Raw genomic sequence first — 72,089 nt, 5'->3', positions numbered from 1 at the left:
AACGACCTGAGGGAGGGTCTTCCTTAATGTAAGATGGTAACAAATCATCATTGTTTCACAGGTAGAATATGAGAAATATTACTTCCTTGGGCTTATATTTGAATTGAAATGCTCAGACCCTCGTATATTTCTATATCTTCTTTGTTTAAAAAATTATATATATATATATACACACACACACACACATAATTATATGTATAATTGTACACACACACACACACAGAGAGAGAAGAGAGAGAGAGAGAGAGAGAGAGAGAGAGAGAGAGAGAGAGAGAGAGAGGCATGGGTTCTCACTTTGTTGCCCAGGCTGGTCTCAAAGTCCTGTGCTTAAGCAATCCTCCTGGCTTAGCCTCCCAAAATGCTGGGATTATAGGTGTGAGATATTATATGTCTTCTATGGGAAAGTGGGAATTCTTGAGGAGTTCTAGCAGTAGTGTGAGTTGCTAGCAACTTAATCACTTTGCAAGTATACAGCTGCCTCCTCATCTCTGGTAATAGAACCTTTAACTGTATAGACAACTCTATGATGAGCAGAGGGCATCTAACAATCTCTAGTCCTAGCTGTATTGTATAAAATCCTTGTCCTTGGAGAGGGCTGAGGGCATAATCTGGCTAGTGAGCATTCTGTAGGTCCACACCAATGGGAAGAACCTCTTACCAAGGATTTAGAATAATGTGGAAATCAAGGAAGCATAAACTGCCAACAGTAAAGAGCCAATGTGGGTAAGTTTGAGGAGTTTAAAATGTCATCAAATCCAAAAGGCAGGCTAGAAGTAGATTTCCAAACACCGATATGCAGACCTAGTGATCACCAAAGTAGGATTATTTAAAACTATGCCCTTGCCAGGTGCCATGGCTTATGCCTGTAATCCCACTCCAAAATCCTTTAAAAAAAATTCTAGCCCCACACTCCTCAGGGAGACAGATTTGTTTCTTTCCGTCTCCTCGTTCAGTGACACTATGATTAAACCTCTTTCTCTGCAACACACAACCTATTGTCTCAGTGTTATTGATTTGCTGTGTACATCAGGCAATGAACCTATTATGGTTATAAAAATATTATATAGCTGCTAGCTTGGGTGTAACCCAGATCATGAATACAAACTATGTTATTTATTATTAGTGGGAGTATGAGACCAGTCAGCCAGAGAAGGGACTTAAATAGTTTCTTATAATCACAGTGTAGTCTGAGGCTATCAAAAAACAAGGAACTGAGCTCAAAGTACAGGATCTTTACGCAGGTGGGAGGAGGATCACAGCAAATGTCAAGATCCGAGTCAAATACCAGCATTAAGAACTGATACTTTGCCAGGTACGATGGCTCACTCAGCCTGTAATGCCAACACTTTGGGAGGCCGAGGTGGGTGGACTGCTTGAGGTTGGGAGTTCAAGACCAGCCTGGTTAACATGGTGAAACCCCTTCTCTACTAAAAATACAAAACGCGTGCCTGTAGTCTCAGCTACCAGAGAAAAGCACCCTAAAATTGCTGAAGGTTGACAAAAGCTGATGAACAAGGCATTGTAATTTAAGATTCAGGATTCATTGATTCTAGTTTTTATCCTTGTCTTTTACTAGCTGTGGCTTTGGCTAGGTCCCATAGTCTTTTTCTGTGATCATGTTCTTCCTTCACTTACAAAATGAGGTTAATTACAAGGACCAGCCTCATTCACAAAGCAGTTTTGTGGTTGTTGACTATTAATTAGCAAGTCTTTTAGTACTAAGAATTAATAGCAACATAAACCATCTACTCTCTTTATTGATCGTGGGTGGAGCTGCAAATATTATGTATCTGAAGTTTTTGACAAAAGGAAACTATGTAAGGAGTACTCTATTTTTATTTATTTATTTACTTATTTATTTGGAGACAGAGTCTCTCTCTGTTGCCCAGGATGGAGTGCAGTGGCACGATCTCGGCTCACTGCAACCTCCGCCTCTGGAGTTCAAATGATTTTCCTGCCTCAGCCTTTTGAGTAGCTGAGATTGAGCACGCCTGTCACACTCAGCAAATTTTTGTAGTATTAGTAGAGATGAGGTTTCACCATGTGGGCCAGGCTGGTCTTGTACTCCTGTCCCCAAGTGATCTGTCCACCTCAGCCTCCCAAAATGTTGGGATTACAAGCCTGAGACACCACACCTGGCCAGGGGCACTCTATTTTAATGAGCACCAGTTGACAAGAAATAAACATTTCTGGCTCACACCTGTAAACTTAGCACTTTGGGAGGCCAAGGGGGCGTGGGGCAGATCACTTGAGGCCAGGAGTTCAAGACCAACCTGGCCCACATGGCGAAACTCTGTCTCTGCTAAAACTACAAAAATTAGCCAGGCAGTTGATGGCAGGTGCCTGTAATCCCAACTACTCGGGAGGCTGAGGCAGGAGAATTGCTTGAAACCAAGAGGTGGAGGTTGCAGTGAGCTGAGATGGTGCTACTGCACTCCAGCCTGGAGGACAGAGGGAGACTCCATCTCAAAAAAATAAAAGAAATAGGCTGGGCATGGTGGCTCACACCTGTAATCCCAGAACTTTGGGAGACTGAGGCAGGTGGATCACAAGGTCAGGATAGCCTGACCAGCATGGGGAAACCCTGTCTCTATTAAAAATACAAAAATTAGCTGGGTGTGGTGGTGCACACCTGTAATCTCAGCTACTCAGGAGGCTGAGGCAGGAGAATTGCTTGAACCCAGGAGGTGGAGGTTGTAGTGAGCCGAGATTGTGCCACTGCACTCCAGCCTGGTGACAGAGCGAGACTCCATCTCAAACAAACAAACAAAACAACAACAACAACAACAAAAAATAAATACCACACAGCTATAAAGTGACAGAACCAGGACTCAGACTCAGGCCTGTATAACTCTAAGCCCAGGTTTTCCTGAGATAATACAGAAAAAGTACTCCAGACAGTCCCTGATTCATAGTAAGTTACATGTAAGTATTGGCTATTCTTTATCATAATTTATAGTTATTTATTTGTAATTCTTTCATTATTATTACATTGCAACATCTGTCCAAAGGGTGGCTCCCTCTTTCTTCTGACGATGATTCCCATGTGCCTGAGACAGATGTGGAGCCATGTTGAAGATGACTTCATTAATAGACCCAATTCACATAGAAACTTGAGAACTGGTATTTGTCTAAGTTGTAAGTAAAGACACGTTGTTTTCACACTTTAAAAGCCAGTTTTCAAAAGTTTTTTGAGAGCACATCTTCTTCCCATCGTTGCCCTCCCTCTGACTTTTCCATTGCTGACATTTTCTTGAAGTCCTCAGGGGTCACTGGGCCAGCCATCATAGGTTTACCTCTTTCTCTAACCTTGTGAAGACCTGATTGCCTTGAGACATGCATGGTGTATACATCTCAGGCATTCAGCATAGCTACACAGATATGTGAATAAGGCAGATTGTTCTCCTTTTGCTTGGGGGAGATATGAGAAGCCACGTGAGTGCCATATAGATAGGATAGAATCAGGTCAAGTTTGTTGGTCTACAAGTAGTCTGCATAAAACTTCATTCAACTTCTAATTAACCTTCTAATACTGTTGCTTTTTTACATGCCAGAAAGGGGGTACGAAGTTATTTCTCTAAAGAAAAATAAGATATATGGATATATCTTTTACATTACTGCCGTACCGTCTGCAGCCATACTGGTAGCCATTCTTGAGTTTCCTAAAAATTAAACTGTTTTGCTGCAAAAAATAGCCACTGAAGTTCAAGTATATGTGAAACTAGGTTTTTTTTTTTTTGTTTTTTTTTTTTTGAGATGGAGTTTTGCTCTGTCCTCCAGGCTGGAGTATAGTGGCATGATCTCAGCTCACTGCAACCCCCTCCAAGGTTCAAGCGATTCTCCTGCCTCAGCCTCCTGAGTAGCTGGGACTACAGGTGCGGGCCACCATGCCTGGCTAATTTTTGTATTTTTACTAGAGACGGGGTTTCACCATATTGGCCAGTAGTCCGATCTTGAACTCCCGACTCAGGTGATCTGCCCGCTTCTACTTCCCAAAGTGCTATGCCTGGCTGTGAAATTAGTTTTAATGCTTCATTTTTATGTCAAATTCAGCTCACATTCTAGTGAATAAAAATGAGAAAAAGTAGCTGAAGATGTTGGAGGAGACATCAGGGAACCCTAGGGAAATGAGGAAGGGAAGTGAGAAAGTAGATGCAGAGAAAAAAACTCTCCAGCATCCCTTCTCCTACCACTTGGGAAATTCTGAATACATATTCTCACAAAATGTGGCTTATAATTAGAAGTGACTGAACTTCCTGACTTGACTGCGATAGCCTGAGTTTTTTCCCATTGCCCTGGCATGATTATTAATTTGCTCTTTTCATTCCCAAAAGTGTGAGATTTAAACAATAAGTTTAAAAAGTCACCTTATTCATAATCTAATCCCCCAAAGTCTGGCTTCATGTTAATGTTGATGTAAAAAAATCAGTGAATTTTTTTTAATCATCAAAGATTACATTTTGGCAAATTAAAATTCTGATTTCTGCCTAAACTTTCTCATATGCAAGTGAGTATAGAAATGTTGACACCACTCTAAGACGATTCTGACAAGCATTCCCAAATTAGTTGAATTAGAGAAATTAGCTTCAGTAGAATTTTTGAGATCACATATAATTTAATCATATAAAATGCTATTTTCTTAGTAGAAGTCCAAAATCAGATTATGTAGAGGTTATTTAAACTTTCTTCTGCTTCTGTTTTTTTCCTTTTGGTCATGTGTTCTGCCTTCACAACTTGAGGTAGGATGGTCTGAGTTGAGAATAGTCCTGTTATGTAAGACGGATACATTTGTTGGAATAGAGTAGGCACTGGATAGAAGCCCAATCAGACAGCAGAGTTCAGCAGCAAAAAAGTGGGGTAGTAGTGTAATAGCCCAATGGGTTCACCTTGCCAGCTGCCTAGACAGAGCTGATTTATCAAGACAGAGGAATTGCAATAAAGAGTAATTTACACAGAGTCGGTTGTGCTGGAGACCGGAGTTTTATTATTACTCAAATCGCTCTCTGAGCATGGAAGGGGGAGGTCAGAGTTTTTAAAGATAATTTGGCAGATAGTGGCTTAGGAAATGTGGAGTGCTGGTTGGTCAGGTTGAAGATGGTATCATAGGAGGTCAAGTGAGGTTTTCTTGCCGTCTTCTGTTACTGGGTGGGATCACAGAACTGGTTGAGCCAGATTACCGGTCTGGGTGGTATCAGCTGATCCATCAAGTACAGGGTCTGCAAAATATCTCAAGCACTAATTTTAGGTTTTACAATAGTGATGTTATCCCTAGAAGCAATTGGGGAGGTTCACACTCTCGTAGCCAGAGGCTTCATGACCCCGAAACCATAATTTCTAATATTGTAACTAATTTGTTAGTCCTTTAAAGGTAGACTGGCCCTCAGGCAAGAAATAGGTCTTTTCAGGGAAAGGACTGTTACCAATTTTGTTTCAGAGTCAAACCATAAATTGAATTCCTTCCCAAGGCTAGTTCAGCCTTCACCTGGGAATGAACAAGAACAGCTTAAAGGTTAGAAGCAGGATGGAGTTGGTTAGGTCTGATCTCTTTCAGTGTCATAATTTCTTTATTCATAATTTTTACAAAGGAGGTTTCAGTAGCAAGCAGGCTGCTTCAACAATTCTTACAGGACAAAGCCTACCTGCCTGGCATCAGCTTCTTCTTAATGTTAGGTAGTTCTCACAAGGCAGTTAAATCTTCCAGCTTCCAGATTTGAACCATTTACCAAATAGCCAAGCCAAATTACTTTCAGCTAAGAGGGACCTTGGCATGTATCAAAAACCATGGGGAGATTATACTGTTAATACAATGTCCCTTAAATTTCCTCAATTTTGGATTTAGTGGAAGTCTCTATAGTCATAGGCATTCAGCAGGCCATTTGAAGCCAGTAGAAGCAATATTTTCTTAGTTTTTCCTAAGCAGGGTTTTTGACTGTGCACTTGGAAATAATTCAAAGGGTGAGTTTGCTGCATTTCCTTTGGGATATTTTGTATATATTTTCTTTGGGAAGAGCTATACTCTTCTCAACTTCCTTTTTTCTCAGCCATCATGATATGTATTGGCAAATCAATGTTTTTTTCATCACATTTTTCAATACTTTCCCTAGACTTTTAGATATCTGTACCTTGTTACTGCAGATCATTTCCCTTTGCCCAAACTCTCACCTGCTACTTCCATTAGAAGCAACCCATCATTTGTGTTAAATAAATACAGAAAGGAAGAAATGGCATGAATATAAGGAGGAAGAGTCAAAGCAAGAAAGACCAGGAATAGAAGTAGAAAGAAAAAATGTTTTACAGAAGATAGTAAGAGAAGAAAACATAGGGGGAAAACATACAAGAAGAAAAGGAGAATATGAAATAAGAGCCTGTCTTCAATAAGATTTGAGGGTTTTCTGCTCTCAGAGGACCTTAAGGATGCCTGAATTTAGCAGAAACAATTAGGAACAGTAAGCACAGACTACTTAGCAACTTAGTGCGCACGCCCACCTACACCACCCTTATACCTATGCCAGCACACTGTTGTATAGCAAATATAGTCATCCATAAGTCACAGGGTACTGACAGAGTTTTAGATTCAGTCTCTGTGACTGTGATGAGGGTGTCTCAGGTGTAGTGCTTGGCCCTGTGTTACTTGCCAATACACCTGGTTGGATGAAAGAGGCGAGTGTGTTGGGGTCCACGTCTCTTCTGTGTGATTGTTGCTTTCCTATGTCCTTGTCTTGCAGTGAATTCATGAGGCCTTTTACTTTAGATAAGTAGTGTGAACCTTGAAAATTTGACACAGGTCTCAGTTTATTTAGAAAGTTTATTTTGCCAAGGTTGAGGACGCGCACCTGTGAGACAGCCTCAGTAGGTCCTGATGACATGTGTCCAGGGTGGTCAGAGCACAGTTTGGTTTTATATATTCTAGGGAGACATGAGACATCAGTCAACATATGCAAGATGAACACTGGGGTTTGGTTCGGAAAGGCAGGACAACTCAAAGCAAAGGCTGGAAGACTTGAAGTAGGGAGGGGGCTTCCAGGTCATAGGTAGCTAGAAGACAAATTAACCTCTCCTTTGGAGGCTAACCAGAAACCCAAAATTCCAAAATATGTATTCCTGGCCTCAAGCAGTCCTCCTGACTAAAAGTGCTGGGATTACAGGTGTGAGCCACTACTCCCAGCCAAAACTTTTTCTGTAAAGGACAATATAGCAAATATTTTAGGTTTTGCAGCTCAAAAGAGACAGATCAAGGATATTATGAAGGTACTTATGTAATCATTTAAAATGTAACAATTTTAATTTAATTTAACTTAATTTTAAGTAAAACTCCCCACAAAAATTCCATCCAAAGGTCAGCAGCCTCAAAGATTGAAGGTCAATAAACTCAGAAAGATGAGAAAGAAGCGATGAAAAAAGCTGAAGCCTCAAAGAGCCAAAGTACCTCTTCTCCTCCAAATGATCACAACAATTTTAAAATGTAGGAATCATTCCTAACTAGTATGCTATACAAAGAGCAGGCAGCAGGCTGGATTTAGTCTACAGGCCATAGTTTGCCAACCACTGGACCAGACTGATATGAAAAGAAAGGAACCAGTCCAGAGACATTGCATTAGTCACTGAGGAACCTCCCTACATGGAGCAAAATGACCAAGCTGGAATAATCTAAAAACCCTTTTGCTCATGTGTCTGACACTTTGGCTAGAATGACTTGAAGATGAAGGCTAAGACCCAGAGCCCCATGTAACTTGGCTTCTTACAGCTTGTTAGTTTCAGGCTAGTTGGGCTTCTTGTATGGCTCAAGACTCTTAAAGAGTGACTGAATGAGACAGAAACTGCATTGACCCAGCCTTGAACATCCACAGCCTTGTTTCCCACCATACTCTATTGGTTGATGCATTAATAAGCCTACCTAGATGCCAGAGAAAGGGACACAGACCCACCCCTAAATCAAAGGAATGTCAAAGAATTTGAGGGTATAGTTTTATTTTATTTTTGAGGTAGAATCTTGCTCTGTTACTCAGGCTGGAGTGCAGTGATACAATCTTGACTCATTGCAATCTCTGCCACCTGGGCTCGAGTGATTCTCCCATCTCAGTCCTCTGACTAGCTGGGGCTATAGGTATGCGCCACCATGCACCACTAACTTTTGTATTTTTTCTAGAGATGGGGTTTCACCATGTTGGCCAGGCTGGTCTTGAACTTCCAGCCTCAAGTGGTCCACCCACCTTGGCCTCTCAGAGTGGTGGGATTACAGGTATGAGTAAGCCATCACACCTGGCCAAGTACCAGTTCTTAATGCTGGTATTTGACTAGGATCTTGACATTTGCTGTGATCCTCCTCCCACCTGCGTAAAGATCCTGTACTTTGAGCTCAGTTCCGTGAGTTCTTTGATACCCTCAGACTACACTGTGAGTATAAGAAACTACTTAAGTCCCTTCTCTGGCTGACTGGTCTCATACTCCCACTAATAATAAATAACATAGTTTGTATTCATGATCTGGGTTACACCCAAGTTAGCAGCTATATAATATTTTTGTAACCATAATAGATTCATTGCCTTATGTAAACAGCAAGTCAGTACACTGAGACAATAGGTTGTGTGTTGCAGAGAAAGAGGTTTAATCATAGTGCCACTGAATGAGGAGATGGAAAGAAACAAATCTGTCTCCCCGAGGAGTGTGGAGCTAGAGTTTTTTTTAAGGGTTTTAGAGTGGGTCAAAGAGTGGAGATTGATTGGTTGAAAAGTGCAAGGTGAAGTCATGGGACAAGGAGATGAAGAACCTGTATTCTTGTGCTGATCCCATTCTTCTGTGGGGGGTCTTCAAACTGGTTTCTAGAATTCGGAGTCTGAGAAACATCATAAGTAATCCTTAAACAAAAGCCGTATCATTCTAATGTCAGAGATCTATCTATAGGAACTGTGGGGATGCCAATGAGTCTTAAACAGTCTTATACCCTAATGCCAGGGGACCTATGTATAAGAACAATGGGAATGCAAATCCAGTCTTAACCATCTTACCATCCTAATGTCAGAAACCCGATGTATAGGGACAATGGGGACACAAATGGTTAGTATCTAGTGCTGCATGACTTTTAGCAACAAGGAAGTGGACCAAAGTGCAGCCTGATTAATGCTTAATTCTAACTATATTTCTGTCCTGAACCTGGCATGCAATTCTTGTCAACCCTGTGGGGGTGGTTTCATTTTGAGGCATAGAGAGTTTTTTCCTGTTGTGCTTTCTGGAACAAGCTACCCTCTCCAGATCAGTGGGGTGGCAGCAATGGTTTCTAAAGGTACTTTGTATACAGCCAAGAACAAAAAGTCATATTCCTTTTTTTTTTTCTTGAGAGGGTGTCTCACTCTGTCGCCCAGGCTGGAGTGCAGTGGCACCATCTTGGCTCACTGCAACCTCCGCCTTCTGGGTTCAAGCCATTCTCCTGCCTCAGCCTCCTAAGTAGCTGGGATTACAGGCATGAGCTACCATGCCTGGCTAATTTTTGTATTTTGGTAGAAACAGGATTTCACCATGTTGGCCAGGCTGGTCTGGAACTCCTGACCTCAAGTGATCTGCCTGCCTCGGCCTCCCAAAGTGCTGGGATTACAGGCTTGAGCCACCATGCCTGGCCTCCAAAAGTCTAATTCTTGGCTTTGAGTTCTAAAGTAGACTCCTGAAATTCATAGCAGAGACAATAGGCTGGAAAACAGAGATTTCTAAATTGCAAGAGCTGGGCTGTTTGAAAGAGAAAGTGTTTTTAAGTTCAGAAGCTTGGCTTTAAAAATCAAGAGTCAAAATCCAAATATAAACTTTAGACCATGATTATCAGACTCTGGAATAATGTAAGATGATGCAAGAGCAGTTTTCTTAGCCAAAAGGAAGTAAAATTTCTACCACTTGGCAGGAGAAAGAATTGGAGAGGACATGAAGGAACTTGGCCTCATGGATGTAGTTTCTCTCCTTTACACACTTCAAGCTGAATCCTAAGAGGGAGATGGGGAAACACATCAGCTATTCTGCTGAGGATTAAGGGAGCTCTCAGAGCAGGGAAATCATCATCAAGCTTCCCAGGGTGTTGCTTGGTAGGATGGCACACTTGGTGGTGAAGCTTGTCTCTAGCAGACCCTCTGACCCGAGGAGGAGCAATGGCTAAATGTGCTGTCTAGGTAGATGGGCCTCAGGGAAGCTTCTAAGAGGCCTATGCACCCCTGAATGATGTGGGAACCTAACCGCCCAAGGGATCCTCCTTGCCCACTGCCTAGACAAAGCTGATTTATTGAGGAATTTAAATGGAGGAAAAGTATAATTCACACAGAGCCAACTGTATGGGAGACTAGAGTTTTATTATTACTCAAACAAATCAGTCTCCCTGAAAACCCACACATCAGGGTTTTTCAGGATAATTTGGTGGGTGGGTGGTTGGAAAGTGGGGAGCACTGATTGGTTGAGTCAGAGATGAAATCATAAGGAGTCAAAGCTGCTCTCTTGCACTGAGTTGGTTCCTGGCTAGGGGCCACAAGACCAGATGAGCCAATTTATCGATCTGGTTGGTGCCAGCTGATCCACTGAGTGCTAGGTCTGAAAAATATCTCAAGGACTGATCTTAGGTTTTATAATAGTGATGTTATTCCCAGGAGCTATTTAAGAGGTTCAGAATCTTGCAGCCTCCAGTAACAGGAGTCCTAAACCATAATTTCTAATCTTGTGGCTAATTTGTTAGTCCTACAAAACCAGTCTAGTGTCCAGAGAGAAAGAGGGTTTGTTTTGGGAAAGGGCTGTTATCTTCTTTGTTTCAAAGTTAAACTACAAACTAAGTTCCTCTCAAAGTTAGTTTGGCCTCTGCCCTAGAATGAACAAGGACAGCTTGGAGGTTAGAAGCAAGAGGGAGTCAGTTAGGTCAGATTTTCTTTACTGTAATAATTTTCTCAGTTATACTTTTTGCAAAGGCAGTTTCAGGAAAACCTGCAAAAGTTCCCATTATGGTGGCTCCTCATAAGATGAAAATATAATTTTCATATGATCCAGCAATTTCACTTCTAGGTATTTACCCAAAATAATTGAAAGCAGGGACTCAGATATTTGTACATCCATGTTCATGGCAGCATTATTCACAAGTGCCAAAAGCTGGAAACAATCCAAATGCCTATCAACAGATAAATGGATAAATAAAAAGTGATGTAGCCATACAATGGAATATTATTCAGCCTTCAAAAGGAGTGAAATTCTGAAACATGCTAGATATGAATGAACCTATAAAACATAATGCTAAGTGAAATAAGCCAGATGCAAAAGGACAAATACTGTAGGATTCCACTTATGTGAAATATTTAGAACAGTCAAATTCACACAGACAGAAAGTAGAATAATGGAGGCTGGAGGGAAGGGAGAATACAGAACTATTCTTTAATAGGTACTGAGCTTCAGTTTGGGATTACGAAAGTATTGTGGAGCTGGATAGTGGCGATGGTGGCTCAACAGTATAAAGATGAATAAGAATGCCACTGAAATAGCCACTTTAAAATGTTTAAAAATATATATTTTTTGAGTCACAGTCTCACACTGCTGGAGTCCAATGGTACAATCTTGGCTCACTGCAACCTCCGCCTCCCAGGTTCAAGCGATTCTCCTGCCTCAGCCTCCTAAGTAGCTGGGATTACAGGTGCCCGCCACCATGCCTGGCTAATTTTTTGTGGTTTTAGTAAAGACAGGGTTTCACTATGTTTGCCAAGCTGGTCTTAAACTCCTGACCTCGTAATTTACCCTCCTTGCTCTCCCAAAGCTCTGGGATTACAGGCATGAGCCACCACACCTGGCTGAAAATTTTTATGTTATATATATATTTTACCACAGTTAAAAAAAATCAAGTTAAAAAAACTATCATGCCCCCTAAAGAAGGACAAAAATGACTGAAATAAAGGCCAGTGGACCTGGAGAGGTCAGGTTGAGGAAGACTTAGAGTGACTTGTGAGGTCCTGATGACTGATGAGCCAAGGGACACAGACATTTCAGTACAGTTATGGGGGGATAGGCAACCAATACAAGGGAAACACAGATTGTTCATCTGAGAAGAAGTCAACTAGGTGGTTTGCTGAAGCCCATGAACCATGTTCCTCTTTCCCAAAGTCGGGATGATAGACCACCCAGGACTTGGATCATTCAGAACCTAGATGTTACTCCTAAGAAAGGATAGAAGGAAGTAAAAGGAGAAAATCCTAATTTGACTATTTATCCAAAAAAGATTGATTGTAAACTGCAAGTAACTGAGATTACTTTGAATCACAGAGAGGTTTTCCATCTTCAGTGAAATAAGAACCCATGAGCTAAAGTGTGCTATAAGGAAATCATTTCCATTTTGCACACATGAATGTTACTATAAAATGTATTCCCATTACATTCTTATATAACTTTTCTAAACCTAAAACTAAGATGTTTCTCAAATCTGTGGCAATAATGGGGCACTTTGGTGCAGAACAGGCAGTTCTTGGTTCAAGATTATTGCATCTTCTTTGCACTCACCATCTGATGCAACCATGTAGTCATACTGATGGTCATCTTCTAGACCAACCCCGGAACATAGGTATTCGTGAAGCTGGATCTTTGGGGTACCTACAATTAAAACAATGATCAAACATGGCTCTTCAGGTCCCATGTTGTACCTATGCCTTTGAGGACATTTTTATGCTGTTTGGATAACGGTCCTACCAGCATCTTCCAGTGGTTAATGATAAGGATCCAGAAGGGTCTCCTGAGCTAGTAGCTATTAATCATTGTTAACATATATTACATACTTATTCAATGCTGACACTGTGTTGAGTACTTTACGTGATTATCTCATTTAGTCCTCACAACAAATCTTTGAGGTAAGTATTACTATTATTTGCATTTGGCAGAAAAGCAAACTGAAGGTTAGTGAAGGCAAATAGCTTGCTCAAGGTGACACTGCTAATAAGTAGCAGAGCTAGGAGGAACCTAGAAACCTGACTTCCCAGCTCAAGTGCTAATGATGGCATTACATTGCGTATTGTTACTGGAACATCCTCCTGATCTACTCTAAAAATCTAGATCACTGACATGAATATTCCTGGATGCAGTATAGTTAAGAACTGGCTTAACCACTAGATCTGTGTTTGAGGACTCACAGATTCATTACTGGTCCACATATATAAGCAGGGCTTCTGCATGATACCCAATAGAACTTTCTTAAAATTGCGGAAAGCAACCAGGCACAGTGGCTCACGCCTGTAATCCCAGCACTTTGGGAGGCTGAGGGGGGCAGATCACGAGGTCAAGAGATCGAGACCATCCTGGCCAACATGGTGAAACCCCATCTCTACTAAAAATACAAAAATTAGCTGAGCGTGGTGGCGCACACATGTAGTCCCAGCTACTCAGGAGGCTGAGGCGGGAGAATTGCTTGAAGCCGGGAGGCAGAGGTTGCAGTGAGCTGAGATCTCGCCACTGCACTCCAGCCTGGCCAGAGCAAGACTCCGTCTCAAAAAAAAAGAAAGGTTGTGGAAAACGTTGGCATGTACTAGTCTAATAGATAATTCATCTCTCCAATTCTATCCGAACCACCTCATAAAGGAGAATATATTATGCATTGCCAGGCTGCATCATCAGCTATGAAAAATAGCATGCCTCTCAAGCCTTCCCTACTTCCCCATATCATTGGAAGCTTTACTTCTATCCCTCTAATATTAGGGAATATCTTACTCCTGGAGGAGCCAGGTAACAGTGACTTCCACAATAACCTCATGTGGGAGTGAGAATTAATAGCTTGAAAGACTGCCCAAGCAGGGTAAAGGCTAAACCTCAAGGGTGATCGTGAAGCAATGAGACAGACCTAGAACCTTGCCTCATATGGTACAGGAAGACCCAGCTTCTTTGTCTCTACCATGTAGGCACTGGGCAGGCAGGTAGGTGATATTTTATTTCACAAACAAGGGAACTAAAGGTATGAACATTTCTCTGCTCCTCATTCTCTCTGCCCTAAAATATCTCAGCACTCTAGCCCCAGGTAGAGCAGACTGGCACTGTCTGGTACAGGAGGCATGCAGCAGATGCTCTGCATCTGAGCTGTGTAATGACTGTCCCCCCACATATCACCCCCCAGCCAGCCCAAGGGAATGCAGGATTCAGAGAGGAGCTGTTCTAACCAAGAGCAGCCAATTAAATCCAGGCCAGAGAAACCCACATCCAGGCACTTTATCTCTGTCCTGAAATGAACCTAGCTAACCTCTTCAGACTATCCAAAACCCTGACCACTTCACATAGAGAGACATTTGCTAGCCGTACGTGTCACTTTCCACTGTACACATACCAATGACACCTGAGCCAGATATAAAGACAGACCCACAAAGGTTCTGCTGAGCCTAAGGATCTGCTCCTCTATTTCTGATCCTGAATGCCCATGGGACATCTTCCAGAATGTGTGCCTTCACGTAAAGTCTGGAAAATTGGAGGACAATTTAAATGCAAATGAATCGAGAAGGAATAAAAGCCATTAGAAATTCCAGGAAAATAATTAAGAAATGTAGAAGAAAGTTACAGAGCCAGGTGCGGTGGCTCATGCCTGTAATCCCACCACTTTGGGAGACCGAAGTGGGTGGATCACCTGAGGTCAGGAGTTCAAGACCAGCCTGACCAACATGGAGAAATGCCACCTCTACTAAAAACACAAAATTAGCCGGGCATAGAGGCGCATACCTGTAATCCCAGCTACTCGAGAGGCTGAGGCAGGAGAATTGCTTGAACCGGGGAGGCAGAGGTTGCCGTGAGCTGAGATCGTGCCATTGCACTCCAGCCTGGGCAACAAGAGCAAAACTCTGTCTCCAAAAAAAAAGTACAACCCAAATATGAACCAAACAGATTTTCAGATCATGATGGTACATTATAACGTTAACAACCCACTTTGCTCCACACACATAGCAACTGTAAAAATAAACAAAACAGCCAGGCAGAGTGGCTCACACCTGTAATCCCAGCACTTTGGGAGGCCAAGACAGGTAGATTACCTGAGGTGGGGATTTCGAGACCAGTCTGGCCAACATGATGAAACCCCATCTCTACTAAAAATACAAAAAAAAATAGCTGGGCGTGGTGGCTGGTGCCTGTAATGGAGCAGCTACTTGAGAGGCTGAGGCAGGAGAATTGCTTGAACCCAGGCAGCAGAGATTTCAGTGAGCCGATATAGCGCCATTGCACTCTATCCTGGGCAACAAAAGTGAAACTCTGTCTCAAAAAAATAAAAAATAAAAATAAAACAAAACAAAACAAAAAGGGTTGGGTACAGTGGCTCATGCCCATAATCCTAGCATTTTGGGAGGCCGAGGCAGGAGAATTACTTGAGTCCGGGAGTTTAAGACCAGCTTGGACAACATAGCAAGACCCTATCTGTACAAAAAAATTAAACAATTAGCTGGGCATGGTGGCATGTGCCTGTAGTCTCAGTTACTCAGAAGGCTGAGGTGGAAGGATCACTTGAGCCCAGGAGACTGAGGCGGCAGTGGGCTATGATTACGCTACTACACTCCAGCCTGGGTGACAGAACAAGACTCTGTCCCCAAAAAAATAATAAAGGAAAAGAAAAAGAAAACCAAAAGATATAGTTAGGCTCAAATACTAGATAAACCTATCCAAAATCCAGAGAGCAATGGAAACTGTAAACAGTGAAAAGGACTGAAGCTGGGTAGCTGGTGATTTGGCTTTTGTAGGGCAAAAGGGATTGAAAATGCTCCATAGGAGACAGGAGACTGGAGTCAGACACACAGCTCAGAGACCTGGACAGTTGTGGGGCACCCTCAATATTATGAAAAGAGAATGTAAATGAGCTGCTCCTAACTGCTGCTTGGGATAGTAAGTTCTAGTGAGCTGTAGGCCTAAGGTCAAGGTCAGAGCCTTGCAACCAAGAGATGAGTCAGGACACCCAGTGGTTATGACTAGATCTGCCCTGCTCTTAATACCATCTTTAATTCACTGCTATGAGACTTTGTTCTGAATTAGAGACTTAGAGTGCTGAATAGAGGCAATCAAAAAACTGATAGGCAAGGAAAGGTAAGAAGAGGGGATGAGAGAGAGAAAAAGGCTGGGTAGAATAAGATTCTGTCAGAAAGAAGGAAAGAAGAAAAAGAAAAAGAAAGAAATGAAGGAAGGAAGGAAGGAAGGAAAGAGATAGGAAGGAGAAAAGGAAGGAAAAAGGAAGGAAAGAAAGAGAAAACAATAAATTTTCGCTAAAAATAAATCCATACACCAAAATCCCAAAACAAATGTATTGCTAAGAAAGCCAATAAAATCAACAATTGGAATAGTAGTCCAATCCAGCTGAATGCTTTATGCAATGGTCTGACAAAGCCTTAAACATAAGTATGTTGAGGATGTAAAAAAACGTAAATTAGGATATAACTTCCCTAAAGCAAAATGAGAAGAAATGAAACTCTTTTAGATGGGTATCTAAAAGAACCAGTTCAAACTCTAGAAATCAAAAATACAATCATTTGAAAAAGGAATGAACCACTTTTAAATACAACATGGATGAACCTCAAAAACATGCCAAATGAAAGAAGCCAGATGCAAAAGACGGGCCGGGCTCACACCTGTAATCTTAGCACTTTGAGAGGCCAAGGTGGGCGGATCACCTGAGGTCAGGAGTTTGAGACTAGCTAGGTCAACATGGTGAAACCCCATCTCTACTAAAAATACAAAAATTAGCTAGGTGTGGTGGTATGCACCTGTAGTTCTAGCTACTTGAGAGGCTGAGGCAGGAGAATGGCTTGAACCTGGGAGGAAGAGGTTGCAGTGAGCTGAGATCTCGTCATTGCACTCCACCTGGGTGACAGTGCAAGACTCTGTCTCAAAAAAAAAAAAAAAAGGTGAAAAAGTGTTACAGTTAAGGATATGCTCTAAACTGGACACAGCTGAAAATTAAGAATTGAAGACATCACTGGGGAAGTCAGTATGCCATGCAGAGAGACAATGAGATTAAACATGATAGAGCATTAAAAGACACAGAGGCTCTAACAATTATCCAACGAAAGTTCCGAGAAAAGAGAATAAAAGTTGGTTAGAGAAGCAACATTTGAAGTGGAGATTGCTAAGGATTTCTAAAAAGCAGAAGAAAGACTAATTTATTTATGAAATATCAATCAGGTGTCTGTTTTGTGCCAGGTACTGGGAACTCAACTTAGATATGCATTTTCAGTGCCAAGCAGGATAAATAAAAATACCAAGCTACATCATAATAAAACTGCAAAGCATTAAAGATAAAGACATAATCTTAAAATCTCCCAGAGACAAATGAATGATTATCTGCAGAGTAATGACAGATCAACAGCAAATTGAATATCAGCAACAGTGAATGTCAGAAAACAGTAATGATGATGATGAGAAATAACCATGTGCACAGAATTTGTTTTTTACCCAGATATACTACGATTCATTAATGGGGGTGGGGGAAAAATATGTCCAGATATGCAAAAAAAAAAAAAAAAAAAAGAACTTACCATCCATAGAACTTCATTAAGAGTCCAGGCATGGTGGCTCATGCCTATAATTTTAGCACTTTGGGAGGCTGAGGAGGAAAGATTGCTTAAGTCCAGGAGTTCAAGACCAACTTGGGCAACATGGTAAAACCCTATTTCTACAAAAAATTAGCAAATTAGCTGGGCGTGGTGGCACAGGCCTATAGTGCCAGCTACTTGGGAGGCTGTGGATTGCTTTAGCCTGTTGCAGTGAGCAGAGATTGCGCTCCTGCACTCTCTAACCTGGGTGACAGAGGAATACCCTGTCTCAAAAAAAAAAAAAAATGAACAGAAAAAAGACATGGAATACAAAGAACAATGAATAGAGTGTCAGTAAGTTCTGTTTTAAAAATACTAATTTCTAGCCAGGTGCGGTGGCTCACGCCTGTAATCCCAGCACTTTGGGAGGCTGAGGCTGGCGGATCACACGAGGTTAGGAGGTTAAGACCAGCCCGACCAACATGGAGAAACCCCATCTCTACTAAAAATACAAAATTAGCCAGGCATGGTGGTGCATGCTTGTAATCCCAGCTACTAGGGAGGCTGAGGCAGGAGAATTGCTTGAACCCAGGAGGTGAAAGTTGTGGTGAGCCAAGATCACACCATTGCACTCCAGCCTGTGCAATAAGAGCAAAACTTCATCTCTAAAAAAACCCTAATTTCTTTGTCTTTTCAAATAGTTAGATTGAAGTTCAGTAATTTTAGGGGGAAAAAAGAAAGAAAAGAAAAAATAAAATTAAAGCTACACCTCTAAATTACAGCAAGAATATAGAGCTAGTATTTAATGGGTTAAGTATCCTAAGACCTGTTTTTGGCTTAAGAGCATAATAGAAATACTGAATTATTATAAACTTTATTAGAAAAATGTATAATTCATGATGTATATACAAGCTTAATTTAAAAATAGAAATACCTATAATAATGATTTAATTAAGGGAAAAAACAAATATCAGAAATTTTATCAAGTTATTAAGTAGGAACAAAAACAAGAAAAATTATAATAAACAGAAAACACAACTTAAGTGGTAGAATTAGGTTAAAATACTTCAATCACAAAATATATAAATGAATTAAACTCTGAGGTGAGAGGATGGTTTGAGCCCGGGAGGCAGAGGTTGCAGTGAACCAAGATGTTACCACTGCACTTCAGCCTAGGTGACAGAGCCAGGTCCTGTGTCAAAAGATTAAAAACAAACAAACAAACAAAACAAACAAACAAAAAAACCCCATGCAGCCTGAACAAATTACTGGGGATGTAAACCATAGCCACTGAGTGTATGTGTGTGTGTAGCTTGAGAGGAGCTATAGCTCCGCGAGATTTCTGTGACTTTTTTGGCATTAGCTTTGACACTACCATTGGTCAAAATGGTAGAATTTTGGTTCTACCATTGTCAATTAACAACAATAAATTCTCACATCCACTAACATCGAGGTCAATGGTATTGTTCTCCATCCTGTCTTGAATAGCATCTCTGAATTTCTAGTTTCTGCAAGGGGGCAGCAATCAATAATTATTAGTATTTCTTCCTAAGCATAAAGAAGCCTGGCTGAAAAAGTGTGGGTAGCCTTGCAAAGGTTTTGACTGAGGTTCTGATTATTCAGCTAGAACCCGTCTCTTCCCTTCAGATACAATTTTCCATAACAAGTAAATACCTTTTGGAAGGGAGTTGGAAGGCTAGGTGACAGGGTAAGAGGGAGACTTACTTATCTCAATATACACTTTGGTACCTTTCAAATTTGAGGCATCAGTGTTTTGTTTTGTTTTTTCAAAAGGTATATAAAAACCTACCTGCTTTAATTTCTAAATCCTAAATTGACATATTATTAAGTTTTTAAGGCTTTCTCTGCAAGGATTTTTAAGAAGTGCTGGCCTTTTGGAGCCTAAGCCCAAAGATCCTGTTGACAGTTTTACAGGGAAGACACCCAATAAATATTTAATGACGTTGGCGGTGTTATTGCAAATAATAATTATGAGAGCACCAATGATGAACAGCAACTCATTGCATCACCCCACAACCCAAAGCACTGGAGCTTTGTGAAGAGTGAACACCCTGATTGCCCCAGAATGGCATGTCAATAATGCCACTGCCAACTTCCCTGAAGGCTGACCCCTATCCTTGACATAGCTACCACTTGCTCTAAAGAGTTTCTTTTCTCTACTCTCTCGGCATATCATTCTGTCCTTTATCACTAGATTTGGTAGCCGTGACTCTAGGAATTCTCTTCACTCATTGGTGGATGCTGTGGTTGAGAATAACACATGTATTTGGGAGGAACCTACCTTTCAGTGAACTATAAATGCTCACTACAAGCATCATGCTTGGAAGGCGTATTATTAAATGATGTGTTTGTATCTCTCAGGTGCCAAACACATCCACTAAAGCATTGTCTGACAATTGCAGACCTGCAGACAGGGATTGTGCGGAGAGACATATGAAAATCATTGCCACATAGACATACCATTTAGCCCAACTAATCACGCATCAGCTGTCTGAATGCTGCCTGGCCCAGGGCAGACGCTGAAGTTCCATATACCTCATCTCATAGATTTTATCTTTATCACAGAGGATTCCCTATCCCTGCTCCTCCCTCCTTCTTTCTCTCCCTCCTTCTCTTCCTCCCTTCTTTTCTTTATCTTCCCTTCACTACCAGATATCCTTTGAGTTATGTGTGCCAGACACTCCTCCAATAAGAAGGTGTCATGAATGCTATGCCAACTTTAAAAATAGGAAAGTCTGAAAGATGCCAACATCAGGAGATGAGATGGGCTTTTTTCAGACTCTATCCTAGAAACAAGTGGAACAAACTCCAATTGAAACTGAGCTATTTGGCTGGGTATGGTGGCTCACGCCTGTAATCCCAGCACTTTGGGAGGCCGAGGTGGGCAGATCACTTGAGGCCAGGAGTTCAAGATCAGCCTGGCCAACATGGTGAAACTCGATCTCTACTAAATATATAAAAAATTAGCTGGGCATGGTAGCACACACCTGTAATCCCAGCTCCTTGGGAGGCTGAGGCAGGAGAATCTCTTGAACCTGGGAGGCGGAGGTTGCAGTGAGCAGAGATTGCACCACTGCACTCCAGCCTGGGCAACAGAGTAAGACTCCGTCTCAAAACAAAAACGAAACTAAGCAGTTCTCATCAGAGTTGCATCTGCCTGAGTAACTCCTTCTGTAGCCATATCTGATTTGGTTGGTAGGATTCTGTGGGCAATCATAAGTATGACAGAGAAAGATTCCACTGCTTCCTCTGGGCTCTTGGAAGGAGGAATAGAAAGGGTTGATGTCTTGTGTGGTTGTGCAAGTTGGGCCATGCAAAGAGATGCCTGGAGGAGGTAAGTCAGGGCAGATTCCTACTACCTGCTCTGCTCACTGAGCCATGAGGCTAGGGACCCAGAGCACAGGGCACCTTTTTCTCATTTCCACAGATGTATGTTCTTGGAAGCAGATCTGTGTTCTCTGTAATTATCTGATGGGAAGGTCAGGAGTTTGCAAATCAGAGTGGAAACTCACTGCGGAGAGACCCAAGCTTTACAGGGCAAGGTACAGGGTGGACTTCACCATCCACATCAGGTTCCCTGCTCTGAAGCAGCCTAGGGCCAGGATTTTTCTGGATATACATTTGAAAGTCCTGACACATTTCTAACTTGGGATCCAGATTTCACAATGGTTATTCTGTTTTCTACCCAATCACTCTTTACGTTAGTCCTTTTTTTTTTTTTAGACAGAGTTTCACTTCTGTTGCCTAGGCTAGAGTGCAGTGGCACAATCTCTGCTCACTGCAACCTCCGCCTCTTCAATTCAAGCGATTCTCCTGCTTTAGCCTCCCAAGTAGCTGGGATTACAAGCATGTGCCAACATGCTGGTTAATTTTTTGTATTTTTAGTAGAGACGGAGTTACACCATGTTGGTCAGGCTGGTCTTGAACTTCTGACCTCAGGTGATCCACCTGCTCTGGCCTCCCAATGTGCTGGGGTTATAGCCGTGAGCCACAACACCCGGCCAGTCCTATTGATTTTTATTTCCCAAATAAACATATCTCCTAAATGTCAACATATACTCTTCATCCTCACTGGAAACTTCTAGAGCATTCCCCAGAAAGAGGCAACTGGACTTAAACTCTAGGAATTTAAGGAGATGAGGTATAAATGCTGATTTCCCAAGGCCAGCCTTGTTGTCTCCTAAAAAACCTGCCTGGAAAAAAGATTCAGGTCCCATTTGTGGCTGTGATCCTAACTCTGTGCCTGCTCTTGAATAAGTCTTTATGTTTCTGTGGGCTCCACTGTCTTGATCGGTAAGATAAGAGGGCTTTTCTTGTTCTGGGAGGTCATGGTTATACCTTTTGGCTGCGAAAGGTTGGAAACATAAAATCGAGTTGGCAGCAAGCCCTGCTTATAGCCCCCTGGACCCTGCATCTAGGATAAGAAGGAAGGTGTGGTTGGGAGAGCTCATAGCTGAGCTACCAAGGCACAGGAGCCCTGTTCCTCTTTCCCTATGCGGTTCATGCCAAGAGGATCAAGGATATAATTAGCCTTGGCATACTAAACATGACCATTCTTACTTCACCTGCAGCCTCTCCTTTTGTTCCTTAAGCCCATGTGGAAGTTGCCATCCCTCGCACCTGTACGTGGGTATGCAGGATGCTACAGTAAAACACTAGGTGTTTTGAAGTCCTGGTTCCACCCCTTATTAGTTAGGTGACTGATACCCAGTTTCCTAATCTGTAAAGTATAGATAATAATGCTTATGTCATGGAGTTACTGTGAGGGTGAAATGAGATTCTGCATAAAAACCACGCTGAACAGGACCTGGCCGATACACGTTAACTTTCTTTCTTCTCCTCCCACTCTCCACCTCTGTTGTTCCCTTATCCAGTGAATACTCACCTATGTCAGTAAAAACTATTTCAAGTTTGCACCCTAGAGGATTGGATTGACTGGCTAATGACACAAGCTCGGGCATGAAATAGATATGCACTTGGCTGTTTGTGGCTTGAAAAATCTTACCCCTGACATTTTTTCATTATGAGTTTCATCTAAGAGAGATCTCACTAGAATGATAAAAATATGCTTTTCCCTCTTAAGTGATGGGTACCTCCAGTTACGTTGGATATAATTGTCCTATGTATGTACTTGGAAGAGCTTAGCATCCAATGGGTCTGCTCAAATGGCATTGAGAAGTTCCCTTAGGTTTTCAACCTCAGACTTTCTGATAAATTGATTGTTTCCCACCATTCATTCGTGATTTGAAGCCCAACTATGCTGTCCCATCTGTCTCTTTTAGTGAAATGTACAACCTGCAGCAACCATATACTGTCCCTATGTGTATAAAACAGGTGAGTGAGTATAATATATTGGTTATTGAGTAAGTCCTATATTGGTTAAGCAATATAACATATTGGAGAAGTCCATATTTAGAGTGGTTCAGCTGTTTACTAGCTTCGTGACCTTGAGTAAACTAGTTACCTTCTCAGTTTCCTCATCTAAAAAAAATGAGGTCAACCTGATAAATTTGTTGTGAAGATTAAATGACTCAATATATATAAAGTGTCTGGTACATAATAAGTTCTCATAAATAATAATTATTAATAATGGTGATGATCTCTTCTCCACATGATAAGTGGTCATATCTTAGAACAAAGCCAAGAATGGTCCAGTTAACTACAATAGAACAGGGTCAGTAGAGAGGAGCCAGTACCTAGAACTTGAACAAGCAATTTCAGAGATATACCCAACTACTGGTCCTATAAAGCTTACCGTGAGACACACCATTGTAACTGGAAGGAGACCATTGATAGCATATGGAAGATGTGACTATTCAACATGAAGGGCAGCATTCTATTAATCTTATTTATTTATATTTCTTTCTTTTTTTTTTTTTTTTTTTTGAGACGGAGTTTCGCTCTTGATACCCAGGCTGGAGCGCAATGGCGCGATCTCGGCTCACCGCAATCTCCGCCTCCTGGGTTCAGGCAATTCTCCTGCCTCAGCCTCCTGAGTAGCTGGGATTACAGGCACGCGCCACCGTGCCCAGCTAATTTTTTGTATTAGTAGAGACGGGGTTTCACCATGTTGACCAGGATGGTCTCGATCTCTTGACCTCGTGATCCACCCGCCTCGGCCTCCCAAAGTGCTGGGATTACAGGCTTGAGCCACCGCGCCCGGCCTCTTTTTTTTTTTTTTTTAAGTCAGAGTCTTGCTCTGCCACCCAGGCTGGAGTGCAGTGGCACAATCTCAGCTCACTGCAGCCTCCACCTCTCTGGTTCGAGTGATTCTCATGCCTCAGCCTCCCCAAGTAGCTGGGACTACAGGTATATGCCACCACATCTGGCTAATTTCTATATTTTTAGTAGAGATGGGGTTTTACCATGTCAGCCAGGATGGTCTCAAACTCCTGAACTCAAGTGATCCACCAACCTCAGCCTTCCAAAGTGCTGGGATTATAGGCGTGAGCCACCGTGCCCAGCCTATTTTTCTTTTTTCTTTGCTTTTTTTTCGAGATGGAGTCTCATTCACTCTGTTGCCCTGGCTGAAATGCAGTGGCACAGTCTCAGCTCTCTGCAACCTCCGCCTCCCAGGTTCAAGTGATTCTTCTGCCTCGGCCTTCTGAGTAGCTGGAATTACAGGCATGTAAACCACACCTGGCTATTTTTGGTGTTTTTAGTAGAGACAGTGTTTCACAATGTTGACCAGGCTGGTCTCAAATTCCTGACCTCAAGTGATCCACCCCCCATCGGCCTCCGAAAGTGCTGGGATTACAGGTGTGAGCCACCACATGTGTGCTATTTATTTATTTTTCTTAAAAATAAATAGAGATGAGATCTTACTATGTTGCCCCTGCTGTTCTCGAACCCCTGAGCTCACGTAATCCTCCTGCCTCGGCCTCCCAAAGTGCTAGGATTATAGGTGTGAGCCACTGTGCCTGGTCTTGGAACTTTACTTTTTTAAATACGGGGTTCGAAGGGCCATTCCAGCAGAAATGTCAGATGGGAAGTTTGGAAATGCACACATGCATCTTTAGGAAAGAGATTAATCCTGGACATACACTGTCTTCCTTACTCTGAGACATCAAAGGCATGTACTTAGGTATTAACTAGGATGGGGAATTGTCCCTGGATATTTTTTTTCCTAGAGTTTTTCCCAAAGGGCCTTTAAGTTTTCAGCATATAAACACATTTATTTGAAAGGCATTTCCATGACGTTGAAGGCACATGTTACAACTGAATTTTATCCCAACCTCCACATGTGGAATCCAGAAAAAATTCTCTGGTCTTAAGACTGAACAGGAAATGAAAGAAGTGTCACTCTGGGTCCCTATTAGGTATTCCTATATTTTTACACCACTGGAGAGCCATTTAGGGAAAATGTGCAGCCATATTTCTAAAAAGGTTCCCAAAACCCTCTTGTCAAATAGCAAATAACTTTGCTATTTCTCTGGGAGTCACAGCAAATTATTCTAAAGATGTTTCCACCTCCCCTTTTGAGTACCACCTTCTAACACAGTGCATGCTACAATGAGAGTAGGGAGTGGGAGGGGCTGAGAAATGCTGAATTCTTGGGTAGCATGCCTTTGGCCTTTGGTTGAAACTACTCCTTGGAAGGCTACTATATTCCAAATTTTCTCTAATGGATAATTGATTTGTCAATCTCAATTTCTTCATTGAATATTTTAAAAATTATCTTATGTTGTTTTGAACTACCAAAATCAGCACACTCATTTTTCATGATAACACACTTTGGTTATAAATATCATTGCAAAGTGCACTTGAACATTCATCAGAAACTTGAAGATTTTGTTAAACTATGAGGATGGCATTCATCTGGATGGCATTCATCAGATTTCATTAAATTATCAGTATGGCATTCATTGAACACCTGCAATGCAGCTCTGCCAAATGGTCATCTGTCTTCTCTTTGAATCATGGGTCATTATACAGGTAGATGAAAACCTGTAAATAAAAAGATAGATTAGAATTATAAGACCAGAAGAGTCTTATAAAAGAGTCTTATAAATCTTTTAAAGATTGCCTACTCTTTTTCAGACAGTAAACTATAAAAGCTATTTTGAAGGATGATATTTTATAATCTATTTCTGTCTCTTTTCCTTTCTTCTTTCCTCCCTTCTCTTCTTCCTTTTCCATCTCTTTACACAAAACATTTCCTGAACACCCATAACATGCCAGATGCTATTAAGTATGAATGGTACAGTGATGAACTATCATCAGTTTCTGCCTTTCTTTCTTTATTTTTGTTTTGTTTTGGTTTGGTTTGGTTTTGAGACAGAGTCTCACTGTCTCCCAGGCTGGAGTGCAGTGGAGTGATCTCAGCTCACTGCAGCCTCCGCTTCCAGGGTTCAAGCGATTCTCCTGCCTCAGCCTCCTGAGTAGCTGGGACTACAGGCACCTGCCACCATGTCTGGCTGATTTTTTTTTTTTTTAGTAGGGATAGGATTTCACCATCTCTTGATGGTGAAAAGAAATCAGGAGTTGGCCAGGCTGGTCTTGAACTCCTGACCTCATGTGACCGGCTACTTCTTGGTCAGCTGTGCTGTAGTTTTCTAAGTGAAAGGATGTTTAGTAACACTAGGAAAGAAAATGTGTATATATACATTATATATATATATATAATATATATATATTTCCTCATATAGTAAATCCCTCTCTGTAGTGGGTTTTACTGTTTGTTTGTTTGTTTTTTGAGACGGAGTCTCACTCTTGTCGCCTTGGCTGGAGTGCAATGGCGATTTGGGCTCACTGCAGCCTCTGCCTCCCAGGTTTAAGCAATTCTCCTGCCTCAGTCTCCGGAGTAGCTGAGATTACAGGCACGCGCCACCACGCCAGTCTAATTTTTGTTATTTTTAGTAGATACGGGGTTTCATCATGTTGACCAGGATGGTCTCGATCTCTTGACCTCGTGATCCACCCGCCTCAGCCTCCCAAAGTGCTGGGAAAATTTTAAAAAATTTTAAAAATTATCTTAATTGTATGTGGGTTGGTCCCTTTGATTGAAAGTGAAATGGAAATAATTTTTTAAAAAAACCTTACTTTTCACAATTTACAAAACTATATAAAACAAATATACATTTTGTCCCTGGATCGATATAAGACAAAAATATTGTGTGGGAAAGCTGGAGTTGAGGACGAATGAGATTCTGAGAATAAAAATCCCTGGTACATAGTCAAAGTTTCAGAGTCAACTTCAGATTTTCAAGGATTATAAAATAGATAACCTCATACCACCATCTCCAACAGATAAAAGGAACCTGATAATATCTGTGTTCCATGGAGAAAGAACAGAAAATTGGCTGAGTTCTGTCACTGACAAAACTTAGTGGGAAGGAGGAATCTGGAAGGTGGGAGGGTGGAGGGATCCCGGGCTTGCGGGGTGGGGAGGGGCTGTGCTTCAGCCTCCCCCTCTCACTGCCCCTCCCCAGTCAGGGGCCCTTTGTGAGGTGACGGCCCCAGCTCTGTGACACGGGCCTGGGCCCCAGTCCCTAGTCTCCAAGGGCATGCCCAGAGCTCAGTTGCTTGAAGGCAGCATACCTATTCAAATGGCGACTATTCCGTACCCTCTAAAACTTCTTCGTGAATCGTGGAGAAACACCCCCAGCTCCACATCATGGGAGTTGGATATCTTCCTCACCCTGGTATTTGGCGTGGTGTTCTTTTTCCTATTACTACGCCCCTACCGCTCTTACTTCCTTTGTGATCCACCCTCACCATCTCCTGGGAAGAAGAAAATGGTAAGGAGCCCTCGGGCCGGACCCACACAGCACAATTCTCTCCTTTCTTTCTATTATTAGCTCTGCTTTTCCAAATCCAGTGGAGAGACTTCCGCAATGGGAAGTGTCAGGAGAGACCAGAACATGGTCCTTCCAGGGGGAGGCAGAGCAGCCAGGGGTTGGTAGGGACTGGGATTTCCCTCCCAAGCTCTCGGTCCATCTGTGGGGGAGCACAGGAAGCATCAGGGCAAAACCAAACCCCTGGACTCAGTGGCAAGGACCAGTCAGGAGATGGGGGAGGTCTTTGTGGGAGGGCGCTCATAAGCCCCTTCCTGGGGCAGGTGGCTGGGGGCCCAGCCTAGTCTGTGTGGGGTGATCTGGGGACTGTGCTGAGCCTCCGAGGGCCTCCCACCTGGGCCTGGAGTCTCCTCTGATCTCCTGGGAAGCAGAATCCTACCTGACAGCTCAGGTGTGCCCGCGGGCCTGAGCCTGGGTGTTCGTCGAGTAGAGGAGCACCTCTACCGTTACTTACGTTATATTATATATTATACATTATATTATAGTTTATATATGAAACATATATAATATATATATATTTCCTCATATAGTAAATCCCTCTCTGTAGTGGGTTTTACTGTTTGTTTGTTTTTTGAGACAGAATCTCACTCTTGTCGCCCTGGCTGGAGTGCAATGGCGATTTGGGCTCACTGCAGCCTCTGCCTCCCAGGTTTAAGCAATTCTCCTGCCTCAGCCTCCGGAGTAGCTGAGATTACAGGCGCGCGCCACCACGCCAGTCTAATTTTTGTTATTTTTATTTATTTATTTTTTTGAGGCGGAGTCTCGCTCTTGTTACCCAGTCTGGAATGCAATGGCGCGATCTCGGCTCACCGCAACCTCCGCCTCCTGGGTTCAAGCAATTCTCCTGCCTCAGCCTCCTGAGTAGCTGGGATTACAGGCGTGAGCCACCGCGCCCGGCCCAATTTTTGTTATTTTTAGTAGAGACGGGGTTTCACTATGCTGACGAGGCTGGTCTCAAACTTCTGATCTCAGGTGATCCACCCTTCTTGGCTTCCCCACACGCTCGGATTATAGGCGTGAGCCACCGCACCCGGCCCCCGCTCTGTGTTTTTCTAAGAAGAAAAGCAGTTTGTCATCCACTTAAACATGAGTGGGAGGAAGCACACCACTCCCTGAGCAAGACAAGGGAGCTGTGCGGTTCGTGAGTGCTTTGCGCTGTGGCTGGGCTGGGGGCAGAGAGCGAGAGCCAGTCTCAGCCCCTCACCCTTTCTTGTCTCCCAGGATCTTCTTCTCTGCCTGGATCGACTTCTGTCCCAGTGTGAAGGTCAGCGGAGGGGGCGGCCCAAAGGCAGGAAGAAAAACAGCAGTTTGAAAGGTAAGGCTCTGCCGGGCACACTAGAGTTCATTTGATCTCGTCTGTCCCTGGAGAGAAGCGACTCTGTCTGAGGAAGTCAATTGAAGAAGCCTGAGCTGGGGGCTCCTAGGAAGGAACTCAGAACCCCGGATCCCTCTCAGATTTCGTGGTGGCATGAAACCATGGTGGGCCAAGGACTGGGTGTTCCCCAGCAGGGCACAGTGTAGGGGGAGGAGGCCCATGCCTGTCTGAATCAGGAGGGGGGTGAGGGGGCTATGGACAGCTGTTCAACTCTGCTAAGGCTGATTCCTCTTTGAGACCACCCCAGTCCTTTTTCCCCACAGGGCAGCTATGAGGACTATGGGGGTGGGGGGGTCTGTGTGTGGAAGCCCTTTGTGGACAACAAAGCCTTGCCCTCCGTGCCTCGCTATCACTGTCCAGGCCATGTGGCCTTGGACACAGACATGTGGTTTCCAGGGTCTGACTCCCCATGGTCTTCCCTAAAGAAACATCCACTCAGCCTCCTGTGGAGATCCCAGGCCCCTACCTCACTGCCCTAACTGGGTCTCCTGATTTCCAGCTTCTAGAGACCGCCTGACAAGCCTGAAGAGGACTCGGGACTTGTATTCACAAGTGCAGTGGTGAGGCACTTCCCCTTCCCTGCATCCTTCCTACCGGGGCTAGGATTCAACCCCAGGGCCTCACGGCAGCCTGGAGCTGACCTGGGATGGGGAGACCAGGGGGACAGAGGATGGGAGTAAAATCCTGGAGCAAGGGGTAGGAGAAGAATTGGGGAGTCTGGGTGCAGTGCAGTGGCGGGGCATAGGAGGAGAATTGGGGAGTCAGGGTATGGGGCGGTGGAGGGGCATAGGAGGAGAATTGGGGAGTCTGGGTGCAGCACAGTGGAGGGGCATAGGAGAATTGGGGAATCTGGGTGTGGGGCGGTAGAGGGGCATAGGATGAGAATTGGGCAGTCAGGGTGTGGGGCGGTGGAGGGGCATAGGAGAATTGGGCAGTCCGAGTGTGGGGCGGTGGAGGGGCATAGGAGGAGAATTGGGCAGTCAGGGTGTGGGGCGGTGGAGGGGCACAGGAGGAGAATTGGGTGGGTCTGGGTGTGGGGCGGTGGAGGGGCCGGGGCCCACGTGCCCACTCTGTCCTATGGCCCTACCTGCTCCTGGCTGCAGCTTGTACCTCCTGTCTCCTGCAGCATCCTGGGGCCACATGGGCCACATCTCTCTCGCCCAGAACCCCCCGGTGAGGAGTGCAAAAGAGCACCTGCTGGAGCCTCCCAGTCCCCTCAGGAGCCGATGGAAGATACCGCTCCCGTGCTTTCCCCGTTAGCTTCCCCGGATCCTCAAACCCAGCACCCTTGGCCTCCGGTCTCCACCCCATCACCAGGCCCAATGGCCACCTCAGTCTCTCCTCTGAGTGCCTCCCAACCACCAGAACCTTCCCTTCCCCTGGAACACCCCTCACCCGAGCCAATTGCACTTTTCCCAACCCACCACACACCCCTGATCCTCTGGCCTGCTCGCCGCCTCCTCCGAAAGGCTTCATTGCTCCTCCCCTGTGGGACTGCACTCTGACTCCTCCACCTAACTGTGGTTTGGCGACTTCTGGCCCAGCCAGCTCAGACCTTGGCAGCTCAAGCAGTCATGTCTCTGTGTCTGCATCCTCGTGCGTCTCCAACGCAAAAGTCCAGCAAGATCATCTTTCCTGCCACCCACCAGAAACCTCGTCCTCTGGAGTAGCTTGCCCTACGTCGCAGAGGGCTTTACCCTCTAGGGCCCAAAAACCTGCTCAGGACGTCTTTAGTGCCTCCACTCCTAACCTTCCCCAGGACAGTTTGACAGAAATCGTTCCTGAGAACTTTCCAGTCAGTCCTGAATTCCGGAAGCAACACCAGAGCAACCTGGGAATGACCCAAGAGTCTCTGAAATCCCACGTGGCCATGAAGTTGGGCCAGATCAATGAGGGCTTGATCCCCCTTTGTGTGCGTCGATCCTGGCTTGCTGTCAACTGGGTTTTTCCCGTGTCCAACACCCACACGAAGACCAACAATCTAGCACCCCTGAAAAGTGAGAGAGCCAGTGTGAACACATCCCAGGAGCTTTCCTTCCTCGATCCGTGCATTCAACAGGTGCTGGGACATCATATGTCCCAGGATAAAGGATCATCCTTATCCCACACACAGCTTGCTCGTCCCTCCTCATCCACCTATGAATCTAAGCCACCAGTAGGTTTACAGGTCCGTCTCCAGAGCATGACGGCTGTGAACATGCAGGCTCCCCAGGAGCTACGTGACCTTATGGCAGCCAGGAGGAGGAACCTGGGGTGCAAGGAGCCCAAGAACCCGAAACGTCAAGGCTCATGCAAGAACCAGAGCCGGATGTTTACCCCTACTCACAAGAGTGAGAACCCAACGAAGCCCAACTTAAAAAAACGTGAAGAAAGGCTTGAAGAACTGAGGACTCCCCAACGCACCCCAGTCAGGAAAACAGAAGAAACTCATCAGGATGAAGGCCTCCAGCTGTTGCCACCAAAGAAACAGCCTCCTTCAATAACCAACTGGAGAGAAAAAAATACAACAATTTTTTAAGTCGATCATTTCGATTAAAAAAAACAAGCCAGCACCAGTCACTGCCAAGACCAAGAAAATAGTAAAAAACACATCACATGCGTACAGCAGCTGTGCTGAAGCTGAGGGGCGCATGACAGCAGTTGGACAGATGCTGGAGGAAAAAATGACACTTTGCCGTGAACATCATGCCTCAAAGGTAAATCAGCACCAACAGAAGTTCCAAGCCGCAGTCGGTGGGTTGCTCTGCAACCACAGGCACCTCTTCCACCTGGAACACAGCAGAATGCTGGGCTATGTAGCCAGCAGTCAACAAGCCACTCTCAAGAGCCAGAGTTATCCCAACAGAGAGAGTATCAGAGATCAAAAGCCCTTGAAATGTGTCTGGTGCAACAATGAGCAATGGGGCCAGCGACATCCCCAATTCTTGCTCCCCAAGAGGGCTGGCTCCTCAGTCAGTCCCCCTTAGGGCGGACTCCAGCAACACACTCTTCCTGAATGACATGGCAGGCTGCTCCTCACAGCAACCAAGAGCATTGGAAGAGCCCAATCAACACTTTTTTTAATAGTTAAAAAAAAAAGATAGAAAAGCACATCACAATGCATATATCTCAAAAGGACTCAAATCCAGAATATGTAAAAAGAAGAATGAGAGAAAAAACTCAAATCAAGAACAAAACAGACAATCCAATTTTTAATTTTGGCAAAAGACTTGAATAGACCATTTACAAAAGAGAATACCACTTAATATGTGAAATAGACAATCCACTTAATATGTGAAAAGCTGTCAACATTATCAATCATTAGGGAAATGCAAATTAAAACTACAATGAAATACCATTATACTCCCACCAAAAAAGCTAAAATTAAAAATAAATGATAATTCTGAATTTTGGCAAGAGCTGGGAGCTACCAGAACTCTTAAGCCACCAGTAGGTTTACAGGTCCGTCTCCAGAGCACGACTGCTGTGAACATGCAGGCTCCCCAGGAGCTACGTGACCTTATGGCAGCCAGGAGGAGGAACCTGGGGTGCAAGGAGCCCAAGAACCCGAAACGTCAAGGCTCATGCAAGAACCAGAGCCGGATGTTTACCCCTACTCACAAGAGTGAGAACCCAACGAAGCCCAACTTAAAAAAACGTGAAGAAAGGCTTGAAGAACTGAGGACTCCCCAACGCACCCCAGTCAGGAAAACAGAAGAAACTCATCAGGATGAAGGCCTCCAGCTGTTGCCACCAAAGAAACAGCCTCCTTCAATAACCAACTGGAGAGAAAAAATACAACAATTTTTTAAGTCGATCTTTTCGATTAAAAAAAACAAGCCAGCACCAGTCACTGCCAAGACCAAGAAAATAGTAAAAAAACACATCACATGCGTACAGCAGCTGTGCTGAAGCTGAGGGGCGCATGACAGCAGTTGGACAGATGCTGGAGGAAAAAATGACACTTTGCCGTGAACATCATGCCTCAAAGGTAAATCAGCACCAACAGAAGTTCCAAGCCGCAGTCGGTGGGTTGCTCTGCAACCACAGGCACCTCTTCCACCTGGAACACAGCAGAATGCTGGGCTATGTAGCCAGCAGTCAACAAGCCACTCTCAAGAGCCAGAGTTATCCCAACAGAGAGAGTATCAGAGATCAAAAGCCCTTGAAATGTGTCTGGTGCAACAATGAGCAATGGGGCCAGCGACATCCCCAATTCTTGCTCCCCAAGAGGGCTGGCTCCTCAGTCAGTCCCCCTTAGGGCGGACTCCAGCAACACACTCTTCCTGAATGACATGGCAGGCTGCTCCTCACAGCAACCAAGAGCATTGGAAGAGCCCAATCAACACTTTTTTTAATAGTTAAAAAAAAAAGATAGAAAAGCACATCACAATGCATATATCTCAAAAGGACTCAAATCCAGAATATGTAAAAAGAAGAATGAGAGAAAAAACTCAAATCAAGAACAAAACAGACAATCCAATTTTTAATTTTGGCAAAAGACTTGAATAGACCATTTACAAAAGAGAATACCACTTAATATGTGAAATAGACAATCCACTTAATATGTGAAAAGCTGTCAACATTATCAATCATTAGGGAAATGCAAATTAAAACTACAATGAAATACCATTATACTCCCACCAAAAAAGCTAAAATTAAAAATAAATGATAATTCTGAATTTTGGCAAGAGCTGGGAGCTACCAGAACTCTTAAGCCACCAGTAGGTTTACAGGTCCGTCTCCAGAGCACGACTGCTGTGAACATGCAGGCTCCCCAGGAGCTACGTGACCTTATGGCAGCCAGGAGGAGGAACCTGGGGTGCAAGGAGCCCAAGAACCCGAAACGTCAAGGCTCATGCAAGAACCAGAGCCGGATGTTTACCCCTACTCACAAGAGTGAGAACCCAACGAAGCCCAACTTAAAAAAACGTGAAGAAAGGCTTGAAGAACTGAGGACTCCCCAACGCACCCCAGTCAGGAAAACAGAAGAAACTCATCAGGATGAAGGCCTCCAGCTGTTGCCACCAAAGAAACAGCCTCCTTCAATAACCAACTGGAGAGAAAAAATACAACAATTTTTTAAGTCGATCTTTTCGATTAAAAAAAACAAGCCAGCACCAGTCACTGCCAAGACCAAGAAAATAGTAAAAAAACACATCACATGCGTACAGCAGCTGTGCTGAAGCTGAGGGGCGCATGACAGCAGTTGGACAGATGCTGGAGGAAAAAATGACACTTTGCCGTGAACATCATGCCTCAAAGGTAAATCAGCACCAACAGAAGTTCCAAGCCGCAGTCGGTGGGTTGCTCTGCAACCACAGGCACCTCTTCCACCTGGAACACAGCAGAATGCTGGGCTATGTAGCCAGCAGTCAACAAGCCACTCTCAAGAGCCAGAGTTACCCCAACAGAGAGAGTATCAGAGATCAAAAGCCCTTGAAATGTGTCTGGTGCAACAATGAGCAATGGGGCCAGCGACATCCCCAATTCTTGCTCCCCAAGAGGGCTGGCTCCTCAGTCAGTCCCCCTTAGGGCGGACTCCAGCAACACACTCTTCCTGAATGACATGGCAGGCTGCTCCTCACAGCAACCAAGAGCATTGGAAGAGCCCAATCAACACTTTTTTTAATAGTTAAAAAAAAAAGATAGAAAAGCACATCACAATGCATATATCTCAAAAGGACTCAAATCCAGAATATGTAAAAAGAAGAATGAGAGAAAAAACTCAAATCAAGAACAAAACAGACAATCCAATTTTTAATTTTGGCAAAAGACTTGAATAGACCATTTACAAAAGAGAATACCACTTAATATGTGAAATAGACAATCCACTTAATATGTGAAAAGCTGTCAACATTATCAATCATTAGGGAAATGCAAATTAAAACTACAATGAAATACCATTATACTCCCACCAAAAAAGCTAAAATTAAAAATAAATGATAATTCTGAATTTTGGCAAGAGCTGGGAGCTACCAGAACTCTTAAGCCACCAGTAGGTTTACAGGTCCGTCTCCAGAGCACGACTGCTGTGAACATGCAGGCTCCCCAGGAGCTACGTGACCTTATGGCAGCCAGGAGGAGGAACCTGGGGTGCAAGGAGCCCAAGAACCCGAAACGTCAAGGCTCATGCAAGAACCAGAGCCGGATGTTTACCCCTACTCACAAGAGTGAGAACCCAACGAAGCCCAACTTAAAAAAACGTGAAGAAAGGCTTGAAGAACTGAGGACTCCCCAACGCACCCCAGTCAGGAAAACAGAAGAAACTCATCAGGATGAAGGCCTCCAGCTGTTGCCACCAAAGAAACAGCCTCCTTCAATAACCAACTGGAGAGAAAAAATACAACAATTTTTTAAGTCGATCTTTTCGATTAAAAAAAACAAGCCAGCACCAGTCACTGCCAAGACCAAGAAAATAGTAAAAAAACACATCACATGCGTACAGCAGCTGTGCTGAAGCTGAGGGGCGCATGACAGCAGTTGGACAGATGCTGGAGGAAAAAAATGACACTTTGCCGTGAACATCATGCCTCAAAGGTAAATCAGCACCAACAGAAGTTCCAAGCCGCAGTCGGTGGGTTGCTCTGCAACCACAGGCACCTCTTCCACCTGGAACACAGCAGAATGCTGGGCTATGTAGCCAGCAGTCAACAAGCCACTCTCAAGAGCCAGAGTTACCCCAACAGAGAGAGTATCAGAGATCAAAAGCCCTTGAAATGTGTCTGGTGCAACAATGAGCAATGGGGCCAGCGACATCCCCAATTCTTGCTCCCCAAGAGGGCTGGCTCCTCAGTCAGTCCCCCTTAGGGCGGACTCCAGCAACACACTCTTCCTGAATGACATGGCAGGCTGCTCCTCACAGCAACCAAGAGCATTGGAAGAGCCCAATCAACACTTTTTTTAATAGTTAAAAAAAAAAGATAGAAAAGCACATCACAATGCATATATCTCAAAAGGACTCAAATCCAGAATATGTAAAAAGAAGAATGAGAGAAAAAACTCAAATCAAGAACAAAACAGACAATCCAATTTTTAATTTTGGCAAAAGACTTGAATAGACCATTTACAAAAGAGAATACCACTTAATATGTGAAATAGACAATCCACTTAATATGTGAAAAGCTGTCAACATTATCAATCATTAGGGAAATGCAAATTAAAACTACAATGAAATACCATTATACTCCCACCAAAAAAGCTAAAATTAAAAATAAATGATAATTCTGAATTTTGGCAAGAGCTGGGAGCTACCAGAACTCTTAAGCCACCAGTAGGTTTACAGGTCCGTCTCCAGAGCACGACTGCTGTGAACATGCAGGCTCCCCAGGAGCTACGTGACCTTATGGCAGCCAGGAGGAGGAACCTGGGGTGCAAGGAGCCCAAGAACCCGAAACGTCAAGGCTCATGCAAGAACCAGAGCCGGATGTTTACCCCTACTCACAAGAGTGAGAACCCAACGAAGCCCAACTTAAAAAAACGTGAAGAAAGGCTTGAAGAACTGAGGACTCCCCAACGCACCCCAGTCAGGAAAACAGAAGAAACTCATCAGGATGAAGGCCTCCAGCTGTTGCCACCAAAGAAACAGCCTCCTTCAATAACCAACTGGAGAGAAAAAATACAACAATTTTTTAAGTCGATCTTTTCGATTAAAAAAAACAAGCCAGCACCAGTCACTGCCAAGACCAAGAAAATAGTAAAAAAACACATCACATGCGTACAGCAGCTGTGCTGAAGCTGAGGGGCGCATGACAGCAGTTGGACAGATGCTGGAGGAAAAAAATGACACTTTGCCGTGAACATCATGCCTCAAAGGTAAATCAGCACCAACAGAAGTTCCAAGCCGCAGTCGGTGGGTTGCTCTGCAACCACAGGCACCTCTTCCACCTGGAACACAGCAGAATGCTGGGCTATGTAGCCAGCAGTCAACAAGCCACTCTCAAGAGCCAGAGTTACCCCAACAGAGAGAGTATCAGAGATCAAAAGCCCTTGAAATGTGTCTGGTGCAACAATGAGCAATGGGGCCAGCGACATCCCCAATTCTTGCTCCCCAAGAGGGCTGGCTCCTCAGTCAGTCCCCCTTAGGGCGGACTCCAGCAACACACTCTTCCTGAATGACATGGCAGGCTGCTCCTCACAGCAACCAAGAGCATTGGAAGAGCCCAATCAACACTTTTTTTAATAGTTAAAAAAAAAAAGATAGAAAAGCACATCACAATGCATATATCTCAAAAGGACTCAAATCCAGAATATGTAAAAAGAAGAATGAGAGAAAAAACTCAAATCAAGAACAAAACAGACAATCCAATTTTTAATTTTGGCAAAAGACTTGAATAGACCATTTACAAAAGAGAATACCACTTAATATGTGAAATAGACAATCCACTTAATATGTGAAAAGCTGTCAACATTATCAATCATTAGGGAAATGCAAATTAAAACTACAATGAAATACCATTATACTCCCACCAAAAAAGCTAAAATTAAAAATAAATGATAATTCTGAATTTTGGCAAGAGCTGGGAGCTACCAGAACTCTTAAGCCACCAGTAGGTTTACAGGTCCGTCTCCAGAGCACGACTGCTGTGAACATGCAGGCTCCCCAGGAGCTACGTGACCTTATGGCAGCCAGGAGGAGGAACCTGGGGTGCAAGGAGCCCAAGAACCCGAAACGTCAAGGCTCATGCAAGAACCAGAGCCGGATGTTTACCCCTACTCACAAGAGTGAGAACCCAACGAAGCCCAACTTAAAAAAACGTGAAGAAAGGCTTGAAGAACTGAGGACTCCCCAACGCACCCCAGTCAGGAAAACAGAAGAAACTCATCAGGATGAAGGCCTCCAGCTGTTGCCACCAAAGAAACAGCCTCCTTCAATAACCAACTGGAGAGAAAAAATACAACAATTTTTTAAGTCGATCTTTTCAATTAAAAAAAACAAGCCAGCACCAGTCACTGCCAAGACCAAGAAAATAGTAAAAAAACACATCACATGCGTACAGCAGCTGTGCTGAAGCTGAGGGGCGCATGACAGCAGTTGGACAGATGCTGGAGGAAAAAATGACACTTTGCCGTGAACATCATGCCTCAAAGGTAAATCAGCACCAACAGAAGTTCCAAGCCGCAGTCGGTGGGTTGCTCTGCAACCACAGGCACCTCTTCCACCTGGAACACAGCAGAATGCTGGGCTATGTAGCCAGCAGTCAACAAGCCACTCTCAAGAGCCAGAGTTATCCCAACAGAGAGAGTATCAGAGATCAAAAGCCCTTGAAATGTGTCTGGTGCAACAATGAGCAATGGGGCCAGCGACATCCCCAATTCTTGCTCCCCAAGAGGGCTGGCTCCTCAGTCAGTCCCCCTTAGGGCGGACTCCAGCAACACACTCTTCCTGAATGACATGGCAGGCTGCTCCTCACAGCAACCAAGAGCATTGGAAGAGCCCAATCAACACTTTTTTTAATAGTTAAAAAAAAAAGATAGAAAAGCACATCACAATGCATATATCTCAAAAGGACTCAAATCCAGAATATGTAAAAAGAAGAATGAGAGAAAAAACTCAAATCAAGAACAAAACAGACAATCCAATTTTTAATTTTGGCAAAAGACTTGAATAGACCATTTACAAAAGAGAATACCACTTAATATGTGAAATAGACAATCCACTTAATATGTGAAAAGCTGTCAACATTATCAATCATTAGGGAAATGCAAATTAAAACTACAATGAAATACCATTATACTCCCACCAAAAAAGCTAAAATTAAAAATAAATGATAATTCTGAATTTTGGCAAGAGCTGGGAGCTACCAGAACTCTTAAGCCACCAGTAGGTTTACAGGTCCGTCTCCAGAGCACGACTGCTGTGAACATGCAGGCTCCCCAGGAGCTACGTGACCTTATGGCAGCCAGGAGGAGGAACCTGGGGTGCAAGGAGCCCAAGAACCCGAAACGTCAAGGCTCATGCAAGAACCAGAGCCGGATGTTTACCCCTACTCACAAGAGTGAGAACCCAACGAAGCCCAACTTAAAAAAACGTGAAGAAAGGCTTGAAGAACTGAGGACTCCCCAACGCACCCCAGTCAGGAAAACAGAAGAAACTCATCAGGATGAAGGCCTCCAGCTGTTGCCACCAAAGAAACAGCCTCCTTCAATAACCAACTGGAGAGAAAAAAATACAACAATTTTTTAAGTCGATCTTTTCGATTAAAAAAAACAAGCCAGCACCAGTCACTGCCAAGACCAAGAAAATAGTAAAAAAACACATCACATGCGTACAGCAGCTGTGCTGAAGCTGAGGGGCGCATGACAGCAGTTGGACAGATGCTGGAGGAAAAAATGACACTTTGCCGTGAACATCATGCCTCAAAGGTAAATCAGCACCAACAGAAGTTCCAAGCCGCAGTCGGTGGGTTGCTCTGCAACCACAGGCACCTCTTCCACCTGGAACACAGCAGAATGCTGGGCTATGTAGCCAGCAGTCAACAAGCCACTCTCAAGAGCCAGAGTTATCCCAACAGAGAGAGTATCAGAGATCAAAAGCCCTTGAAATGTGTCTGGTGCAACAATGAGCAATGGGGCCAGCGACATCCCCAATTCTTGCTCCCCAAGAGGGCTGGCTCCTCAGTCAGTCCCCTTTAGGGCGGACTCCAGCAACACACTCTTCCTGAATGACATGGCAGGCTGCTCCTCACAGCAACCAAGAGCATTGGAAGAGCCCAATCAACACTTTTTTTAATAGTTAAAAAAAAAAAGATAGAAAAGCACATCACAATGCATATATCTCAAAATGACTCAAATCCAGAATATGTAAAAAGAAGAATGAGGCACAGCAGCTGCGCATCCCAGGGCGATAGATCTTCTTACGTTTGCAGCGTAACCCGAGTCGGTCAGCACCCGAGGACCTCAGCAGCCATGTCGAAGCCCCATAGTGAAGCCGGGACTGCCTTCATTCAGACCCAGCAGCTGCATGCAGCCATGGCTGACACATTCCTGGAGCACATGTGCCGCCTGGACATTGACTCACCACCCATCACAGCCCGGAACACTGGCATCATCTGTACCATTGGCCCAGCTTCCCGATCGGTGGAGACGTTGAAGGAGATGTTTAAGTCTGGAATGAATGTGGCTCGTCTGAACTTCTCTCATGGAACTCATGAGTACCAAGCGGAGACCATCAAGAATGTGCGCGCAGCCACGGAAAGCTTTGCTTCTGACCCCATCCTCTACCGGCCCGTTGCTGTGGCTCTGGACACTAAAGGACCTGAGATCCGAACTGGCCTCATCAAGGGCAGCGGCACCGCAGAGGTAGAGCTGAAGAAGGGAGCCACTCTCAAAATCACACTGGATAACGCCTACATGGAAAAGTGTGACGAGAACATCCTGTGGCTGGACTACAAGAACATCTGCAAGGTGGTGGAAGTGGGCAGCAAGATCTACGTGGATGATGGGCTTATTTCTCTCCAGGTGAAGCAGAAAGGTGCTGACTTCCTGGTGACGGAGGTGGAAAATGGTGGCTCCTTGGGCAGCAAGAAGGGTGTGAACCTTCCTGGGGCTGCTGTGGACTTCCCTGCTGTGTCAGAGAAGGACATCCAGGACCTGAAGTTTGGGGTCGAGCAGGATGTCGATATGGTGTTTGCGTCATTCATCCGCAAGGCAGCTGATGTCCATGAAGTGAGGAAGGTCCTGTGAGAGAAGGGAAAGAACATCAAGATAATCAGCAAAATCGAGAATCATGAGGGGGTTCGGAGGTTTGATGAAATCGTGGAGGCCAGTGATGGGATCATGGTGGCTCGTGGTGATCTAGGCATTGAAATTCCTGCAGCGAAGGTCTTCCTTGCTCAGAAGATGATGATTGGGCGGTGCAACCGAGCTGGGAAGCCTGTCATCTGTGCCACTCAGATGCTGGAGAGCATGATCAAGAAGCCCCGCCCCACCCGGGCTGAGGGCAGTGATGTGGCCAATGCAGTCCTGGATGGAGCTGACTGTATCATGCTGTCTGGAGAGACAGCCAAAGGGGACTATCCTCTGGAGGCCGTGCGCATGCAGCACCTGATTGCCCGTGAGGCAGAGGCTGCCATCTACCACTTGCAATTATTTGAGGAACTCCGCCGCCTGGCGCCCATTACCAGCGACCCCACAGAAGCCACCGCCGTGGGTGCCGTGGAGGCCTCCTTCAAGTGCTGCAGTGGGGCCATAATCGTCCTCACCAAGTCTGGCAGGTCTGCTCACCAGGTGGCCAGATACCGCCCACGTGCCCCCATCATTGCTGTGACACGGAATCCCCAGACAGCTCGTCAGGCTCACCTGTACCGTGGCATCTTCCCTGTGCTGTGTAAGGACCCTGTCCAGGAGGCCTGGGCTGAGGACTTAGACCTCCGGGTGAACTTGGCCATGAATGTCGGCAAGGCCCGAGGCTTCTTCAAGAAGGGAGATGTGGTCATTGTGCTGACCGGGTGGCGCCCTGGCTCCGGCTTCACCAACACCATGCGTGTTGTTCCTGTGCCGTGATAGACCCCAGAGCCCCTCCTCCAGCCCCTGTCCCACCCCCTTCCCCCAACCCATCCATTAGGCCAGCAACGCTTGTAGAGCTCACTCTGGGCTGTAACGTGGCACTGGTGGGCTGGGACACCAGAGAAGAAGATAGACGCCTTGCTGAAACATGGCTGTGTTTACAGCCTGCTCTGGTGGGACAGCTCAGAGCCTGGCTACCCATCATGCGACCCCACCCAGTCAAGGGAAGGAGGAGGAATGCTGGACTGGCAGCCCCAGGAGCCAGATGGCAAGAGGGTGACAGCTTCCTTTCCTGTGTGTACTCTGTTCAGTTACTTTAGAAAATGGATGCCCAGAGGACTCCCAACCCTGGTCTGGGGTCGGGAAACAGCCAGCGAGAGTTAGGGGCCTTAGCGCACAGAGCAGTTGTTCCATTTAAGCCAACTCTGGCCCTGGCCCTTACTTGCTTCCCCAACCCCCTGGGCCTCCGCAGTTCACGTGTCCCCGCACTTCACACCTGTCCCCACCTGTCCCCGCCCTCCACTCAGCTGTCCTGCGGCAAACACTCCACCTTCCATTTTCCCCCACTACTGCAGCGCCTCCAGGCCTGTTGCTATAGAGCCTACCTGTATGTCAATAAACAACAGCTGAAGCAAAAAAAAAAAAAAAAAAAAAAAAGAAGAATGAGAGAAAAAACTCAAATCAAGAACAAAACAGACAATCCAATTTTTAATTTTGGCAAAAGACTTGAATAGACCATTTACAAAAGATAATACCACTTAATATGTGAAATAGACAATCCACTTAATATGTGAAAAGTTGTCAACATTATCAATCATTAGGGAAATGCAAATTAAAACTACAATGAAATACCATTATACTCCCACCAAAAAAGCTAAAATTAAAAATAAATGATAATTCTGAATTTTGGCAAGAGCTGGGAGCTACCAGAACTCTTATGTTGCTGGTGGGAGTGTTAATTGCTTCAACCACTTGGGAAATGATTTGGCAATGTTTACTGAAGCTAAGCATATGCCTGCATATGATCCAGAAATTCCTATGGTATTTGCCCGAGAGAAATGAAAACAAGTGACTACCAAATGACACGTTTAAAATCATCCTCAAAGCTGTATTTGTAAGAACCCAAAACTGAAAACAACTCTAATGTCCATCTATTCTAGAATAAATAAACAAATAATGGTACATTCATTCAACGAAATACTATGCAGCAATAAAAAAGAAGAAATTACAGATACACGCAACCCTATGGATGGACCTCACGGTGGAAATGCAGAAGGAAAGCAGACAGACAGACGTGAGTGTGTGCTGAATGGCCCCACGCATATGAAGCTCAAGGTTAGATGAAACTAACCCTGGGCATCCAAGCCTGAATAGAGGTTACCTCCGGGCAGGTTCCTGACTGGAAAAGGCGCAACGGAACTTCCTGGGCTGTTGCAATTGTTCTACGCCTTGATCTATGAGGCTTTTACATGGGTGTATACACATGTGAGAATCCATCAAGTGTATATACACACTTTGAATGTAAGCACTTTATACTAAGAAATACCCCCAATAAAATGTTTTCTTTTTAAGCCCTCCGGGTGGAGGTGGAGACTGGAGTGGAGAGGGTGAGGGGAGAGCGTAACCACTTGGGAGGCTTTTGCAACTTGAAGGCGGAGAGTAAGTAAACCAGTGGGAAACAGAGGCCAGGTGTCGGCAGGGCCAGCCATGCTGTGGGAGGCCAGAGGATGGGGGCAGTAACGTGGGGAGGTGCTGGGAGGAGGAAGAGGGGCTCAACTGGAGCAGACCGGGCAGGAACCCCCTGGCGCATTGAAGCATTTCAACACACCCAGGTGCCATCTAGAACGAGCACCCTGGGGTCCCATCCCAATACTCGGAGAAGCTTCACATGGGGTGAGCTCCCCACCCCAGAGGAGTTCAACAAGAACAGTCAATCCCATTTGCTGAGTACTTTTGAAGTCCATGGCAAACCCTGCGCTGCCACAGACATCAGAATGGGGAGTGTTCATCAAATCTATGAAGCGGGCCTTATTTATTTATTTATTTATTTAAATGGAGTTGCCCAGGCTGGAGTGCAGTGGTATGACCTCAGCTCACTGCAACCTGTGCCTCCTGGGTTCAAGCAATTCTCTGCCTCAGCCTTCCAAGCAGCTGGGAATACAGGCACATGCCATCACACCCAGCTAATTTTTTTATTTTCAGTAGAGACAGGGTTTTACTATGTTAGCCAGGCTGGTTTCAAACTCCTGACCTCAGGCAATCTGCCCACCTCGGCCTCCCAAAGTGCTGGGATTACAGACATGAGCCACTGTACCCGGCCAGGCCTTATTCTTCCTATTTTGTAGATGAGCAAACTGAGGCTCTGAGAGCTGAGTAGTGATGCCAGGACCCCAGTCTGTTAACCCACCCTATCAATAACCATGTCACACTAGGGGTGGATGACCGCTTGTGAGGAACAACGTGGCAGGGATGCAGGATGGGTGGGGCCCACTGGCCAAGATGGCGTTGGAGAATGGACTTGGGAATCTGTAACCTCTCAGGGCTGCCAGGAGTCCTGGTGTTCCTCCAGGTCTTCTGAGAATGGGCAGGTCGGGTGACTGGCAGTAACTCTGCGCCTGGACGTGGGACAGAGGGAGCTCCGCAAGATGTCAGGCACTGTCCTCAGCCCTCACTATCCCCACCCCTCAGTCCCTATTTTACAGATGGGGCGGCAGAAGCTCAGAGAGGCCACCCAGAGAAGGGCAAAGGCCCCAGCCTTGCAGACCCAAGCCCAGCGGGTCACATTCACTCCCACACCTCCCCCTGGGCCCAGAGGGCTGGAGGGGTTTGCATCCCAGTGGAAGGGCAGGGAGGACCAATTCTGAGAGACCCAGAGTGTGAAAGAAGGAAGAGAAAAAGAAATGGAGAGGCAAAGAAACGGGGAAAAGCAGAAACCAGGTAGCTCAGGACTGGGGAGAGGAGGAGTGACAGGGAGCGCCCCAGAAAGAGGCTGGTAGTGGGCGGTGAGGCGGGAGGCAGCGGTGTGAGGTGGGAGACAGAGCAGATGTTCGCCAGCAGCTGTGAGCTCCCAGACAAACAAAACATAGACCTGCGGGGCGTGGCCCTGCCGCCGTCAGCTCCCACCTGCCCTCCTCCTCCCTTCCCATCACGGCCCACTGCCCTCATGCTCCCCAGAGGCCCAGCAAGCTGATTTTGCCCACCTTGGTCCAGGTGCCTAGGGCTGCAAAAGGGAGGAGGATCGGCAGAGGGAGGGCCAGGCTCTCCTCAGGGAGATCCCTACCCAGACTGTGTGGCCTTGGGCCTCAGTGTTTCCATCTGAGAACACTCATCTCTCCAAGGACCCGGACAGCCATCAGGCTCTGAGCCACAAGGCATGTCTCCTGCACCCAGCCCAACCCCTGCAAAGATGCTCCACCCCTTTCACCTAGCCTCCTAGCTCCAGAGGGGAAGCATGACCAATCGCACCACACCAACCTGGGCCCGGTTCTTCCTCAACAATGAAAGGGGCCAAAGAATGCCTGCAGCCTCTCTGTCACTCAGGCTCCGTTCCTGCAGCCTCTCTCTGTCACCCAGGCTCCGTTCCTGCAGCCTCTCTCTGTCACCCAGGCTCCGTTCCTGCAGCCTCTGTCACCCAGGCTCCATTCCTGCAGCCTCTCTATCACCCTGTAAGGTATATTGCTGAGTCGAAATGAGGAAACTGAGGCCAGTATAAGAAAATGAAAATCCAATTTATTCAGCTCCCGGGCGAGGTTCGGCCGATTCGACAGGAGGGGCCGGAGAAGTCGCGCTGGGCTTCTTAGAGTGTGGGGTTTACAGGGAGTAGAGGTAGTTGATTGGTGATCGGGGAAACAAAGCAAAGATACTCCCATTATTTATGGAGAGACAGGGCGCCGACGGGGCGAGCCGCTATTGGTAGCTAGGTGGGGCTACTGGTGGGTGGGTTGGCTAAGGACGTCCGTCCGTGGCGAGCTGCCGTTGGGCAAGTCTTTGGCGGGATTTTTAAATTTTGGCGGGGTTGCGTGCATAGTTCAGTGCTGAGTGTAGAGCTGGGAGCGGAATGCAGAGGTGGGTGTGGGGAGCCCGAATGGAGAAGCCAGATGCTGAGTCATGCATTCGGAATGATGATGCTGTTCTCAGGCGTGGAGAGGGATGGGTGTGTCCATTTGGCTCCCAGCGAGGCAACCGGTCTTACACATCCAAGCTCCATTCCTGCAGCCTCTCCATCACCCAGGCTCCATTCTTCCAGGGAAGACCTCTTCTTGGGGTTCTGGGGAAGGGGGCTTTACAACTGACGGGAGGTGCTGATGCAGAAGTAGGGTCAGGGGAGATACCAGGGGAGATCCATCAACGTCATCCTCACCTCTCCCAGCACTTGTTCAGCTCAAACCAAGCTCCACATTTAAGGGCTGAGTGACCGAAGGCAGGTCATTCGTCGTCTGAGCTGCTCATCTCTAAGGGGCAAGTAGGGGATGAGGTTACCGTTTTGCAGAGCTGGTGTGAGGATCTGCTGACACTGTAAGTGTGAATCCTGTTCGTCCCAGTGCCCAGCCTTCCCTGGCATAAGAACATCTCCCCATGAAAGAGGAAAGGTGACTACCAGGCTAGAAGGGGGCTTGGATAGTGCTGACTCCATCCCCTCATCCACAACTGGCCACAGCAGCCCAGAGACAGCGGCTGGGAGGCAGGGCTGCAGAGTCAGGGCAAGGACGGGACAGTTAGCCCCGGTCTGTCTCCCAGGCCAGAACTCCCTGGTCTGGGAGAGGGTGGGGCACACAGCGGTCACCGACAGTCACTCCTTCCTCTTTTGCACACGCAGCAAATGCCTACCCTATGATGGCATCTGGAGATGCCAGGCAAGGGTAGGCACGCGAAAGTACACCACGGGCCTCTGGAACTGCAGCTCTGTTATTGAGGACAAAAGAGCAGCTTTCCTAGAGTGCGGGGCGGGGCACCAGCAGGAGTGGGAATAGCTGGGGTGGGCCCTGGGCTGGTGAGGCTGGGCGGGGGGCGAGGCAGACTGAGAGCCAGGGCTTCCAAGACCCTCTGCCTGCTGTCCCCTGAGGCCCTCTCCCCGGCAGAGGCACTGGGCTATGATGAAGCCGTCACTGCCACCTGTGATGGCACTTCTGCCAGAATCCAAGAGGGATGGAGGAACGAAAGTCGTGGGAATCACAGGTCCCTAAATCAGGCTGCCCCCACAGTCAGCGGCCTCCACGGGTCTTTAGTGCCAGCCAGCTGCCCTGTGGATGCTCCTCAGGCTGAAGAGGGGGGCACTGTTTACGGCCCCTGCTTAATTAAATCAATAAACCACCAATGCAAATCTGGCGGAGGGCCAGCTTTTTACAATGCACCATGAAGAGGGAAAGCTGAATTAACAGCTGCTGCAAGAGGGCAAGAGGAGAGATGGAGAGACTGAGGGGGAAGGGGAGGAGGGCCTATCTGGGAGGGGCCTAGAAGAAATTGAGAGTCCAGGTCCCCAGACTCCCTCTCTGGACTACATCACAACCCATCCCTGCAGTACCTAGAAGCGTCCCATTTCCTCTTTCAGGGGCTCCTTTCCCCCTCCTGCCACCATGGCGGCAGGAAAGGCTCTGCTGTCAGTCATTTACACTATAGTGAGAACCTGAAGCTAGACAAGACTGCAGAGATTCAGTGCCATGTTGGCTCAGGGCAGGCTACTGGAGCATCCTGCCAGGTCTCTGTTCCAGTGCTCTCAGGCCTGGGCAGGATGGAGCTCCAGCAGGGAGCCAGATACATGGCCACAGCTCTCCTTCTGTTCTGCACTCCACGAAGATCAGGGGAGACCTGGTTGTCAGGAAGCCTGTCCATTAAGGGAAGCTGTGTGGTCTGGGACCAGCCCCTGGCCTTCTCTGAGACTCATTTTCTCTATCTGGATCACCAGTGGCTCAGAATCTAGAAACTGTAAGTGACTTTCTAGCTCAGATACTCTGCATTGGGATCCCCTAAGAGGAGACGCATCTCCTTGATAAGCCTGGGGCCCAAACTGAGCCAGGGTCACGGTCAGCCCATGTTTGGGGCCAGAGTCACTACAGCCACTGGCAACCTGCCGGATGCGACCTGGGGTCCACCATGAGCCCTGAGCTCCCTCCATGTTCCCATCTGTAACATGGGAATAATGAAAGGCGTGGACACCACACATGGGAGTAAAGTGTACTAATGAATGCTCTCAGAGCCTCGGATGAAGAAAGGAGGAGGCCTCTGCAGGGGCCGGGGGAATGGGGAGGCAGCATCGACACCCCTGCTCCACCTGGACTGCCAGGCACCCCTCAGGCAGGGAAGCCACACTTCTACCTCCAGTCTCCGGTAGAGCCTTCCCAGCATTCCCTCTGGGGCTGTGAGAAAATGCTTTCCCCTTTTGAGCCCCAGGTTCTTTCCCTCTAAAGGGCTCTGAAACTCTATGACTCAGTTTCCCCATGGAAAGTGACAGCATCTTATGCTCTGTCCCTCCATCTGACTTGGGTTTACAGAGCCTGTATGTGCCCAGCGTGATGAGGGGCACAGAGGAAGCATGACGCAGGGTGCCTGCCTTCAGGGGGCTATGTCTCCCCTGGACAGACGGGGTAAAGAGATGAGAGAAATCTTGCATGCACAAAGGGTATGAACAATGGCCACATGGCCCAGATGCCTCGGCAGGGAAAGCAAACGTAAGCCACCCTAGTCTCCCTCTCCCTGATCCTGGCAGGCGTCGCCAATCCATGCAACTCTTTCCGGCTGAGACTGGATGCAGCCTGTTTCAGGTGCTCCAGGCAGCTCCCAGCCTGATCACCTAAGTTAGCAAGCAAAAGGGGCTGACCTGCTCTCAGGGGTCTAAGGGTCATGCTAGGACAACCACAGGAAGCTTCCTGGAGGCAGAAGTAAGTCTTCACCTAGGCCTTGAAAGAAGAATCCAGATAAAGAGGAGAGAAGAATGTGTTCCAGGTGGCAGGGGCCATGTGAATACCCCTGGGGGAGAAATTGGCACAGCACACCTGGGGACAGTGGGATCTGCTGCCAGAAGGGAGAGAGGGTCTAGAGAGTACAAGGCAGAGTGGGAGGTCAGCGGGTACCGAAACCCAGAGGCCAGTTTCACTGGGGAGGTGGGTGCCTCTCCCCAATCTAGTTGATGGGACCTGCCAGCCTTCATCTTCTGCACCCATTCCCCAGGCCGGGGAGGTCCTGGAGGGGTCTGCGGGTGAGTGAGGTGGTGCTGGCCATGGCTGTCCGCCTCCTGGGTGACAAGGAAATTTCCAACCGTGTTAAAATGACATGTTGCTGCCTGTTCTCAGAGTTACAGGCTGGGTGCCTAAGATGCATAAACCACGTCCTCTAGCCCGGCTCCCTGGGTGATTTACAGCAGTGTCCAGCCCAGTCTAGCTGCTGGCCTAGGGGCAGCCTACAGGGAGAGGTATCCTCATTACTCACACCAGAGACCAAACACAGAACAGCCAGCTTAGATGCCAGCCCTTGCCAGGGGCTTCTGGAGCCATAGGGTGCAGGAGGTACACAGGCCAAGGGCAGGTGGACCATGCAGCCCCTTCCCTTCCCAGCTGGCTTCTGGGCAGAAGTCAGGGCCCCTCTCTGTAAGGACTGCAAATTACACCCACACCTCCCATCTCTCTCCACTCACACTTTCCTTCAGAACCTATCTTAGCTTTCGCTTCTATCACGGAGTCCACCAGGATTTACCCCTAAGACTCAACCAACTGCAAAAAGTGGCAGGAGACTTGTTCATAATTCGGACCCAAGGCTCACATGCTGTGGGAATCTGGCAAGCCACCCCTCCGCCCAGGCCTCGGTCTCGCCACCTGTCACTGAGGAGTCAGACAAGGGGGTGTGTAAAGAATGTTTCCGGCCAGGCGCGGTGGCTCACGCCTGTAATCCCAGCACTTTGGGAGGCCGAGGCGGGTGGATCACGAGGTCAAGAGATCGAGACCATCCTGGTCAACATGGTGAAACGCTGTCTCTACTAAAAATACAAAAAATTAGCTGGGCATAGTGGCACGTGCCTGTAATCCCAGCTACTCAGGAGGCTGAGGCAGGAGAATTGCCTGAACCCAGGAGGCGGAGGTTGCGGTGAGCCGAGATCGCGCCATTGCACTCCAGCCTGGGTAACAAGAGCGAAACTCCGTCTCAAAAAAAAAAAGAATGTTTCCACTATTTCCAGAGGGAAGAGTCTGGTTGCCTGGCTGGTCTAGAGCCACAGGGTCATCTAGAGTCCATCACCCGGTCCTGTGGCAATCAGGGCTTGGCCCGGGTGCTGACCAGCCACCTGAGGAGGCTGAAAGGCCCAGAACCTCAGACACCACCACTGGAGGAGCTTCAACAACTATCACTCTCCCAAGCCTCATCTTTCCCAGGTGGGCAGTGAAGGCCCAGAGAGGGTGATGGTTTGCCCAAGGCCACACAGCAGCCACCCACAGCTGGGGCTCACACCTTAGTCAGGTCTTGCTTGGGGATGTGGCTCATGGGTGCAAAGGCTTTGCTTGCTGTTCCATCTCTGCCCCTCCCTGGGAGCCCCCTCTGGAGGGACCTCACTGGGCCTTGTTTGGGAAGAACATAGAAGAAACAGAAGAAATGGTCCCCACCTGCCAAGAGCCTGCTATAGAGGTGAGAGGAGGGATTCTGGTGACAGTGGGAGCCACGGAGAGCAGCCTTCCCACTGACTTCTCCCACCACACTGCCTGCCATTCCCCCCAGAGAGAAGTGATGCTTTATTAAAACTGTCCCTTTAGAGGAGACTACAAAGTCATTTCCTGGCATTTCAGTATAAATGAATCTATCAAAAGTCTGGGACTGAAGTTTTCTGGGACTGAAGGGGTTTGAAGTCAATGGAAGGGACCTGAAGAGTAATGCCCCTGCTCCTCTGGGGGAGCCTCTGCTTTTCTCTACAAGTCCTCCCCACAGGCAGCGCTGTGGTCCCATGCTGGTTTACAGCTTACACCCGCGTGCACACTCACACAAGCATACACACACAGCCCACAGCCAAGGCCAGAGTGGCAGCGTCAGCCTAGTGAAGACCTTCCCAATCTCAGAGCGGGCCTTCTCGGGGGTGCGGGAGCCACCTGGCCCTAAGAGGCACTCAAGCCAAGGCAGTGGAATGAGGCAGAGGGGACTTGTCCGCCTCAGACAGACTAGAACACTGACCATTCGCCCTCTTCCTCCTCCACTCACCGCAAGGACTACTGGCCTGAAATACAAGTCCACAGATGTCCCTTCCCTGCCCTGCTTTCAGTCCCTCCACTGGGGTTCTGGCATTTGGAGGTGTTCTCTGAACAACTCATCACCAAGCTCCAGGGCTCCCAGAGCCCCCATGGACCAGATGCAGCCAACTCTGCCGCTGGCCCCGAGCTGCAGGGTTCCAGGGCAGCACTCGCAGGGAAGAGTGGACGAGGCCTTTGACCAGGAAAAAGGCAGAATGAAATGTCCTCACCCAAAAGGAAGTCTTCCCACCTGCCCTTGAAGGAGGAACGGTGTGAGAGGGCAGTCCCTAGTCATGGCACCACCCAGCTGGACTCAATCTCTTCTAAGTCTGCAGCGGGCCAAGAAGCAGAGAGAGATGTTCCTGGCCCCCAAAAAGGGGTCAGCATGGAACCCTGCCCACCCCAGACGGCTGCCTGGGACCCTCAGGGACAAGGCAGTGTGTGCACTGGGATGGCCAGGTCCAAAAACCCTGTTGTGCTTTTGGAGAGGCTGGATTCCCACAGGCTGAGGGCTGCCCGGCCAAACTCTCCTCCCCAGGATCACAGACCCACCCCCCAGACGGCTTCCCGGGACCCTCAGGGACGAAGCAGGGTGCACACTGGGATGGCCGGGTCCATAAACCCTGTTGTGGTTTTGGAGAGACTGGATTCTCGCTGGCTGAGGGCTGCCCGGCCAGACTCTCCTCTCCAGGACCATAGACCCCCCCTGCCCAGGCGTGGGGACCAAGGACACCTGGGGTCTCCCTGGAGCCTCTCCTGTCAAGGAGTCACGCAGGTTGTCTAAGGGGTCAAGTGAGGAGGAGAGGGAAATCCCTGGTATAGTTTCTGTCGTGGGTACCAACTACAGGCTGCGGCCCTGGAAGCTGTCCCAGAGCCCTGTCCCTGCCTCGGGCCTTCTCAGCCCAGAAGGGTGGGGACCCCAGGGAGCTCTTCAGTCCCAATCTGCAGAGAGAAGAGACCTCAGCCCAGCACCCGCTCCTGCCACCAAGTCCAAGAAGCGAGCTCTCTTCAGAGGCCCATCCCCTGCTGTTCAGATGCCCCATCTAAGGCCTGAGCTCAGAGACTCTGGGGTGCAATCCCTGGCTTGGGGGCTGGGTGGCCCCTCACAGTCTAAAAAGAGAAAGGGTGACCCCTTGCTCTCTAAGATGAAGAAAATGCAGCGTTGTAGCCAGTAGAGGGACAGGGCAGGCTCTCTGGTGCCAATCCCCAAGGGTGGGGCTCTCAACTCTCGGACCCTCAGGGCATCGGGTGCCTCAAAGCAAAGACTTCTCTAGTGCTGATCTTGCTGGGTCTTAGCTTGACAGGGGAGGGTGGGGGAGGGAAGGGGCAGGAGGGAGGGGAGGGAGAGTGTGGCTGAACCTGAAGGGAGGGCCTAGGGGTAGTGGGTAGGGAGCAATACCTTGGGGGTCTCATGTGTAAATCTGAATAAACATAGTTGTGTTGGAAATGCTCTCCGGGCTGCTGCCTCTGTCCTCAGGCTGTGCTGCTCAGTGGAGGGGGTCTGTGAAGGTGTACAGAGGGACTGGGAGATGCCAGGCACTGGGTACCCATGGGGGCCAGCCCCACTCGTTCCTCCAGGTGTAAGTTGCCCCTTCAGATGCTCCAGGAACTGACAGATGCTGAGGAAACCCTGATTCCTCCCACCACCCACTCACAAGGCCCCGCCTGCTTTAGTTATCAGCATCCCTGGAAAATCCTGGGATGTTGAGAGCTGGTTGGCTCTTGTTCTGCCCCGTGGGAGCTGAGGAGAAGGCAACTGCCCGCAACATGGACACAGGGAGAGGCAGTCACTCCTGCTTAACCCTCATCAGGAAGAGCTCGCGCCCTGGGCTGAGGGGAGATGTCAAGGCATCCATCCACACGGGTGTATTTGGGATACGACGGTGGGTGGGGAGCAGGGGAAGTCCTCCTGCCGGTTTCTGGGCAGGAAAGAATCTTGTCCAACTGGCAGAAGCAGATGCTCCTTGCTGTGGCCACAGAGACTGGCCTCAGGGGCACTCGGGGTCCTGCATGGAGCCCCCCACAGCTATGATTCCCTTCCCATATGATGACTGAACTCTTGTGTGGAATTAATGCAGGCACAGATTTGAACCCAAGAGGTGGATGTTGCAGTGAGCTGGGATAGCACCATTGTACTCCAGCCTGGGCAACAACAGCAAAACTCCACCTCAAAAATAAAAATAAAAATAAATTAGCTGGGCTAATCCCAGCTGCTCCAGAGGCTGAGGCAGGATAATCGCTTGAACCTGGGAGGCAGAGGTTGCGGTGAGCCAAGATGGCGCCACCGCACTCCAGCCTGGGCGGCAAGAGCAAAACTCCTACCACAAAAAAAAAAAAAAGGAAAAAATAATTATCCAGGCATAGTGGCATGCTCCTGTAGTCCCAGCTACTTGGGAGGCTGAGGCAGGAGAATTGCTTGAACCCGGGAGACACCCACCATCCCACCCAGCTAATTTTTCTGTATTATTTGTAAACATGGGGTTTCTCTACGTTGGCCAGGCTGGTCTCACAACTCCTGATGTCGGGCAATCCACCCGCCTCAGCCTCCCAAAGTGCTGGGATTACAGGCGTGAGCCACCATGCTCAATCCATCTCTTTCAATAAGCTTCTGCACAGCAAAGGAAACAAACGACAGAGCAAAGAGACAACCTGCTGAATGGGAAATGATGTGTGCAAACTATTCATGACAAAGGACTAAAATCCAGAATATGTAACGAGCTCAAATAACCAACAATCAAAAACAACAAAAATCCCACTAAAAAATGGGCAAAGGACATCAGAAAATATACAAATGGCCAACTGACGTATGAAAAAATGCTCACATCAGTATCACCAGGTAAGTGCAAAGCAAAACTACAAGGAGATACCTACCACCTTACCACAGTTAGGCTATCTATTCTTAAAAATACAAACAGCAGATGCTGACATGATGCGGAGAAAAGGAAACTCTTACACACTGAGGTGGGACTGGAAATTAGTAACGTCGTTATGAAAACCAGTATGGAGATTTCCCAAAACACTAAAAACAAAACTACTACTTGATCCAGCAATCCCACTACTGGCTATTTAACCAACATAAAAGAAATCAGTATATCCAATCAGTATACACTCACATGTTTATCACAGTGCTATTGACAACAGCAAAGATATGGAATCAACCCAAGTAACCACCAATGAGCAGAGAAGGAAAACGTGGCATATATACACAATGGAATGCTCTTCAGCCAAAAAAAAACATGAAATCATGTTGTTTGCAGCAACATGGATGAAGTTGGAGATCATTATGCCAAGTGAAATAAGTCAGGCCAGCCATAGGAAGAAAAACATCACACCTTCTCACAAATATGTGGGAGTTAAAAACAACAACAACAAAAAAAAGCTGACCTCAGGGAAACAGAGAATACAATGACAGGCATCAGAGGCTGGGAAGGGATGGGGGTGAGCAAGAGAGGTTGGTTAATGGGTACAAACATAAAGTTACAAACAGTAAATTCTAATGTTCTATAGCAGAGTACAGTCACCATAGTTAGCTCGGGCTGGAGTGCAAAGGCGCGATGTATTTGCAGTATGTTAGCAAATACATAGTGTATATTTCAAAGTAGCTAAAAGAGAAGGCTAGAAATGTTACCAGCACACAGAGATGATAAATCTCGGCCAGGCACAGTAGCTCACGCCTGTAATCCCAGAACTTTGGGAGGCTGAGGCAGGCGGATCACCTGAGGTCAGGGTTCCAGACCAGCCTGGCCAACATGGTGAAACCCTGTCTCTACTAAAAATACAAAAATTAAGGCCGGGCGCGGTGGCTCAAGCCTGTAATCCCAGCACTTTGGGAGGCCGAGGCGGGTGGATCACGAGGTCAAGAGATCGAGACCATCCTGGTCAACATGGTGAAACCCTGTCTCTACTAATACAAAAAATTAGCTGGGCACGGTGGCGCGTGCCTGTAATCCCAGCTACTCAGGAGGCTGAGGCAGGAGAATTGCCTGAACCCAGGAGGAGGAGGTTGCGGTGAGCCGAGATCGCGCCATTGCACTCCAGCCTGGGTATCAAGAGCGAAACTCCGTCTCAAAAAAAAAAAAAAAAATTTACACCTAGTTGATGGCATGAAGCTCAAGAGTATACATCAGAGAAAGGCAAAAGCCAACTGGAATAGTTCCTAAATGCAGTTTTAATCTTGTTTGCAATTATTTTGAAGGGGTGAGGCCATCTGGATCAGTCCTAGTCATACAGGAGAAAATATATTACTATTTAATAGAAACTTGATCAGCTGAGGCAGCTTAAGGACAGAAGCCTGGGAAAAAGAGACCTAGGGAAAGGCTTCAAAATGGCTGACAGAGGCATTTGAATAGAGCATCCAGGAGAACACTGGAAATCAACAGTGAAGTGACGGGAAACAGCTGAGGCATGGGAGGAGAGGGAAATTAAGCAACTGGCTCAGCCAGCATTGGCTAGGAGCCCAGAGAGACTAGTGTGGGGAAAGGGAGAGATGCACAGTGGGAGATCCCCAGTGGTCCACATTCCCACCACAGATTCTTGCAATCCTACCTATGGGACGGCCCCTGGATCTTCATGGACCCGGAGACTAGTATAGGGAGCTGCCTAGAGACCCCGCAACAGCATTGCTCCAGAGAGGGAACTCATGCTGGGTTCCCTACACTCCCTGAGTTCTAAGCAGCTACAGCATGGCATCATTTTGCAAGCCCAGCCCACACCAGGTTGCATTCTACCCTAGGGCACAATGGCCCCTGCTCCGTGTGCCTGCAGCCCCATTGATATACCCCCATGTACACCCAATTGAGGAGCACAATACCAATTGGACCCAGCAGAACACCAGGGTTCTGAGCATTCTAACACACATAGTGTCCTGGACCCTATGGGGAATGGATGGTACAACACACCAGGAAAGCTACCCTTGGGACAAAGGGAACCAAAAATGCGTGTTCCCTAGGGCCTGACAACTGCCTACCTGGGAGGGCTACCACAAGCAGCAACTCAACCCCCCCCAGCAGAGAAGCTGCTGTGCACATGCCCTGAGGACAAGCTCTGCCACTTGTCCACTTCAGCCACTGCTGCTGCCACTGAGAAACCAAAGCACATGCCACTGGCAGTGACTCCACCTGCCAAAAGCAGGGCCACTGCTACATAGTTGCATGTGCCCTGAGGACAGGCTCCCCCAACCATTGCTGCTGCTGCCGCAGCCACCTGAACATCTCACCAGGGGTCTGGAGAGCACCCTGCCCTGCCCAATACAGCCAGCACCTGAGCACACCACCAGGAGGCCTGAAGATAGGCCTGTCTGGCCTGCTACAACCCCCACCTGCCATGCTCAAACACACTACCTGTGGGTATGGGGATTGCCCTTCCTCATTCACCACCACTGGCATCTGTGCACTCCTCCCAGGGACCTATGGATGAGTCTACCCAGCCTGCCCCTACTGCCCCCACGGCTCCCCACCCCCACATGCACCACCCCCCAAGCCTGTTGCAGCCACCACTAACACCAACATATGCTGTTTCAGAGTCCAAGTGTTGTGGCACTGCTGCTACTGCCATTGCCCATGCCACACACACTACCCAGGGGATGACAGACTCAGCCACACTCCCAGCCTACCACGGTCACTGCCAGCACTAAAGCAAGGGCCTTCTAGAGGTCCAAGAGTCGGAGTGTTTGTACCCCCTAATGCTGGCGCCCAAAGAAAGACACACTTGGCTTGCCACTGCCACAACTGGGGCCTAAGAACTGGTGATCTGGCATCCCTATCCCCAGTAAAACCTCAGCACAGCCTTCACTAACAATTATAGCCTAAGTCACTGAAGAAATCACAGATACCACCAATGCTTTTTACAGTTGAAGAAATCATATGGAGACTACACTACTGCATGCGCCCAGAATCAAAGCTGAAGTGCCCTGCCCAACACCATACATTTTTAGGAAAGAGTCTTCCCCTATTAGAGCCAATCCAAAAAATTGGAAGAAGTGACTGTTAAAACAGATACACAGATACCAGTGTAAGGACACAAGAAATTAGAAAAAACAAGGAAGGGTTTTTTTTCCAAAAAAAAAAAACTAATAATTTTCCAGCAATAGATTCCAATGAAAAACAAATTTATGAAATTCTTTTTATCTTTAAAAAGGAAACAAACAGAAATCCAGGAACTAAAGAATTTAAGGAATAAAATTTAAAAGAATATACTTGAGAGCCTTGACAATAGGCTAAATCAAACAGAAGAAAGAATTTCAGAACTTGGAGACAGGTCTTTTGAAACAAGCTGGAAGAAAGAAAAAGAAAGAAAGAGTGAAGGAGGAGGGAGGGAGGTAGGAGGAGTGGGAGGGAGGGCGGGAGGAAGGAAGGAAGGAAGGAAGGAAGGAAGGAAGGAAGGAAGGAAGGAAGGAAGGGGCAACAGAAAAGAAGCAAAAAACAAAGCCCAAGTATCTGAATTATGGGTATTTCAGAAGATGAAGGAAGACCAAAGTTATAGAAAATGTATTTAATGAAATAATAGTTGAAAACTTCCCAAGCGTACCAAGTGTACATCCAGATACAGGAAGCTCAGAGATCCTCAAATAGATATAACTCAAAGTTTTCTCCACAACACATTCTAATCAAGCTGTCAAAAGTCCGTGACAAAGAAAGAATTCTAAAAACAGCCAGAGAAAAGTCACATATAAAGAAATCCCCATCAGACAGCCAATTTCTCAACAGAAATCCTACGTGCCAGGAAAATATGGGATGATATATTCAAAATAGAAAGAAAGAAAGAAGGAAAGAAAGAAGAAAGAAAAGAAAAGAAAGAAAGAAAGAGAAAGAAAGAAAGGAAAGAAAAGAAAAGAAAGAAAGGAGGGAGGGAGGGAGGGAAAGAAAGATTATGCAGAACAACAAGAAAACAGTTAACAAAATGACAGAAGGACAGAAGTAAGTCCTCACATATCAATAAAACCCTTGAATGTATTCCACTTAAGAGTGGGAAAAACTGACTGAACGGATTTTTTTTTAAATGTCTCAACTATATGCTGCCCATAAGAAACTCACTTCACCTTGTAAAAGACATATAAACTAAAAGTAAAGAGATGAAAAATGATATTCCATGCAAATGGAAAGCACCACAAGCAGAAGTAGCTATATTTATATCCTATAAAACAGATTCTAAGTCAAAAACAAGGTGACATATCCAGGTAGTTGTGGTGATGCTGGCCAAATAGAGCTCAGCAGGTGAGAATGAAAACCCAGGTTCAAGTGGAGTAATAAGAGCTTGAATGTTTTCATGTGCTAATGTTGCACACTTGTAAAAAAAAAAATCTTAGGAAATAGAAAATATATATTAGTACACATTGATACGCATTTTGAGGCAAAGACACATTTTTGGTTCCACGATTTGTCCTTAAAGTGAAAGAACATTTAAAGCTTAGACTTACCTGGCTGTAGCAATACTGCTCTATTAACAGAGAACTAAAACTTACATTCACATTTAATTTATGTAAATTATGTAAAACCTAGTATAGTGAGCATAATAGCCTGTCAATGTTTGATTCCTTTTACCCCTCAATAAGTATATTTTTACCATATTCCTGCCTGCATTTCTGACCTTGTTGAATCAGCCTATGGACTAGAATGTTAAAGAAATGTTATTGCCAAAGTGATTGTGAGAAAATTGGTATGTCATGCAGATATCATACAGAATCTTCTTGTAACATAAAAAATACAGTTTTATCATTGTTTGTGCCTCAACTGTTTAAGTGAATATTAAAGGGCTTGGGGGAAAAAAAAAGTCCAAACAGGAAAAGGAGACAAAGAATGTGTTATATAATGGTAAAAGAATCAATTAAACAAGAGGATACAACAATTCTAAATGTACATGCATTCAACAGTGGAGCACCCACGTACATTCCGCAAACTCGTTAGATCTAAAGGGAGATATATATACATAATATATGTGTGTGTATGTACAGATATCCTTTCTGCCATCCTTTTTTTTAAAAAAAAGAAAAAAAAAGGAGACTTGCTTTCCCTTCTGATTTTCTTCATTCTTCTGCTATCCATTGATGTATGTCATAATCCCATAATTTCAATATAGATAGTTTCTTTCAAATATTTTAAAATTTTTATTTCAATTTTAACAATATATTCGATGCAGTTGTTCGGACTTACTTTAATACAATCAACTGGTCTCATTGGTTTCTACCTTAGATTCATTGTTCCCTTTCTATGGAACACATATTTGAATAACATTTTTTCAGAGAGAATATATTCATTTGTATAATTCCCATTGTCTTGCATACAAATAGCTTGATTATATATAAAATTTTTGAGTCGCATGTTTTTCTTTCAAAGCTTTGTAAATGTTTACCTTCTAGGGCTGCTTTTCCTATAGTATGTCCCAGGGAAAATAAGCTGTGAAAAATGCTTCAGGAAAAAGGTCTCCATGGTTATATAACTATAGGAAAAGTTTCATTCCTACAGAAAAGTTACATTTTCTATCAGAAACATACCAGGCAAAGTAGCATTGTATAGGCCATGAACTCTCCTGAGATAATGAAGATGGACTACTTTTATTTCTGGTGTTTCCAAGCTACTTGACCACAGTAATCCTGAGAGAAAGCAAATGACCAATAATAATAGGTAACATCTTTTCAGCATTTACTACGCAATAGGCACTGTTCTAGGACCTAGTCAGTCTGTGTACATTATCTGATTTAATCCTCACAAGAGTTCCAGATGGGGGGTAGAATTTTTCAATCTGTTTTAACAAATGGGGAAACAGAGGCACAAAGAACTTAAGAAAATAAGCTGGAAATGCTGAAGCTAAATTGAAACCCAAGTAGTTAGCTCCGTACCGTTATTCATATCCTTAAGCGTTGACAGGGAAGGGCAATAAAGGCAACTTCTGTATCTTTTCTAAGCCTGAAAAACACAGCAAAACATCTAATTGTGCCAGAAAAGAAAGGGAACTTTCCACCAACCAGAGGTACACTCTACTAGTCTGTCCTAGAATTTGCCACTGAATTATGGCACAGGCACTTTGTGGGGTAAACTGATGATCGTCCGTGCAAGAGCTCAAACTCTGCTGTTGGCCAGCATCCAAGACCCATCATTGAATACTCATCACCTCATCAATTCATCCTCCTCAACTGACGGGCAAAACAACGTCCAAATATTCATTGCACATCTGTGCCGGGCAGATTATACATTAGCAATTCAAATCCGGCCGGTGCACTGGCCGTTCCTGCAAATGCATCTGTTTGGATGAGATGCCTTGTTGTCTGGGACGGATAATAAGGCAACTCGGTCTAATCTTGAAGAACAATCAACCCATCTTGCGAAGGTGACTGGCTGTGTGTGTTCTTGCCCTGGCAGCATTGGAACAATGGCCCCATAATGCACTCGACTCAGCTGGCAATGAAGTCCCATCCTGATTAGTAGCCGTGGCTGATGTCAATCACCACAGGATGCATCATTGTCCTCTGGTCCCCAACACAGTTTATTTACAGGAAAACAAAGGCTTTGAGGGGCCATGGCTGCTTCCCAGAGATTGCAAAATAGATTGAGCTGTCAAGCACACAAAGTAGATGAAGATTAATGAGTTGTGCGGACAATAAATATGAAGAGATGACCATGAATATGCTAATGGGCATTATCCATATACACCGTAATTGCTACCAAAATAAAAGGTGGCATGAAGAAGATGGGTCACAGGGTGACAGGGAGATAATCTTGGATGCTTGAGACACTCACCCAAGATAAGGCTCTCTACAGGTTTCCTTTTTCCCCATTAAACACACGCTATCTGAAGCTCCTTTTAAACAGGGATGTTAGGGGCAGGGTGAGGGTGGGAAGCTGGAAAAGTTACTTTAGGGAAAGGTGTAATTAGAATAAGAAAGGTGCTTATCAAAGGCAAGAAGTGATCAGCTGTCAGGCTCGCACTTTATCCCCAGGGGCAGAATTGATGAGAGATGTCACTTCAAACTTCAGATTCCCCAGGCTAGAGCCACAGGGATTATGGAGAATGGTATTTAGAATACCTTTCAGGAAGGTGTGGGTGATTTTTCAAAGTATTCTAATATTCTATTTAAAAAAAAAAAAAAACATAATAGAGAAAGTCGAAGAACTTAATATTTTAAGGCAAATGAAATCTGGCTATCAGCAATGATTTGACCTTGGAAAAGCTATGCTCTGTAGTACTGTGGCATGGCCATGGCATGGCTGAGTCTCACCCTGCCTTGCAGTCAGTCCTCACCGTCTTCCATGTGGCAGGATGGTGACCTCTGTCCCCATTCACAACCTTTCTTCCTTTCCACACTCCTGTCTGTGGATGGGAGTTCAATTATTATAATAATACACCTAAGTAACGCTATGAGAGGCCACGAATAACAGAAAGAGAGAGAAAGGTTTTCTTGTTTCATGGGTTCTCTGTTCTGGACAATCTGCTCCCCAGAGGTCTAGGAGATGCTTCCCCAGGTTGTGGGAACTCACCTTTGCTCCTTCAGGATACAGACCAAACATGTTCCTTGGCCTACCCCAGGTGAAGGACTAGCAGGATGAAACCACAGTTTCAGGATGAAGAGCAAAGGGTGAAAAAGAGGAAGAGAAGTCAGGAAAAGGAAGGGGTTCCAGTCTCGGGCTGGACTGAAAATCTGCCTAACAGGGAAAAAAGGAAAGTTTGTAGAAATGTTTGAAACACGCTTACTGAAATGGGTGAGAGAAAAAGGTATCGAACTAACTTTAGGAATGAGTGAGACCTGGCCAAGAGAAAGGCCAAGGGAATGGCATATAAGCACTGTAGTCTAGTGACGAAATTGTCTCCCACAGGGGTATGGGTTAACAATTCTAAAACCAGCACATATGTATACTGGAATTCAACAATTAAGTAAATAGGTAACAGACGGTAGAAGCCAGGCTTCTCACTGTTGGAGCAAGAGGTTACAGGTAAGCAAGGGGAGAAGGCTACACTGATCAATGTAGTAATAGAGCAGAGTTGAAGACATCAGCGTGCACTCATGTTAAACTTAATATAGATCCAGGTGGCTACACAAAGAAATATTATGGATATATTTATGTGCACAGGTTAGTGTACACACATATATTTCCTTGCTCTGTCCACTAAGAGGGCCTAGAAGCAATGACACTCCAGGGGCAATGATACCCTAGTAGCAACAAGCATGCCTAGCACTTAGATCTTGATTTTGTTTTGTTTTTTTTTTTTTGAGACGGAGTTTCTCTTATTGCCCAGCCTGGAGTGCAATGGTGGGATCTTGGCTCACTGCAACCTCCACCTCCCAGGTTCAAGTGACTGTCCTGCCTCAGCCTCTCGAGTAGCTGGGATTACATGGACCCACCATCACACCCAGCAAATTTTTTGTATTTTTAGTAGAGATGGGGTTTCACCATGGTGGCCAGGACGGTCTCAAACTCCTGACCTTAGGTGATCCACCCGCCTTGGCCTCCCAAAGTGCTGGGATTACAGGTATGAGCCACCACACCCAGTCAATCTTGGTTTCTAATCCCATTCTCCAAGTAAAGGAACCAAGAGTCCTTAGAGTAATGGCTGATGCTAGGATGGTGCAGGAAATATACAAGCTAAGCCTGGAGCATCTTGTAATGCCAGAAAGTAAGGAAGTGCTGTCGTTTTGTTTTGTTTTAAAGCCATATTGATTAAGAATATACCAGTGGGACACAAGAGCACCAAAATAAAGTAGTACTAGAATGTAACCCAAGGAGCGAAATAAATATCCATGACTTCACACTGATAGAAATAAACGAGTGAATAAACAAGCAGGAGAGAATAGAATAGATCTCCCACTTATTTAGTCCCTCGTGTATTTATATTGGTGTGGAATAAATCTCCCTGCAGAATTCCAAATAGTTTATGTAGCTACCCCGCTCTCAAGGATGTAGAGCATAATTCCCTACTCTAATTTTGGGCTGTGTATAGTTCCTTCCTTCCAAAGAGTATGGGGGAAAAGGGGGAAAAAGTGGAACTTTACAGCCGAGAAAGCTGACAAATGCTACCTCATCCAGGTGACTGAGGTCAGTGTCATATGTCATGTTGATAGGATGTGCCCTTGATCTGATGTAACGAGAATGGCACTTTACCTCCGTGGTCTTCTTCCTCAAAACCCATAACCCCAGTCTAATCATGAGAGAAACATTAGACACATGCCAGTAGAGGGGCATGCTACAAAATACCTGACCAGTCCTCCTCAAAACTGTCAAAATCATCAAAAACAAAGCTTGAGAAATTGTCATAGACAAGAGGAGGCGAAGGAGAACTGACAATTACATGTAATTTGGTATTCTGTATAGGATCCTGGAACAGAAAAATGACATTACATAAAATGGGTAAAAACTAAGGAAATCTGAATAATGTTTGGACTTTAGTTAGCATTTTTTTTTTTTTTCTGAGACAGAGTCTCGCACCGTTGCCAGGCCTGGAGTGCAATGACACGACCTTGGCTCACTGCAACCTCTGCCTCCCAGGTTCAAGGGATTCTCCTGCCTCAGCCTCCTGAGTAGCTGGGATTACAGGCGCACACCACCACACCTGGCTAGTTTTCTGTATTTTTAGTAGAAATGGGGTTTCACTATGTTGGTCAGACTGGTCTCCAACTTCTGACCTCGTGATCCACCCGCCCGGCCTCCCAGAGTGCTGGGATTACAGGCATGAACCACCGCGCCTGGATAGTTAGTATTAATGTATCAGTAATGGTATGAACTGTGGCCACTGTGCCTTACTAAGGTAAGAATGTTGAGAATATGGGAAACTGACTGTGGAATATTTGAGAACCCTTCGAACTGCTCTGCACTGCTTCTGTATGTCTAAAACTATTCTGAAATTAAAAGTCCAGTTCAAAAAAAAAAAAAAAGTTTGCAGCATCTTTTGTGCTCAGTAGAAAGCTTGCAGTGAGACTAGTCATTTTAGTAATGGATTGTGCCTGCATACCCTTCCAGAAGTTGTGCATGTAACAGCCAGGGTGCTTAGTTTGCAAGCAACAAACATCTACTCTGACTAATTTACACAGGAAAGAAATTTATTATAGGATATTGAGTAGCACACAGTATGTGAGAGAGCCTAAAACCAGCCTTGGAGGCCATACGGCTGGGACAATGTTGGAAACCAGGCTCAGAACCCGCCCCGTGGAGACTCCGCTGTTGCTGTTGTGGACCCACAGCTCGTAGTTTACAATGCCAGCCCTCTGCTGTTCCATTCAGATGCAGCCACTAGATCTGCCGCCTCAGGAAACTGTTGTGGCTGCTCTGGCTGCCAACGCCCTTGCTAGAATGCCTCCTGCAGGGTCCCTCCTTCTCCACTTCAAGCGCTTGTAATTCAGTTCAGGAGTGATGAGTCTGATTGGCTGAGCCTAGGCCATGACTCTGCTTGGTGCAAGGGAGATTGGGATGTGAGTGTCTGGCATTTTCAGCTTCTACAGTGGGAGGAAAAGCCATGACTGGGCTGGGTTTTTCTCCAAGTTGTGAGAAGTTGGCATTTCCTTTTATTTACAGCCTACAACCAACCATAGGTAAAGCCAAGTGGGAACTGAGTGACCTCAGTTAAGGGGGAAAATGCTATCATTGAAGAAAAGTACGTAGCTAGGACCTGAAGCTCTAGATGGCTAGCTTCACTCTGCTGAGCCCAGCTTAGATGTGACCAAAACAGTTCTTTTTTCTTTTTTTTTTTTTTTAGTCGAAACACTTTGAACAGGCTTGCAGGGGGATTATTCTGGAGATGGCACCACTTTTGTTTTCTTTAAGCTCATGCCATCATTTCTGGAGAATGCTGTGACAAGAACCATCATCATTCAGAAGCCACCTACATAGAGCTGGGGTCCATGCCTGCTTGGGTGCCAGAGCTGCTCCCTCCACTGGCAGCTGTGCACGGCAGAAGGTGCAAGGGAAGAGGGGCAGGGTTCCAGCTTTGTAATTAGACAACTCAGACTCTGGGTCCCTGCTCTGCCACACTCTAGCAGGCGACATTGGGCAAGGTATGTTTTGGAAGCTTAGTCATTCACACTCTTCTTCATCTGTGCTCACACGCCAGCTCTCCTGGCGCACTTGCCACTCTGAACTGGAACCATCTGTTAATGCATCAGCGAGCCCACTGGACTGTGCCCTGCTCATCCATTTCTGGACCCCTGGTGTTCAGCCGAGGGCTGGCACACAATAAGCACTCATGGATGTTTGAATCAATAAATGTACGTATGAGGGTGGCAAGAGAGCTGTGTGCCCTATAGAATGCCCTCAGTCAGTAAGAATTGCTTATTGAAAATTTTGTGAACTTGAAGTCAAAGAAATGTGGATTCAAGTTCTTCTTAGTGGCTTGATCGTTGGGGCAAATAAGAGCTCTTCTGAGTTTCAGTTTTTCTTTTGTAAAAAGGGGTTAATAATGAGGCAGACAGTGCTAAGTGGCTATCCAAAGGAAATTCCCAAATCCCTTCTCTCTTCTCACCACTACAGAGGCTAGAAAAGCTAAACACCCAGTTTCCCGGTCTCCCCTGTGGCTAGCAGTGACCATGTAACTCATGTTAGGCCAATGAGTTGAGAGGGGAAAGATTAAAGAGAGAGAAGCACAGTGAGGACCCAGAAAATCTGAGACAGGTCTCAGTTAATTTAGGAAGTTTCTTTTGCCAAGGTTGAGGACGTGTACCCATGACACAGCCTCAGGAAGTCCTGACAACATGTGCCCAAGGTGTTCGGGGCACAGCCTGGTTTTATGCATTTTAGGGAGAGATGAGACGTCAGTCAATATATGTAGGAAGTGCATTGGTTCAGTCTGGAAAGGCAGGACAACCTGAAGCAAAGGGAGGAAGACTGGAAGAGGGAAGGGAGCTTCCAGGTCACAGATGGGTGTGAGAGACTAATGGCTGAATTCTTTTGAGTTTCTGATTAGCTTTTGCAAAGGAGGCAATCACATGTGTATTTATCTCAGTGAGCAGAGGAATAACTTTGAAAAGCATGTGAGGCAGGTTTGCTCTCAGCAGTTCCCAGCTTGAATTTTCCCTGCAGCTTAGTGATTTTGGGGGCCCAAGGTATTTTCCTTTCACAAAAGGAAAAGAAAATTTCTCACAACCTCAGCCTCCACCCTTCCTCCTGCCTTTGAGTGCAGATGTGGGGCTCAGCTGCCATACTGCAACCATGCAGGAAGAAGCCCGAGGGAGAAGAGGCGAGCAAAATGCTGGAGGCCTTGATGCCACCACTGGGCAGCTGAACTAAGGCCAACATCCTCCTCCTCCATCCTTTTAAGTAAAGGATAGATGCCTTGTGATTCAGGCCGCTGTGAGTTGGGTTTTGTTACTTGTAGACGAAAGCATCATTGATTATTACGCTTTAGGCTGCAAGTAAGGGAAGCCTACTTGGGAAGGGGGACCCCAATAACCTGAAGCAGAATGGTTAAAAAAAATGTAGTAAAACAAGAACTCAAAGAGTCCAAAGCTGACTTAAAGGAAATAACGAATAATAACATTTCTTGTATACCCAGGGCTCTAAAAGGAAATATGGTCCCACTATATTCTGCAGAGTTTCTGTGAGCATGTAACAAGATAATTCATGTGAAAGGCCCCTGAACATGGCAGACACAGAATAAATATTTTCCAAATTAAATGATATCAATTCAAAATTGGCAGCTGCAGAAGGGGCTAAATGACCTAATTTCTTGCACCCCATTTCATCCTACCTGAGTGAACATCACCTGGTCCATGTGAAGAGAGCCTAAGCTCCTCCCAGGTGCAGTTAGAAGGGGGAGATGAAAGGGTCCAGCTTTTTTAAGACATGCTATTTGATGTCATTTAACAAGAAGGTAGAGGGCAAGCTTGGCAGAGCCTGGGGATATTCTTTTAAATAGGACTCTGCAATGTCAGCAAATGCTATATGGTGAACAGACATGCCATTGGCAACACTGATCAAAGCTCAGTTTTATTCCAGGTAATTAAAACAACAGCAATAAAATCAGAGTAGATTACAATTGCTATAGAACTCATTTGGGGGACATTTGAATATAGATGACATTAGATGATATTACAGAATTATGTTTAACTTTCTTAGTATTAATAGCAGATGGTACTATAGGAATATGTTCTTACTCTTAGGCAATTGTCTTACTCTACTTGGGCTGTGATAACAAAATACCATATTCTGAGTGGCTTAAACAACAAACATTTATTTCTCACAGTTCTAGGAACTGGAGGTCCTAGGTCAGGGTGCCAGCATAGTTGGACTTGGGTGAGGGCTCTCTTCTTGAAAGCTGTAGTTTCAGCTGGCAGACAGCTGCTTTCTCACTGTGTCCTCACACAACAGAGAGACAGAGAGAGCACAGAAGCCCTCTGGTATCTCTTCTCACAAGGGCACTAATCGCATTGTGAGGGCTCCACCCTTGCGACCTCATCTAAATCTAATTACCCCCAAATGCCCCATCTCCAAATATCACATTTGGGGTTAGGGCTTCAACATGGGAGTTTGAAGGGGACACAATTTAGTCCATAGGAGAGATTTATGTTGAAATATATAGGGATGAAGGATCGTGATGTCTGAAAATTACTTTCAAATTGTTTTGAAAATAAAAAGAGAAATAGAGTGAGATATAAGGTAAATACGAAAAATGTGAAAGTAGATAATAGGCTTATGGAAACTGGCTAGCTCGATTCACTCACTTTTCTGTTTCTCTTCATCTACTCACCACTCTCCTCCCAAATCCATTCTTTGGTCTGCCTGGCCCACGGTGGATGCTCGATATGTTTGTTGAATTAATATTAAAAATAAAGTTCTCCTTACCTGCTAATGTCTACGTGACTAAGTAGAGACATGGTTTTAAGCCATATGCAAAAAATACCCACAATGAATTACTTTCTTAACATGATTTGCTTAAAATCACAGCTTAACCTTGCTTTTTCTTCCCAGAGTTAAGTATCAAATGAAAGTGTGCTTGCTCTCTGTCCCCAGATGCCCCAGCCTGTCCCTGCAGACTCCAGAAGGCCCAGCTCCCTCTTTCCTTCCCTATGTGCCTTCTGCCCTCACTCAGAGTCCCTACCGCTCCAAAACCTCGGGAACAAAACACATGGACAAAAGCAATCTAATGGAAGACAGTACAAATGTTGTACACTTTGAAAAATTATTTAAAAGAACTGGCCACAACACCCGGCCAGTCCTATTGATTTTTATTTCCCAAATAAATATATCTCCTAAATGTCAACATATACTCTTCATCCTCACTGGAAACTTCTAGAGCATTCCCCAGAAAGAGGCAACTGGACTTAAACTCTAGGAATTTAAGGAGATGAGGTATAAATGCTGATTTCCCAAGGCCAGCCTTGTTGTCTCCTAAAAAACCTGCCTGGAAAAAAGATTCAGGTCCCATTTGTGGCTGTGATCCTAACTCTGTGCCTGCTCTTGAATAAGTCTTTATGTTTCTGTGGGCTCCACTGTCTTGATCGGTAAGATAAGAGGGCTTTTCTTGTTCTGGGAGGTCATGGTTATACCTTTTGGTTGCGAAAGGTTGGAAACATAAAATCGAGTTGGCAGCAAGCCCTGCTTATAGCCCCCTGGACCCTGCATCTAGGATAAGAAGGAAGGTGTGGTTGGGAGAGCTCATAGCTGAGCTACCAAGGCACAGGAGCCCTGTTCCTCTTTCCCTATGCGGTTCATGCCAAGAGGATCAAGGATATAATTAGCCTTGGCATACTAAACATGACCATTCTTACTTCACCTGCAGCCTCTCCTTTTGTTCCTTAAGCCCATGTGGAAGTTGCCATCCCTCGCACCTGTACGTGGGTATGCAGGATGCTACAGTAAAACACTAGGTGTTTTGAAGTCCTGGTTCCACCCCTTATTAGTTAGGTGACTGATACCCAGTTTCCTAATCTGTAAAGTATAGATAATAATGCTTATGTCATGGAGTTACTGTGAGGGTGAAATGAGATTCTGCATAAAAACCACGCTGAACAGGACCTGGCCGATACACGTTAACTTTCTTTCTTCTCCTCCCACTCTCCACCTCTGTTGTTCCCTTATCCAGTGAATACTCACCTATGTCAGTAAAAACTATTTCAAGTTTGCACCCTAGAGGATTGGATTGACTGGCTAATGACACAAGCTCGGGCATGAAATAGATATGCACTTGGCTGTTTGTGGCTTGAAAAATCTTACCCCTGACATTTTTTCATTATGAGTTTCATCTAAGAGAGATCTCACTAGAATGATAAAAATATGCTTTTCCCTCTTAAGTGATGGGTACCTCCAGTTACGTTGGATATAATTGTCCTATGTATGTACTTGGAAGAGCTTAGCATCCAATGGGTCTGCTCAAATGGCATTGAGAAGTTCCCTTAGGTTTTCAACCTCAGACTTTCTGATAAATTGATTGTTTCCCACCATTCATTCGTGATTTGAAGCCCAACTATGCTGTCCCATCTGTCTCTTTTAGTGAAATGTACAACCTGCAGCAACCATATACTGTCCCTATGTGTATAAAACAGGTGAGTGAGTATAATATATTGGTTATTGAGTAAGTCCTATATTGGTTAAGCAATATAACATATTGGAGAAGTCCATATTTAGAGTGGTTCAGCTGTTTACTAGCTTCGTGACCTTGAGTAAACTAGTTACCTTCTCAGTTTCCTCATCTAAAAAAAATGAGGTCAACCTGATAAATTTGTTGTGAAGATTAAATGACTCAATATATATAAAGTGTCTGGTACATAATAAGTTCTCATAAATAATAATTATTAATAATGGTGATGATCTCTTCTCCACATGATAAGTGGTCATATCTTAGAACAAAGCCAAGAATGGTCCAGTTAACTACAATAGAACAGGGTCAGTAGAGAGGAGCCAGTACCTAGAACTTGAACAAGCAATTTCAGAGATATACCCAACTACTGGTCCTATAAAGCTTACCGTGAGACACACCATTGTAACTGGAAGGAGACCATTGATAGCATATGGAAGATGTGACTATTCAACATGAAGGGCAGCATTCTATTAATCTTATTTATTTATATTTCTTTCTTTCTTTTTTTTTTTTTTTTGAGACGGAGTTTCGCTCTTGATACCCAGGCTGGAGCGCAATGGCGCGATCTCGGCTCACCGCAATCTCCGCCTCCTGGGTTCAGGCAATTCTCCTGCCTCAGCCTCCTGAGTAGCTGGGATTACAGGCACGCGCCACCGTGCCCAGCTAATTTTTTGTATTAGTAGAGACGGGGTTTCACCATGTTGACCAGGATGGTCTCGATCTCTTGACCTCGTGATCCACCCGCCTCGGCCTCCCAAAGTGCTGGGATTACAGGCTTGAGCCACCGCGCCCGGCCTCTTTTTTTTTTTTTTTTAAGTCAGAGTCTTGCTCTGCCACCCAGGCTGGAGTGCAGTGGCACAATCTCAGCTCACTGCAGCCTCCACCTCTCTGGTTCGAGTGATTCTCATGCCTCAGCCTCCCCAAGTAGCTGGGACTACAGGTATATGCCACCACATCTGGCTAATTTCTATATTTTTAGTAGAGATGGGGTTTTACCATGTCAGCCAGGATGGTCTCAAACTCCTGAACTCAAGTGATCCACCAACCTCAGCCTTCCAAAGTGCTGGGATTATAGGCGTGAGCCACCGTGCCCAGCCTATTTTTCTTTTTTCTTTGCTTTTTTTTCGAGATGGAGTCTCATTCACTCTGTTGCCCTGGCTGAAATGCAGTGGCACAGTCTCAGCTCTCTGCAACCTCCGCCTCCCAGGTTCAAGTGATTCTTCTGCCTCGGCCTTCTGAGTAGCTGGAATTACAGGCATGTAAACCACACCTGGCTATTTTTGGTGTTTTTAGTAGAGACAGTGTTTCACAATGTTGACCAGGCTGGTCTCAAATTCCTGACCTCAAGTGATCCACCCCCCATCGGCCTCCGAAAGTGCTGGGATTACAGGTGTGAGCCACCACATGTGTGCTATTTATTTATTTTTCTTAAAAATAAATAGAGATGAGATCTTACTATGTTGCCCCTGCTGTTCTCGAACCCCTGAGCTCACGTAATCCTCCTGCCTCGGCCTCCCAAAGTGCTAGGATTATAGGTGTGAGCCACTGTGCCTGGTCTTGGAACTTTACTTTTTTAAATACGGGGTTCGAAGGGCCATTCCAGCAGAAATGTCAGATGGGAAGTTTGGAAATGCACACATGCATCTTTAGGAAAGAGATTAATCCTGGACATACACTGTCTTCCTTACTCTGAGACATCAAAGGCATGTACTTAGGTATTAACTAGGATGGGGAATTGTCCCTGGATATTTTTTTTCCTAGAGTTTTTCCCAAAGGGCCTTTAAGTTTTCAGCATATAAACACATTTATTTGAAAGGCATTTCCATGACGTTGAAGGCACATGTTACAACTGAATTTTATCCCAACCTCCACATGTGGAATCCAGAAAAAATTCTCTGGTCTTAAGACTGAACAGGAAATGAAAGAAGTGTCACTCTGGGTCCCTATTAGGTATTCCTATATTTTTACACCACTGGAGAGCCATTTAGGGAAAATGTGCAGCCATATTTCTAAAAAGGTTCCCAAAACCCTCTTGTCAAATAGCAAATAACTTTGCTATTTCTCTGGGAGTCACAGCAAATTATTCTAAAGATGTTTCCACCTCCCCTTTTGAGTACCACCTTCTAACACAGTGCATGCTACAATGAGAGTAGGGAGTGGGAGGGGCTGAGAAATGCTGAATTCTTGGGTAGCATGCCTTTGGCCTTTGGTTGAAACTACTCCTTGGAAGGCTACTATATTCCAAATTTTCTCTAATGGATAATTGATTTGTCAATCTCAATTTCTTCATTGAATATTTTAAAAATTATCTTATGTTGTTTTGAACTACCAAAATCAGCACACTCATTTTTCATGATAACACACTTTGGTTATAAATATCATTGCAAAGTGCACTTGAACATTCATCAGAAACTTGAAGATTTTGTTAAACTATGAGGATGGCATTCATCTGGATGGCATTCATCAGATTTCATTAAATTATCAGTATGGCATTCATTGAACACCTGCAATGCAGCTCTGCCAAATGGTCATCTGTCTTCTCTTTGAATCATGGGTCATTATACAGGTAGATGAAAACCTGTAAATAAAAAGATAGATTAGAATTATAAGACCAGAAGAGTCTTATAAAAGAGTCTTATAAATCTTTTAAAGATTGCCTACTCTTTTTCAGACAGTAAACTATAAAAGCTATTTTGAAGGATGATATTTTATAATCTATTTCTGTCTCTTTTCCTTTCTTCTTTCCTCCCTTCTCTTCTTCCTTTTCCATCTCTTTACACAAAACATTTCCTGAACACCCATAACATGCCAGATGCTATTAAGTATGAATGGTACAGTGATGAACTATCATCAGTTTCTGCCTTTCTTTCTTTATTTTTGTTTTGTTTTGGTTTGGTTTGGTTTTGAGACAGAGTCTCACTGTCTCCCAGGCTGGAGTGCAGTGGAGTGATCTCAGCTCACTGCAGCCTCCGCTTCCAGGGTTCAAGCGATTCTCCTGCCTCAGCCTCCTGAGTAGCTGGGACTACAGGCACCTGCCACCATGTCTGGCTGATTTTTTTTTTTTTTTTTTTTTTTAGTAGGGATAGGATTTCACCATCTCTTGATGGTGAAAAGAAATCAGGAGTTGGCCAGGCTGGTCTTGAACTCCTGACCTCATGTGATCCGCCCACCTCAGTCTCCCAGTGCTGGGATTACAGGTGTGAGCCACCATGCCCAGCTGAGTTTCTGCCTTTAATACTCT

At 45.7% G+C, this 72,089-nt stretch overlaps 1 protein-coding gene and 1 pseudogene across 1 annotated transcript; both read left to right on the top strand.

The window, feature by feature from the left end:
* The first annotated feature begins 26,899 nt into the window (after positions 1 to 26,899).
* On the top strand, positions 26,900 to 39,353 carry LOC135275226 (spermatogenesis-associated protein 31A7-like; annotated as a pseudogene).
* Positions 39,354 to 39,449: 96 nt separating this feature from the next.
* LOC105719698 (pyruvate kinase PKM-like) lies at positions 39,450 to 42,727 on the top strand. Its single transcript, XM_064378937.1, has one exon. The coding sequence runs from the start codon at positions 39,465 to 39,467 to the stop codon at positions 40,332 to 40,334; it is 870 nt and encodes a 289-aa protein (XP_064235007.1). The 5' UTR covers positions 39,450 to 39,464; the 3' UTR covers positions 40,335 to 42,727.
* Positions 42,728 to 72,089: the final 29,362 nt, after the last annotated feature.

Source organism: Aotus nancymaae, unplaced genomic scaffold, assembly GCF_030222135.1.
Source record: "Aotus nancymaae isolate 86718 unplaced genomic scaffold, 86718_ANA_hifiasm-v0.15.2.pri h1tg000003l, whole genome shotgun sequence".
NCBI classification, from domain to species: Eukaryota; Metazoa; Chordata; class Mammalia; order Primates; family Aotidae; genus Aotus; species Aotus nancymaae.
This window is presented reverse-complemented; position numbering and strand designations above follow the sequence as displayed.

Excerpts from the sequence above, each read along its gene's own strand:
- LOC105719698 (XM_064378937.1), top strand. The coding sequence starts at position 39,465 with ATGAGGCACAGCAGCTGCGCATCCCAGGGCGATAGATCTTCTTACGTT.